Source organism: Schistocerca cancellata, chromosome 5, assembly GCF_023864275.1.
Source record: "Schistocerca cancellata isolate TAMUIC-IGC-003103 chromosome 5, iqSchCanc2.1, whole genome shotgun sequence".
Taxonomy (NCBI): Eukaryota; Metazoa; Arthropoda; class Insecta; order Orthoptera; family Acrididae; genus Schistocerca; species Schistocerca cancellata.
This window is the reverse complement of record NC_064630.1, coordinates 400248995-400321083: the sequence shown is the minus strand read 5'-3', so window position 1 is coordinate 400321083 and position 72089 is coordinate 400248995.

Here is a 72089-nt window from a genome sequence, read left to right as displayed (position 1 = left end):
TCATAGATGCCGTAACCGCTTTATGATTCGCAGAAGAGCTTCTGTAAAGTTTGGAAGGTAGGAGACGAGGTACTGGCAGAAGTAAAGCTGTGAGTACCGGGCGTGAGTCGTGCTTCGTTAGCTCAGATGGTAGAGCACTTGCCCGCGAAGGGCAAAGGTCCCGAGTTCGAGTCTCGGTCGGGCACACAGTTTTAATCTGCCAGGAAGTTTCTTCTATATGCTCGTACCTTCGTTAATAGCCTGCATTGGGGCACTGTGTCAAAGGCTTTCCGGAAATCTAGTAATATAGAATCTGCTTTTTGCCCTTCATCCATTGTTCGCAGTATCTCATGTGAGATAAGGGCAAGCTGAATTTCACACGATCGATGATTTCTAAAACCATACTGATTCGTGGACTTAAGTTTCTCAGTCTCAAGAAAGTTTATTATATTCGAACTAAGAGTATGTTGTAGGATTCCGGAGCAAAGTGGTATTTGGGATATTGGTCTGTAATTCTGCGCGTCCTTCTTTTAACATTTTTTGCTACTGGAAACACCTGCGCCTTTCTTAAGTCCCTTGGGACTTTGTGTTGGGCAAGGAATTCACGATAAATACAAGCTAGGTAAGCGGGCAATACCGTAGAGTACACTCTGTAAAACAGAGTTGGGATTCCATCCGAACCTAGTGATTTATTTGATTTCAGTTCTTGCTATTGTTTCTCCACGCCAAGGATGATTATTACTTTGTGGTCTATATGGAAACCTCTCCGATAATCAAATGACGGAATGTTTGTACGATTCTCTCACAAATTAATAAAAAGTGATAGCATATCTTTCCCGACTTCACTGAAATCTATTTCAGTGCTCAGGCACAGGAGTTGGACAAAAATATTGAAACACAGCGAGAAATGCATCTTGACCATAAATCCGGATGCTAGCCAGGCCTGCAGATTGCACTGTTGTATTTGACCAAGAAAGACACCTGCGCAATGTTCTCAGTGGGTTGCAAATAACAGTTGTGATCAGAACAGAGTTCTGTGTAATTGTGAGTGCATTATGTTGAACCTAAGTGAATACGAACTTCGGTAAATGGGTGGTGCTCATGTGGTTGGTGCTTCCGTAACAATGGTAGCACATGAGTTTCGTTTTTCAAGAGGCACCGTATCGAAGATTTATACCGGATACAGGAAAGCGAAAAAATGTTATTCCCTAAGTACAACACGAAAAAAGGTATTTGTTCAGTGGTCGGGACTGGTGGTCTCCGAAAAGGGTTGTGACAAAAAATAAGAGGACGGCAACTGCAAAATCACTACAAAATGGTTCAAATAGCTCTGAGCACTATGGGACTCAACTGCTGTGGTCATAGGATTCTAACCTGCGACCGTAGCGGTCGTGCGGTTCCAGACTGTAGCGTCTTTAACCGCTCGGCCACAAAATCACTACAGAAGTCAATGTTGCACCCCTGTCAGTACCGAAACAACACGAAGAAAGCTCCATAAGCAGAGTATTGCAGAGTGAGCTGGTATTGTAGAACCACACAGGAGAGAGGATAAAATGCCCGTAAAGGGCAAATGTGATATCGAAGCCATTATTACTGGAATATGGAACAGTGTAAAAAAAAGTCATTTGGTCTCGCTTTACATTGATTCTTACTTCTGGCCGAGTTTACGTCTGAAAACTGGAACATAGCCAGGGTTCGGTTACGATTTAGGCGGCCATATAGTCGTATCCCGTGGGACCGATGGTGACCCAGGAGGGTTTTATTACTACTAGAAATTAAGTGACTATTTTGTCTGATCAGGTCCATCCTATGGTACAATGTTTCTTCCCTAGTGGTGATGCTGTGTTCCAAGACGGTAGGGCCCTTGTTCCTACAGTACATATAGTCTCCGAGTGGTTTTCTGAGCACGACGGCGGATTGCTGCATTTCGTCCGGCCACCACAGTCATGAGATCTCAATATTATTGACGATTTGTGGTCTTCTTTGCAGAGAAGACTGTGTGATCACTAACTGCCTCGATCACCGTTATCTAAAACTGCCACTATTCTCCAGAAAGAATGGTAAGACCTCTTGAAAACAATACAGGAGCTGTAGTTATTCATTTCGAGGCAACTGGAAGCTTTTTTGATCGCCAGTGGGTTTCCTACTCCATATTTAGGCATGATAATGTTGTGTGCTTTCTGTGTTTCCATATTGTTGTCTGCCCCTGTACATCCTTCCTTTCAGCGTTTAAAATCTGTGCAGAGTTATTCACAGACATGTCGCCATTGCACGTAATGCTCTTCCCAGCTCTCTGTTACCAGTAGTGTATGCCATACCTGTACAATGTGCCGCGGCGTGGCGTAATGCAGGGCAGCTATTTAGGATGCGCGTAATGGCCTCGCCAAACGTAGTCCGCGGGGCTAATAGGCTGCCTATAGCTTCCAATTGACCCACATCTCAAGCCGGGCAGGCACCACGATCAACGTGTGTACGCTGCCGGCGGCATACTGAAATCGAATAACTGCATTCATTGTACAGCCGTGTAGCAATCTGCGCCACCTACAACGATTATCACTAAAATATTTATGAACTGTAACCTCTAATGTAATGCTTCATTAGAAGACACTTGACATCTATGCTATGGGCAATGTCAGTAAATTTTTGAGGGTCTTGCAGCACTTACACCATGCATACTATGTTGTTGTAAAAAAAGTATTTTTCACCACTTTTGTCTTGCAGAATATGGCGTTTAGTGTTAAGCAGTTCTTCAATACAAAAATGGCTCTGAGCACTATGGGACTCAACTGCTGTGGTCATAAGTCCCCTAGAACTTAGAACTACTTAAACCTAACTAACCTAAGGACAGCACACAACACCCAGCCATCACGAGGCAGAGAAAATCCCTGACCCCGCCGGGAATCGAACCCGGGAACCCGGGCGTGGAAGCGAGAACGCTACCGCACGACCACGAGATGCGGGCTCTTCAATACAGGCCTCAGTGAGATGCACATGGTGCTGCAGGAATGATGCTTTGATCAAGAAGAAAAAGTGGAAAAAATCTTATTATTCAAGTTTCTTAGCTGTGTAAATTTTTCTAGACGTCAAGACATGAAATCGAAGAGGGGCAGTTGCTGGGGCACTCGCTGTCCCGCAGTTGGTAGCCACATAGCCTATACAGAGTGGTTGCATACGGACCAGGACGAAATACTAAGGTGTGCAAAATATAAGGACGAAAATAACTTGCGTTTCATGTGTCATTGCCAAGTAACATAGCTCGATGGAACTTGGAGCATGCATAGAAATAATTGCTACAAAATAGTAAAGAAAGTGACTGAAGAAAATTCGCAAAGAGACGAACAGTAACTTATATACAAAGACAATAATTACATTTCAGTCTAGATCAAGTTGAGCAGACATTAATGTTAATGACTAATGAAAACTACATCAGTTGTATTATTACACATTTGCTGCGTTACGACCAGTTTCGTTTGTAGGACATCTTCAGGTCACCTAGTTTTTCCAAAGTCATGTCACAAATGGTCTGGTTGTCGTATGCAATGTTAAAGACCAAGCCCAAAATCAATAGTCATAAAAATTCTGCGCAGCACCACGTTCGACAATGTTAGATGTAATCCTCTTATGACGAGAGATGGGAATACGTAATGCACCCAGAAACATTGTAGAACACGTTCGCTTTGGTGAATATAAAATTTTGTTGGGCTGGGGTGGACATGTCGGTGGCGTAGGTAGTAGGCATTGGAATCTACCATGTTCCAAGTTGCGTAGAGTAGGGGACAGCGTCATACACCCACTGGGGTCATTAATGATGAATTTGCTAAATGATAAATGTTTAATCGAGACAGAAATGGAAGAACCATATTCAAATGTACACGAGAATCAGTACGTCATGATCGAAAATATATGTTATGAGCTGACAAAGTATGTTGCGAATACCAATGTTATATTTTTTCCACACTTCATTTCATCCACTTTGTTTACTATATGAACTGTGGTATGTTTTGAAACACCGTGGTAAAATTCTTATTTTGATATGCTGATAGCTGGAAATGTAAAGTTCTTTATCTCTCGACTACTACGCTCGAATGAATGTATTTTATAGATATGAAAAGTTCTACGGTATACGCGTACAATGATTTTTCTTTTTTAGAAGTATGTAGCTTTCTCCAGAAAACTAAAGATTAAATATTAAATTTTAGGATGAAAGTATCAAAGGATGGTATTTCCTAGCGCCTACCAAATATGGTGGTACATACTTTAGAACTGATTCTATTTTTCACAAGTAAGTGCCAACTCTATACAGGGTGGTCCGTTGATAGTGACCGGACCAAATATCTCACGAAATAAGCATCAAACGAAAAATCTACAATGAGCGAAACTCGTCTAGCTTGAAGAGGGAAACCATATGGCGCTATGGCTGGCCCGCTAGATGGCGCTGCCATAGGTCAAACGGATATCAACTGCGGGTTTTTTTAAATAGTAACCCCCAGTTTTTATTACATATTCATGTAGTACGTAAAGAAATATGAATGTTTTAGTTGGACCACTTTTTTCGCTTTCTGATAGATGGCGCTGTAATAGTCACAAACGTATAAGGACGTGGTATCACGTAACATTCCGCCAGTGCGGACGGTATTTGTTTCGTGATACATTACCCGTGTTAAAATGGACCGTTTAGCAATTGCGGAAAAGGTCGACATCGTGTTGATTTATGGCTATTGTGATCAAAATGCCCAACGGGCGTGTGCTATGTACGCTGCTCGGTATCCTGGACGACATCATCCAAGTGTCCGGACCGTTCGCCGGATAGTTACGTTATTTAAGGAAACAGGAAGTGTTCAGCCAAGTGTGAAACGTCAACCACGACCTGAAAGAAATGATGATGCCCAAGTAGGTGTTTTAGCTGCTGTCGCGGCTAATCCGCACATCAGTAGCAGAAAAATTGCGCGAGAATCGGGAATCTCAAATGCGTCGGTGTTGAGAATGCTACATCAACATTGATTGCATCCGTACCATATTTCTCTGCACCAGGAATTGCATGGCGACGACTTTGAACGTCGTGTACAGTTCTGCCACTGGGCACAAGAGAAATTATGGGACGATGATAGAATTTTTGCACACGTTCTATTTAGCGACGAAGTGTAATTCACCAACAGCGGTAACGTAAACCGGCATAATATACACTATTGGGCAACGGAAAATCCACAATGGCTGCGACAGGTGGAACATCAGCGACCTTAGCGGGTTAATGTATAGTGCGGCATTATGGGAGAAAGGACAATTTGCCCCCATTTTATCGATGGCAATTTAAATGGTGCAATGTATGCTGATTTCCTACGTAACGTTCTACGGATGTTACTACAAGATGTTTCACTGCATGACAGAATGGCAATGTACTTCCAACATGATGGATGTCCGGCACATAGCTCGAGTGCGATTGAAGCGGTATTGAATAGCATATTTCATGACAGGTGGCTTGGTCGTCGAAGCACGATACCATGGCCCGCACGTTCACCGGATCTGACGTCCCCGGATTTCTTTCTGTGGGGAAAGTTGAAGGGTATTTTATATCGTGATCCACCGAAAACGCCTGACAACATGCGTCAGCGCATTGTAAATGCATGTGCGAACATTACGGAAGGTGAACTACTCGCTGTTGAGAGGAATGTTGTTTGACGTATTGCCAAATGCACTGAGGTTGACGGACATCATTTTGAGCATTTATTGCATTAATGTGGTATTTACAGGTAATCACGCTGTAACAGCATGAGTTCTCAGAAATAAGTTCACAAAGGTACATGGATCACATTGGAACAACCGAAATAAAATGTTGAAACTTACCTACGTTCTGTATTTTAATTTCAAAAACCTACCTGTTACCAACTGTTCGGCTAAAATTGTGAGCCATATGTTTGTGACCATTACAGCACCATCTATCACAAAGCGAAAAAAGTGGTCCAACTAACACATTCATATTTCTTTACGTACTACACGAATATGTAATAAAAACGGGGGTTCCTACTTAAAAAAACGCAGTTGTTATCCGTTTGAACTATGGCAGGGCCTTCTAGCGGGCCAACCATAACGTCATCTGGTTTCCCCCTTCTAGCTAGACAAGTTTCGTTCTTTGTAGGTTTCTTCACTTGACGCTTATTTGGTGAGATATTTGGCCCATTCACGATCAATGGACCACCGTGTATACTAGGCGGAACTCTACATTTTTCAATAACGCCTTGCATATTAATTCGGTGCAGTTTCCTTTTGATATGCGAGTATTAGCATATACACTCATGCTTATAAATTATGGATAATGCTGATACATTGCGAAACAGCGCTCTAGGGCGGTTTGCTGGGTTTACATCACCTCGGGGTATGACCATGCGGTGGATTTGACCTGCGGTCGTCGCACGATGGCGCTGGCAGCAGTCCACATACACAGAGGTGTGTTTGTATATGTGTGAGTACGGCGCAGCGAGTAGGTGTGCAGACGTCTTCAGACTGATAATGGTCACTGTGTGTTGAAAATGGCTCAAAGAACACATAATGATGACGTTATGAGTGGTAGAATACTAGGGCGACTGGAGGCTCGTCAAACACAGCAGGTCGTAGCACGGGCCCTCCGTGTGCCACAAAGTGTGATCTTAGGATTATGGCAACGATTCCAGCAGACAGGAAACGTGTCCAGGTGCTACAGTACGGGGCGCTCACAGCGTACAACACAAGAATACCGCTATCTTACCATCAGTGCCCGCAGCCGGCCACGGAGGACTGCAGGTAGCCTTGCTAGGCACCTTACCACAGCCACTGGAACAATTGCCTCCAGACTCACAGTCTACAGACTACTGAACAGACATGGTTTATTCGCCCGGAGACCAGCAAGGTGCATTCCACTGACCCCTGGTTACAGGAGAGAGCTTAAGGCCTGGTGTCAAAAACACAGTACATGGTCATTGGAACAGTGGTCTCTGGTTATATTCATGGACAAGTCCAGGTATAGTCTGAAGAGTGATTCTCGCCGGGTTTTCATCTGGAGTGAACCAGGAACCAGATACCAACCTCTTAATGTCCTTGAAAGGGACTTGTATGGAGGTCGTGGTTTGATGGTGTGCGGTGGGATTATGATTGGTGCACGTACACCCCTGCGTGTCTTTGACAGAGGAACTGAAACAGGTCAGGTGTATCCGAACGTCATTTTGCACCAGTATGTCCACCTTTTCAGGGATGCAGTGGGTCCCACCTTTCTCCTGATGGATGATAATGCACGGCCCCACCGAGCTGCCATCGTGGAGGAGTACCTTGAAATAGAAAATATCAGGTGAATGGAGTGGTCTGCCGGTTCTCCAGCCCTAAACCCCATCGAGCACGTCTGGTATGCTCTCAGTCGATGTATCGCTGCACGTCTTTACATCACTAGGACACTTCAGGAGCTCCGACAGGCACTGGTGCAAGAAGAGAGGCTATACCCCAGCAGCTGCTCGACCACCTGATCCAGAGTATTCCATCCAGTTGTGCGGCATGTGTACGTGTGCATGGTGATCATATCCCATATTGATGTCGGGGTAAATGCACAGGAAACTTTAGCGTTTTGTAGCACATTTATTTCGGGACGGTTTTCTCAACTTATCACCTATACCGTGGACTTAGTGAACTGTGTCGTGTGTGTTCCTTATGTGCCTTTGCTATTAGCGCCAGTTTCGTGTAGTGCCACGTTGTGTGGCACCACATTCTCCAATTGTCCTTAATTTATGAGCATGAGTGTATTTGACTGAACTCGAAGTGTCTGAATCTGGTCATCCAGACTTAGATTTTCTATGATTTCCCTAAACAGATTTAGTCAAACGCCAAGATGGTTTCAATTTCCGAGCTTGTGCTCCGTTACTAAGGACTTGGTTGTTAACGGCACGTTAAGCCTCAGTCTTCCTTCCCTTATTTCCTACTATGGAAATATTTCTTCCGTCGTACTTCAGGGAATCTCAGGACAGCAACATAACGTATGTCAATAGTTACAACATAAAATTTTGCATAACTGTCGCGGAAATTGTTAAATGTGACAGGGAGACATGCTGGAATAGTGTAGTTTTAGTTACTAGCAACGTTTAAGAAGCAATGTACGAGAATTATATCAAAATGTTAGAAGCAGTCACAATGAAGCTACAGCAGCCGATTACAAACAGTACTGTAAGGTGCTTAGAAATGTTATTAGGAAGGCAAAGAGTATGTGGTATGCAAATAGAATAGCTAATTCACAGGATAAAATTAAAACCATATAGTGAGTTGTGAAGGGAGTGTCTGGTCAGCAACACAAGGTCGACGATAGTAGTAAAAATATTTCTGTTACTGATAAGTCAGGTATATGTACGGTATTTAACAATCATTTTCTGAGCATTGCTGGTGAATTAAATAAAAGTTTAGTTTCTACAGAGAATCATATAACTTTCTTAGCAAATGCCTTTGCGAGATTGATATCTGAAATACTCCTCTGTGATACAGACAAGGGGGAGATTAAGACATTAATTAAATCACTGAAGACTAAGGACTCTCATGGTTATGATGGAGTGCCTAGCAGAATATTAAAGTACTGTGCTACACATGTTAGCCCTGTATTTAGCCATATTTGTAATTTTTTCTTTAGGAATGGTCAATTTTCTGAACGATTAAAGTACTCACTAGTAACACCGCTTTATAAAATGGGAGAAAGTGATAATGTAGATAATTTTAGACTTATTTCTATGGCATCAGTATTCACTACAGTTATTGAGAAGGCTGTGTGTGTAAAGATAATTGATCATTTTATACCAAACAATTTGCTATCAAATATACACTTCAGTTTCAGAAGCCGTTTAACAACTGAAAATGCTACATTATCTATTCTCTGTGATGTACTAGATGGGTTAAACAAAAGGTTTCGAACGCTAGGCATATTTTTTGGTTTAACTAAGGGGTTTGATTGTGTTGATCACAAAATATTGCTCCAGAACTTGGACAATTAAGGAATACGTGGAGTAGCTCACAATTAATTGTTTGTTTATAGTAGTTTATTTAGGAACTTTAGTAGTCTTCAACCGGTGTTCTTGGTGTTTTCCGGTGAAATTACTTCTGAAGAAATTTTTGCGAACTGCTATCTGTTTCGTTACTCTCATTAGACGTTTGATTTTCTTTCTGTGTTAGTATTTTGTTACATTCTCATTTGTTGTTGATTAATACTGTCAATAATAGTAGTTACTTTCCTTGTGGAGCAAGTTTGTGATTATTGTAGTCAGTTTTTAACATCTTCTTATTGTAGTAGCGGAACTTAGATAAAGTTGTTTTCTTGTTTCAATAACGGTAAAATTTTACCATGAGTGAGAAGTATGGGCTTTCCGTAGGTTCGTAAGTAGTGGATTGCGGTGTGAGACTTGTTCGAAGTATTTTCACTGGGGGGAATGCAGTGGGGAAGCCAGTGGGCATTCTGGTGAGATCCTCTCCTGGAACTGCAGGTTATGTAGCAAGAGTAAATTGATAGAGGAGCAGGAGCGTAAGATCTGTGCCCTTCAGGTGCAGTTGAAAAACGCACAGGAGGAGCTAGATAGGATGAGGAGGGAGAAGGGGGTTGGGGAATGGGAACTGGCTGTTGGCAAGAGATCTGCTAGCAGAAGAAGATTTTCAGATAGTTTTACTATTGGTGTTTGTAATAGATTTGACCAACTGTCAGAGTCTAGTGGAGAGGAATCTCTAGTAGCTGTAGATGAAGGAAGTATGCAGCAGACCTCAGCAGTTACGGTGACTAGGACAGTTGCAAAGTCTAAGAGAAAGAAGAAGGTTCTGCTGTTAGGTAGTTCTCATGGTAGAGGTGCAGGCCAGCAGTTGCAGGAAGTTTTGGGGAGTGAGTACCAGGTCACCAGCATTGTGAAGCCTAATGCAGGATTGGCTCAGGAGACTTTTAACATAGGGGGGTTATGCAGGGATTTTACAAAAGAGGATCAGGTAGTGATTGTGGGTGGGGCTGGTAATAGTATTGACAGGGATGGGGAGTATGACATAGATGGTGACCTGGAAAAGATAGCCACTCAGACTGGCAACACGAATGTGCATTTCGTGGAACTGTTTCAGCGTCACGATCGGCCTCATTTTAATACAGCTGTCAGGCGTAATAACATGAGACTTGGGGGTGCGCTAATGACAGAAGCCATGAGTCACATTTCAGTGGTGTCGGTGGAGTCTATCAGCAGGACGTGTTTCACTAGACATGGCCTGCACCTCAACAGGTATGGAAAGGGGAGGTTGGCAAAGCTTATAGGTGACAGCATAGGTGGGGGTGGTGGGATCACTCATGGGAAAATTCCGGTAGTTGTGGGTGTTAGAGCTGTACCTTTTTTAGATTGTAGTCAGCTGACAGGTATTCCTGCTTAAGGGAAGTCTCTCTAACAAAGACACCACTTTCGACAAAGCTTAGGTATCCGATAAATGAGGGAATTAGTATATTGCATCAAAACATACAAGACATTAGAGATAAAGTTAGTGAACTACTTATAGAAGTTGACTCTGAAATTATTGGTATATCCGAACACTTCTTAAATATGGAGATAATTCAGAGGCTTCCTTTACCAGGATACAGGTTGGCTGGCAGCTTTTCTAGGAGCTCTTTGCGGTGTGGGGGAGTAGACATGTATGTGAAAAACGGTATCCCATTTGAGTCAATTAATGTTTCAAAGTACTGCACTGAAAAGGTGTTTGAATGTTGTGCAGGTGTGGTTAAATTTAGTGGAGCTAAACTTCTTACTGTTGTTATTTATAGATCCCCAGACTCCGATTTCACAACATTTTTGCTAAAGCTAGAGGAGGTTCTTGGTTCACTTTATAGGAAATACAAAAAGTTAGTTATATGTGGTGACTTCAATATAAATTGTATAAGTGATTGTGCAAGGAAAAGGATGCTGGTAGACCTCCTTAATTCACATAACCTTATGCAAACCGTATTCTTTCCAACGAGAGTGCAAGTAAACAGTAGAACAACCATAGACAATATTTTTGTTCATTCATCATTACTAGAAGGTCATTCTGTTAGCAAAATGGTGAATGGCCTTTCAGATCATGATGCACAAATTTTAAGTCTAAAAGATTTTTGTGCTTCAACACAGGTTAAATTTAGTTACCAACTTTTTAGGAAAGCTGATCCAGTTGCTGTAGAGACTTTTGTAAACCTTATCAAGGAACAAGAGCGGCAAGATGTTTATAGTGCTGATACAGTAGACGATAAATATAATGCTTTCCTCAAGACTTTTCTCGTGCTCTTTGAAAGTTGCTTTCCGTTAGAACGTTCAAAACAGGGTACTAGCACAAACAGGCAGCCTGGGTGGCTGACTAAAGGTATAAGAATATCTTGTAGAACAAAGTGGCAATTATATCAAAACGTTAGAAACATTCACAATCTAAATGCAGCAGCCCATTACAAACAGTATTGTAAGGTGCTTAAAAAAGTTATTAGGAAGGCTAAAAGTATGTGGTATGCAGATAGAATAGCTAAGTCTCAGGATAAAATTAAAACCATATGGTCAGTCGTAAAGGAAGTGGCTGGTCTGCAGAGACAGGTCGAGGACAAAGAATCAGTGAGTAGTGGGAATGTCCGTGTTACTGATAAGTCGCATATATGTACAGTATTTAATAATCACTTTCTGAATATAGCAGGTGAACTAAATAGAAACCTAGTCCCAATAGGGAATCATATAGCGCTCGTAGTAAAAAGTGTTCCGAGACTGTTACCTGAAATGCTCCTCCATGATACTGACAAGAGGGAGATTGAGTTAATAATTAAATCACTAAAGACCAAGAACTCTCATGGATATGACGGGGTATCTAGCAGAATACTGAAGTATTGTTCCATGTATCTTAGCCCAGTACTTAGCCATATCTGTAACTTTTCCTTTAGGAGTGGTCGGTTTCCTGACCGATTAAAGTACTCGGTAGTGAAGCCACTTTATAAAAAGGGAGACAGAGATAATGTTGATAATTATAGACCTATTTCTATGCCATCGGTGTTTGCTAAAGTTATCGAGAGGGTTGTATATACAAGGTTACTGCAGCATTTAAATTCACATAATTTGCTGTCAAATGTACAGTTTGGTTTTAGAAATGGCTTAACAAGTGAAAATGCTATAGTCTCTTTTCTCTGTGAGGTTTTGGACGGATTAAATAAAAGGTTGCGAACGTTAGGTGTTTTCTTTGATTTAACGAAGGCTTTTGACTGTGTTGACCACAAAATATTACTGCAGAAGTTGGAACATTATGGAGTAAGGGGAGCAGCTTACAATTGGTTCGCCTCTTAAAGAACAGAAAGCAGTAGGTAATTCTCCGCAATATTGAGAGTGGTAATGATGTTAAGTCCCAATGGGAAACTGTTAAATGGGGCGTTCCCCAAGGATCGGTGCCGGGGCCACTGCTGTTTCTTATTTATATAAGTGATATGCCTTCTAGTATTACAAGTGATTCAAATATATTTCTGTTTGCTGATGACACCAGCTTGGTAGTGAAGGATCTTGTGTGTAGTATTGAAACATTATCAAATAATGTAGTTCATGAAATAAGTTCGTGGCTTGTGGAAAATAATTTGATGCTAAATCACAGTAAGACTCAGTTTTTACAGTTTCTAACTCACAATTCAACAAGAACTGATATTTTAATCAGACAGAATGGGCATGTTATAAGCGAGACGGAACAGTTCAAGTTCCTAGGCGTACGGATAGATAGTAAGCTGTTGTGGAAAGCCCATGTTCGGGATCTTGTTCTGAAACTAAATGCCGCTTTATTTACCATTAGAACAGTATCTGAAATAAGTGACATTTCAACACGAAAAGTAGTCTACTTCGCATATTTTCATACGCTTATGTCATATGGTATTATTTTTTGGGGTAATTCTTCTGATTCAAAAACGGTGGTTTTGGCTCAAAAACGGGCTGTTCGAGCTATGTGTGGTGTAAGTTCGAGAACCTCTTGTCGACCCCTATTCAATAGACTGGGAATTCTGACATTGCCCTCACAGTATATATTTTCTTTAATGTCGTTTGCTGTTAGCAATATTAGCTTATTCCCAAGAGTTAGCAGCTTTACTCAGTTAATACTAGGCAGAAATCAAATCTGCATGTGGAATGCACTTCTTTGACTCTTGTGCAGAAAGGAGTGCAGTATTCTGCTGCATCCATTTTCAATAAGCTACCACAAGAACTCAAAAATCTTAGCAGTAGCCCAAACTCTTTTAAGTCTAAACTGAAGAGTTTCCTCATGGCTCACTCCTTTATTCTGTCGAGGAGCTCCTGGAAGAGCTAAAAAATTAAGCAAATTCCAGTGTTACATTCTTGATTTCTTTATTTAAACTAATGACGTGTCGCCTGAATATGTTTCTTATATTTCATTTTATCTGTTTCTACAATCGTGTTATAATTTCATGTATTGACTCGTTCCATGACCATGGAGACTTCTCCTTAATGTGGTCCCTCGGAACAATAAATAAATAAATAAATAAATAAATTGTTTCGCCTCTTACTTTAGCAACAGATGGCAATAGGTCATTATTCACAATGTTGAGAACGGCTGTGATGCGTGGTCTGAGTGGGCTACGGTTAAGAGTGGGGGTGGGGTGGAGGGAGGGGTGCCCTGGGATTGGTCTTGGGGCCACTCCTGTTCCTTATTTATATACTGACGTGCCCTCTAGTATTACGAGTAACTCTAAAATATTTCCGTATGGTAGTAAAGGATGTTGTGTGCAACATTGGCTCGGTTTCAAATAGTGCAGTTCATGACCTGAGTTCATGGCTTGAAGAAAATAAACTAATTTTAAATCACCCTGAAACTCAGTTTTTACAATTTCTAAAACACAATTCAACAAAACATGAAGTTTTAATTTCACAGAATGAGCGTATGATTAGTGAAACTGAATAGTTAAAGTTTCTTCGTGTTCAGGTAGATAGTAAATTGTCGTGGGAAGCCCACGTTCAGGACCATGTTCAAAGACTTAATACTCCCATTTTTACTATCCGAACGGTATCTGAATCGATTGATCGTTCGACACGAAAATTAGTCTACTTTTCTCATTTTCATTCGTTTATGTCGTGTTGTATTATGATTCGGGGTAACACTTCCCGTTCTAAAACGATATTTTTGGCTCAGAAACGGGCGGTTCGGGCAGTAAGTGGTGTAAGTTGACGAACCTCTTGTCGACCCCAGTGGGTCTGGGTATTTTGACATTGGCCTCTGAACATATACATTCCTTACTGCCATTTCTTGTTAACAATATTAGCTTATTCCCAAGAATAAGCAGCTTTCACTCAGTTAATATTCGGCAGAAATCCAACCTGCATTTGGATCAGACTTCCTTAACTCTTGTGCAGAAAGGTGTGCAGTATACTGCTGCATCCATTTTCAATAAGCTACCACTCGAATTAAAAAATCGTAGAAGTAATCCACGCTCTTTCAAATCGCAAGTGAAGAGTTCCCTCATGGGTCACTCTTCCTATTCTGCCGAGGAGTTCCTTGAAAAATTAAGTGTTTCTTGTTGTATTATTGATTGCGTGTACTTAAACTTATGGATTAACTTTTTTCAGATTCATAAACATTTCATTTTTATTTGTTATTACTTTTATGTTGTAATTTTATGTACTGACACGTTACATGACTTTGGAGATTTGCTACTCAATTTGATCCTAGGAACTTGACGTATACATAAAACTAAATAATATCTAAAAGTTATTTTAAAAAATTTTTTTGACTGTTTATATGAGGCCATGGACTATGACTTCTTGTGACGGCCTCCTCCATGTTCAAGGTAAGTTTCCCAACGCTCAGGAAGTGCCTGAGTTCCGATAGAACGTTACTCGGGGACTTTGCGCAAACACTTGTGCTTCTTTTTGCATACCTCTACATCAGAAGGAAATATCTTCACATTCAGAGCTTTTCTGAGTGATCCAAACATGGGGAAGTGACTCATGAAAAGTTCGAGTGAGTACGGGGGATCCGGAAGATATAACACGCACTGTCTCTAGCGAGCACTATTACTTTTCTAAATTGTGACTATGACCGCGTTATTAGTGCTTTGTTTAGGCAGTCGGACTAAAAGTTGTTTACACCCTGTAGCGTGTGTTTGTTGGGTGAATATCTGTAGCTGTGGCTGAGGTCTTCGTCATCTCGTGTCTGAAGAATCTAAATTAATACAAACCCCGAAAGATGGAAGAAATGGCGTTCGGAGATGTATCAACAACCATTTTTCTCTAGTAGATCACTAATCTACTTATCTTCTGTCCCAGGCGTCGTATTTCGTTTGTTACAGCAGGTCTTTCGTTGCTTCGTAAAGAACTGATTAAAGGGATAGTAGCGAAGCTGCATACCAATGAAAGTTACTCTAGTCTGGCAATGCATCTATTCAGAAGTGGACGCATAAATGAGAGTTATCCCTGTTATAAGTTTCCTAACGTATCACTCACAATGAAGGAGCCTCTAGACTAGCAATGAACTTGCTGTAGGACAAGTCAAAAGAATAAAACTTTACACAAACAGTAATGTTTTCAGTACAAAGACCAGTTCCTGGACAGAGCGAAAGTGAATTAATGTGAATCACTATAACGAAAGATGGTAGCCATGGGACAAGGATCAGAGGTCGGACAATACAACTTGCCACGCTAGACGCCGTTTTGCGGACCGACAAATCTAACGACAGCACAGATGCGACCATCGCAATTGCAGCTTGCTTTGTAATTGTAACCATAACGAGCTACTCTCGAATGATACCACAACGGCGCTCCCAAGGTAATGGAAGACAAAATTTGCCTCAAATTGGAGGGAACTGCTGCACCATGAACCTCGCAATGTCGACAACTTTAGTAAACTGAAACGGAATGGGCTGCAAAGCTTCTCTGGGGATTATTTAAAGACTCGGTAGACGAACTGCAGAGCACCCCGACGGTATACGAAGAGATCCTTGTAGCCAACCTCACAGGAGCTGTATGTGTAACCGTACCTGCAGTTCTGGTCGACTGGAGGAGCCGAGTTCTTGCCTTCAAGTTGGAAGGCCCGTACTGGCAAAGATTCCCAGCACGCGAAAGACATTGTATGTATCCGCCACCTCGTGGCTACTACGACTATGCGAAATAACAGACAGGAAACCAATATAGATTTCGCCTTCTTACCGTTTTCTTTATTAAATTAAATAGAAGTGCCAAAATTACCTTGGCCCCCTCCGGTCAATGATCCTCCATGTATACAATAAGTCGGTAGTGTCAGCAGACCTGGGAAATTTATTTTAATAGTATTAACTGACTAATTAAGATTGATAATTTGTTAATTAATTAGCCAAGCAGTCAGTGTTTCTTATCAGTCTACTTGGAATTTTATTGGGAGTTCGAATCTGTAACCAGAATGAAAGAATTAGTTTTATTACTCTCTTTTGTTATGTGGTGGGGTTTAGTCAGGACTGACGCTGTGGTCTCGCAGCGTGCGTTATGTACTTGACAAAGTCACTGTGTTACAACATCATCTAAACACGAGCCTTAAGCTCAAAATTTCAGTAAGTAAATTAAACTCTTCTGTTAACAGTTTCATTAAAGAACATTTGTGTGGAATCAGCCCTTCACTACAGTATTAATTTTGCTGCTTACTGTGGGGTACTAACTAAGATCCCCCATGAACCATGGACCTTGCCGTTGGTGGGGAGGCTTGCGTGCCTCAACGATACAGATAGCCGTACCGTAGGTGCAACCACAACGGAGGGGTATCTGTTGAGAGGCCAGACAAACGTGTGGTTCCTGAAGAGGGGCAGCAGCCTTTTCAGTAGTTGCAGGGGCAACAGTCTGGATGATTGACTGATCTGGCCTTGTAACATTAACCAAGACGGCCTTGCTGTTGTGGTACTGCGAACGGCTGAAAGCAAGGGGAAACTACAGCCGTAATTTTTCCCGAGGGCATGCAGCTTTACTGTATGGTTAAATGATGATGGCGTCCTCTTGGGTAAAATATTCCGGAGGTAAAATAGTCCGCCATTCGGATCTCCGGGCGGGAACTACTCAGGAGGACATCGTTATCAGGAGAAAGAAAACTGGCATTCTACGGATCGAAGCGTGGAATGTCAGATCCCTTAATCGAGCAGGTAGGTTAGAAAATTTAAAAAAGGGAAATGGATAGGTTAAAGTTAGATATAGTGGGAATTAGTGAAGTTCGGTGGCAGGAGGAACAAGACTTTTGGTCAGGTGAATACAGGGTTATAAATACAAAATCAGATAGGGGCAATGCAGGAGTAGGTTTATATATGGAAAAAAAATAGGAGTGCGGGTAAGCTACTACAAACAGCATAGTGAACGTATTATAATAGCCAAGACAGACACGAAGCCCATGCCTACTACAGTAGCACAAGTTTATATGCCAACTAGCTCTGCAGATGATGAAGAAATTGAAGAAATGTATGATGAGATAAAAGAAATCATTCAGGTAGTGAAGGGAGACGAAAATTTAACAGTCATGGGTGACTGGAATTCGACAGTAGGAAAAGGGAGAGAAGGAAACATAGTAGGGTAAATATGGATTGGGGCTAAGAAATGAAAGAGGAAGCCGTCTGTTAGACTTTTGCACAGAGCAGAACTTAATCATAGCTAACACTTGGTTCAAGAATCATAAAAGAAGGTTGTATGAATGGAAGATGCCTGGAGATACTAAAAGGTATCAGATAGATTATATAATGGTAAGACAGAGATTTAGGAACCAGGTTTTAAATTGTAGGACATTTCCAGGGGCAGACGTGGATTCTAACCACAATCTATTGGTTATGAACTGTAGATTAAAACTGAAGAAATTGCAAAAAGGTGGGAATTTAAGGAGATGGGACCTGGATAAACTGACTAAACCAGAGGTTGTACAGAGTTTCAGGGAGAGCATACGGGAACAATTGACAGGAATGGGGAAAGAAATACAGTAGAAGAAGAATGAGTAGCTCTGAGGGATGAAGTAGTGAAGGCAGTAGAGGATCAAGTAGGTAAAAAGACGAGGGCTAGTAGAAATCCTTGGGTAACAGAAGAAATATTGAATTTAATTGATGAAAGGAGAAAATATAAAAATGCAGTAAATGAAGCAGGCGAAAAGGAATACAAACGTCTCAAAAATGAGATCGGCAGGAGGTGCAAAATGGCTAAGCAGGCATGGCTAGAGGACAAATGTAAGGATGTGGAAGCTTATCTCACTAGGGGTAAGATAGATACAGCCTACAGGAAAATTATAGTGACCTTTTGAGGGAAGAGAGCCACTTGCATGAGTATCAAGAGCTCAGATGGTAGCCCAGTTCTAAGCAAAGAGGGGAAAGCAGAAAGGTGGAAGGAGTATATAGAGGGTCTATACAAGGGCGATGTACTTGAGGACAATATTATGGAAATGGAAGAGGATGTAGATGACGATGAAATGGGAGCTACGATACTGCGTGAAGAGTTTGACAGAGCACTGAAAGACCTGAGTCAAAACAAGGCCCCAGGAGTAGACAACATTCCATTAGAACTATTGACAGCATTGGGAGAGCCAGTCATGACAAAACTCTACCATCAGGCGAAATACCCTCAGACTTCAAGAAGAATATAATAATTCCAATCCCAAAGAAAGCAGGTGTTGACAGATGTGAAAAATACCGAAATATCACTTGAATAAGTCACAGCTGCAAAATACTAACACGAATTATTTACAGACTAATGGAAAAGCTGGTAGAAGCCGACCTCGGGGAAGATCAGTTTGGATTCCGTAGAAATGTTGGAACACGTGAGGCAATACTGACCTCTCGACTTATCTTAGAAGAAAGGTTAAGGAAAGGCAAACCTACGTTTCTAGCATTTGTAGACCTAGAGCAAGCTATTGACAATGTTGACTGGAATACTCTCCTTCAAATTCTAAAGGTGGCAGGGGTAAAATACAGGGAGGGAAAGGCTATTTACGATTTGTACAGACACCAGATGGCGGTTATAAGAGTCGAGGTACATGAAAGGAAAGCAGTGGTTGGGAAGGGAGTGAGACAGAGTTGTAGCCTCAGCCCTATGTTATTCAATCCGTATATTGAGCAAGCAGTGAAGGAAAAAAAGAAAAATTTGGAGTAGGTATTAAAATCCATGGAGAAGAAATAAAAACTTTGAGGTTCGCCGATGACATTGTAATTCTGTCAGACACAGCAAAGGACTTGGAAGAGCAGTTGAATGGAATGGACAGTGTCTTGAAAGGAGGATATAAGATGAACACCAACAAAAGCAAAACAAGTATAATGGAACATAGTCGAATTAAGTCGGGTGATGCTGAGGGAATTAGATTAGGAAATGAGACACTTAAAGTAGTAAAGGAGTTTTGCTATTTATGGAGTAAAATAACTGAAGATGGTCGAAGTAGAGAGGATATAAAATGTAGACTTGCAATGGCAAGGAAAGCGTTTCTGAAGAAGAGAAATTTGTTAACATCGAGTATAGATTTAAGTGTCCGGAAGTCGTTTCTGAAAGTATTTGTATGGAGTGTAGCCATGTATGGAAGTGAAACATGGACAATATATAGTTTGGACAAGAAGAGAACAGAAGCTTTCGAAATGTGGTGCTACAGAAGAATGTTGAAGATTAGGTGGGTAGATAACGTCACTAATGAGGAGGTATTGAATTTGATTGGGGAGAAGAGAAGTTTGTGGCACAACTTGACTAGAAGAAGGGATCGGTTGGTAGGACGTGTCCTGAGGCTTCAAGGGATCACAAATTTAGCATTGGAGGGCAGCGTGGAGGGTAAAGATCGTAGAGGGAGACCAAGAGATCAATACACTAAGCAGATTCAGAAGGATGTAGGTTGCAGTAGGTACTGGGAGATGAAGGAGCTTGCACAGGATAGATAGATCAGTCTCAGGACTGAAGACCAGAACAACACTAACTAAGATAAAACCACTTCCTCACAATAACGATTACCAAAATAATGTGGATTGGTTTGAAAAAATGGACATTTAAAGTTATAATAGAATTTGGTATGTAGTCCTCTTTTGTTTCCTTAGCCACTCTACAGCAAAATTACACATGGATGAATATAGTCTTGTCACACGTAAGGCAATGAAAACTTAAACATTAATTTTTAATATGTTCGAGAACGAAATATTTTCCAATTAATGACGGTTTTAATGAATTTTTAATCAAATAACAAAACTAGTTGCGGTTTTCGATCACCACCACCGGCTGTGGCCACCAAGACCATTTTCAAGCGATTATGAACCTAGCGTCTTGTGAGCACACAAATAGACTCTAATGAACTTTACATTTTACTTCAGTGTTACGCAATAACTTTTTTGCTTTGGTCAATCTGTAAATTATTTCTCAAACAACTCAAAGTACTTTATCAGCCTCTGACAGTGTTTGTTAAAATACCCGTTCCTTTCTTTCACAATAATAAAGCAAAGATAGATTTTATGATTCGGACCAATATCCTATCGCAGGTAATATGACTTGGACGTCTGCATCCACGTGTAAGTAAAAATTATGTTAATATATTCACGAAGAAGCACACATTAAATACTGATCTGTGTACCTTTAATTCTAAAATTCTCATGAAAACAATACTTTGCCCTGAGACGATGATCGATGAGGTGCGGCGGCGACTGTTCCGTAGTTATACACTCACCATTTGCGTGGCTCACACGTGGCTCTTCTTCCGACTATCCACTGCCATGGAGTATAATATTAGCATTCCACATATTTAAATGTAGATTACACATGTATCTGATGCTCCAGTTACTAGGAAATGAGGATATTTCAGCCTTGCATTCACACAGGGATGTGTACATTGTGATGGCCCAAGACCAACTGGTACTTTGTTCTGTATCTGATCGCTCTACTCAGGTCTTCCACCTTTTTCTTCAGCGCGCTTCTGATCCACTAACACAGAGGGACTTTCTTCCAGCTATTCCCATTCTGTCGTTACAATTCTATCTACCATGTAAGTGGACCATAAACTACATAATATTTTACTATTTACAACATACATAAAAAAAGAGTTGATATTCAGTAAAATGTCCCTACTCAAATTACAACATAAATATTAAGAAATCGTGCATAAAATATAGGTAAAATACAGTATTATTTACAAACAAGTGAAATTAGGCGTGAAATGGAACGTTGATGTTGCAAAGACACATAAACTTCACCTCGGTAATTGTCGCAGCTATTTCAAAGGCTTTAAGTGGCAGTGAACTGTCATATTTGTACAGTAAACGTTCTGACAACAATCTGCACCGAGTCTCACTTATGTCTCTGCACAAATGGACCACAAGAAAACTGTAAGTATAAGTTTGTCCATATTTAGCCGGTAACTCTAGATGAAAATCTTTAGCTAAAAGTTGCCCTTTTTTTAAATATTTTGCAGTAAAATCAAGAAAAGAAAGAAGAAAAAAATTGTTCAAATGGCTCTGAGCACTATGGGACTTAACTTCTGAGGTCATCAGTCCCCTAGAACTTAGAACTACTTAAACCTAACTAACTTAAGGACATCGCACACATCCATTCCCGAGGCAGGATTCGAACCTACGACAGTAGCGATCGTGCGATTCCAGACTGAAGCGCCTAGAAACGCTCGGCCATTCCGACCGGCCAAAGAAAGAACAACCTCAGACTTTGGAAACATTAGATGAAACGGGCGTAGTACAAAGGACTATACACTTGGATATGGGAATCATTTCCCGAAATGCGTCGTATAAAATATGAATAAAAATCGTGACTGGTAGCTGAGAAGTTGCTTATAAACAAAGCCAGTGTTTTCACAGTTGTAGGATTAAAAAAAATTATAATGGACAAAATCACAGAAACGTTGTAGGTCGTTAATTTATCTTGTAACTAAATGTGAATGTATTTTTTTCTGTTTCGTGATTTTCGTACTAATGGTCACTGAGTGGAGGACGAAAACCACGACAGGTATAAGAGAATAACACACGGAGAGAAGGAGAAATTTAGTCGGAAGGGCTTGACGGCAATTTTGAAAAAGTATGTACCCTCATGCTGTCTTGTTCGCTACTAAGTTACTTTCGTGGAAGAACACATAGTTCAGTGCAGAAGTTCTAGACAGATTCTTATCGCAGATAAATGTTATATCCAGTAATTTCACGTATTTGGGTAGGTAAAGCTGCGCACTGCGCCAGCAACAGTGGTAGGCGCTGCTAGATTTTTTATTTATTTATTTACCTTTTTGTAAACTTATTGCGATGAAGCTACTACTGTTGGCAGTTACTGAATACAATAATAAACGTTGTTATTAACTGTTCTCGTAGTGAGGGAATGTTTTTTTTTCAGATTTTGAATGAGTTCATGCTATGCTCTAAATAGCGAAAGAGGTTAACATGGATCCTACTGAGACTACCGAAGTCGAATTGATACCTTGATATCTGCAGTGGAAAAGTCAACCTCTCAGGAAGTCAGTCACCCAGGCCATTAGGTAAACTTCCTAAAACATTAGAGTTAATATTCACAATGTTCTGTATGTTGTTGAACCGCGTAGGTAAAATTTCGGAAGAAGAAGCGACTGTCGCTGCAGCACAGATTCCAATTTCACAAAAACGAGGCACTTTGTCACCCAAAATTTTTGCAAAACGTGATTCTATGACCTTAGAACAAGCCGAATAATTATAAAAACAAGCAGATCTGGTGTTGAAAATTCCAGGGAAACAGTACAAAACGTCAGCTGAAATTCTCGCATTAAAATCAACAGAGACAAGTTCCCCAGAAGCCGTGCAGACATTAACCGACGAATTAACTGAAATTAAACGAACGCAATCTACGCTCTCTGAAACTGACAGCTATGAGACAAGGTAAACAATATTGCTGCCGAGGAGGAAGTCAAAGCAAAAACTATTTGAATTACAGTACAACGAAAAACGTTTGCAGACGAATTAGCTTATTGTGCGCCCGAAGTCAATGAAATAATAAATCCGGAATTCTGAGAAGTAGCTTGCAAAGACACGAGTGAGGTAAAGTCGCAATAGGATCGATCTGCGAAACAGGAGGTAAACCGAATCGTGAAAAGGAACAACAAAATTCGATGACGATTGGTCACTGTGGCATAAAGCTATCAGTGAGCAAATACAATGCGTGAAAAAAAATTGCCATAGCGAAAGCCATAGTGCATGATAGGCAGTTAGTTGCACAAGGTTCCAAAGATATTCACCATTGTCGAGCAGGCTACAGCGAACCCATTGTAAGCCATTGGACGAATTGTTGCACAATTCGCTGTGTAATACGGGGGATGCGTCCCTCTCCACTTCTGTCCTGTCGGAGAAAAATTTGATTAGACACAGGCAGTTCAAAACATTTTTGTTAGACAAAAGAAATATCTATCCAGTTATTTACGTCCGAGTGTTTCGTGGAGCATCGACAGATTGTGGCCAGGAGGTCAGAAGATTGGTTTCATGTGGGTGGCCAGGGAGATGCTTCTCACTGGACCAGAAAGGCAGCTGAGTATTGTCACACGTATGATGAGAGAAATCTTTCCTATCCAGGTCCGGGTCTGTGGGAACACACTAATGACTCCACATAGTGTTTTTCATTTCAGAGCCGTTTCAAGCTCAGGAGATAGCTTGACGAAATATTTCGCAAAATTAATAAAACAAGCTACTGAGAGAATACCATATCGCACCACAGTGTGTCGAGAATATTGAAGCCAAAATTACCTGTACATGTAAGAGAAAAAGAGACAAATGTACCAGAATCAAATCTTGAGGAATTCTTGGCAATACTTGATTCCATTGACCCGATTCATGACGACACGAAAGCCACGACTAATGATGAAAAAGTTAATAACTGCAACAGCAACTGCAACTGAATAGAGTCATCGTGCAAATCGTATCGAGCAATGTAATCGGCCAGGAGAACAGCACAAACGTAGCAACACGATAATCATTACTCAAGAAAGCGCAAGCAAGAGCATCATGAAAATAGGTGGAGCCTATCAAAACTGCCAAGGTCTAAAGATAAATTTAACAAGCAGTGATACCAGCTGTGCAAACAGGCACAACTGTTATCTGCATTAATTAGCAAGTCATTAACGACATAAATGAGTCTATAAATACTGTTCAATCTGAAAACTATGATCACTGACCTACTATCGTTTAAACCTGCCCTCGCGATAGCAGTGTCGCCTGGCGAGGAATGATTGCTAGTCAGGAATGACGTCCAGACGTCGTGAATTTGGGTGGCCACCCCTCATTACAGACGTCGGACGCGGTTGTCTGTACTGACTGGTAACATAGGACAGGTGGCAAACTGTGACGAAACTAACATCACACTTTAATGCTGAGCAGAGAATATGTGTGTCTGAACACACAGTGTACCGAACACTCCTACGACGGGCCTCTGTAACCGACGTGCCAATGTTAAATTCACGATATCAACAATTACGACTGAAATAGGAACGTGACCATCGTCACTGAACGTTGACCCAGTGGCAGAGCCTTGCCTGGTCTGACGAATCCCCATACCCTCTTCATCATGACGATAGGGGTGCTCGAATCCGTCGTCTTCCAGGGGAACTGCTCCCTGACACCTCTACTGCAGTACCGTGACAAGCTGGTGGCAGCTCCATTAGGCTCTGGGAAACTTTCTCATGGGCGTCCTTGGGCCCAGCGAAGCTCGTACAAGGCACCATGACGGCCAAGGCGCGTCGTACACTGGTTGAAGACCACGTAAACCCTTCAAGCCGATCATGTTTCCCAGCGGTAGTGGCATTTTTCAGCAAGAAAATGCGCTCTCTCACAAGGCTGGGAGTGTGATGGAGTGGTTCGAGGAACACAGTGGCGAGCTCCAGTTGATGTGTTGGAGATCTGAACCCGAGCGAAATGGGATGTAACTGAAGGTGGCGTCAGAGCTCACCGTCCCCGTCCCCGGAATTTAGGGGAATTAGGTGACTTGTGTGTGCAGATGTGGTGCGAACTCCCCCCAGCGATCCACAAAGGCCTCATTGCTTCCTTGTCACGACGCGTCGCCGCTGTTATCTGTGCCACACATGGACATACTGGCTATCAGGTAAGTGGTAATAGAGTCCTGGTTGATCAGTGTAATTAACCCCTCAACAGCACTCTGGTTTAGCCAGTATTTCGATGATGTCTTTGAAGAGAGGCCCAGTACAACTGTGGTTATGAATTTCACCTCAGTATCATCCATGATGAAACCTTCTGTCATACTTCTCACTCTGTTCCATGACCGAAAGTATGTGCCAACAGTAGGGCGGTATGAGCTATAGTTGACTGAAATAGAACAGAACCGTCCATGAGTTCGTATTAAAGCATGATAATAGCAGTAGCGAAATCAGTGGGAAATTCATAGATGCCAGAGCTCCCAATCAGGAGACATAGAGGAACAAATACAGAAATTCTGTGGAGTACAAAATCTGATTATTATAGATATCCATGCTTCCTAGCAGAAATTTCCTCTATCCAGGGAGTCATGGATGTATACTGATTTTATCCATGCAGGTAGAAGCAACAAGCTTTAGCGTGGTCCTTCGGCATAACGTTACTCCAGCTGTATTTTTTTCCACATTCGGCATTGTACTACGAACCAAGCTGCTTCACAGGACAATCCTGTTTGCGGACGACCTATTAAAAGTATCATAAAATTAGTACGATGATACTGATTCTATCAAGAGAGTATTGCAGAAATTTCTGTAGGCTGGTGTAACTAACAATATGCAAAAGTCTTCATTTGGGCATGGAAGTATCAAATTCTTAGGAGATCCGATCGTACCCCAGGGAATACTTTGCACAGTGGGAAATTAAATTCAGTGAAGAATTTTCCAGTTCCGTGAACCGGCAAGCTTTCAAGAGTCTTCATCGGATTAGCCTCTTTCTATAGAATATTTGTGCAAGACTAGTTATTAAAGTACAAACCGATGTTGAATTTGTTAAGGAAACAGGTCACCTGATACTGGTCAAGAAGATGGCGAAGTGAACTTTGATAAAATCAAACAAGCAATTGTAGTATGGTGTATCACCAAACCATGATTTTGTATTGGGACTGATGCCTTCATGATTGATGTCAGCGCTTGTATGTTTGAAGTGCAAGATATAGATGGTAAAATTATGGTGTGCACTGTAGCATTTGTGGGTCATATATTGTTTGACAGTGAAGGAGCCAATTCAACTACTGGGTTAAAAGCCCTCACATTAGTCTGGGCATTCAAAAGATTCCATTACTATCTGCCAGGGAATCATACCAAATTGTCAGATGGTCATTAGCCCTTCAGCTGCATGATTTTGAAATTATCTATGTGAAAGGCGAAAATAGTATGGTAGTAGATGTTATCTCACTTACCGAAAAGACTACAGGATATGCCAGATTGTGATGAGCAATCTTTGGACTTACTAGTTTTTCTAAGGCTAGATGTGACACTTACAGAAATTTATCTTGACATCTGTAAATATATGGGCAAATTTCAAAACAACGATACAATGTGAAAAAAAAGAAAACAATAGTTAAGAACTAACTTGGAAAGTCTTACGAAACAATATTTGATTGCTAATGACGTGTTATTTTACCGCTGTGATCATAATAAGGCGTTTCTGTGCATCCCATCAGCTTACCAAAGAAGATTATTACGATATATACTAAAGGTACGGGGAACTTCAGCGTCATAAAATGTGTAAGGAAAATTAATTCATTCTGCACTTTCCGAATATGAAGAGGAACCTGGATAAGGCGTTAAGGACATATTTACCCTCTCAAAAGACGAAATAATGATGTTGTAAGAGTGAGTCACATGTTAGCATACCTAATGAAACCCTGTACTTGAGGTGATAGGACTCCTTCTGGAAGGACAGGCTAGAGAAAAATACGTTGTGGTAAGGTATGATATTTTCTATAACCACATAAAACTGTATTCACTTAACACTGCTATAAGCTGTCTCGCAATGTAGAGACTGGTTAATGATTATATTCCCAAGTTTCGGAAGCCAGCAGGTATCTTTTACACTGTAGAATTTTCTCATGAGAAAATAGTAGAAGACTAATACTGATCTCAATGTATCATCCTGAAGCAAGGATGGAAGGGCATTTAGAGAATTTAACAGATTTGTCAGAAATGCAGCTCAAATAAACAGATTATAGAGATAAATTACTTCATATCATTTGAAGAAATAGTTAATAATCACTAGCATACCTCCACTGCCTCTAAACCAAATGAATTCCTAAGCTAGAAAGGATTGAGTGGGAGGATGCACTACCAAGATTCCCTAGAAATGATATTTCTTAGAAAGAAGAGGTAAGACAATTTGTGGTAAGGCTGAAACTTCCTGGCAAATTAAAACTGTGTGCCCGACCGAGACTCGAACTCGGGACCTTTGTCTACCGCGCGCAAGTGCTCTACCATCTGAGCTACCGAAGCACGACTCACGCCCGGTCCTCACAGCTTTACTTCTGCCAGTATCTCGTCTCCTACCTTCCAAACTTTACAGAAGCTCTCCTGCGAACCATGCAGAACTAGCACTCCTGAAAGAAAGGATACTGCGGAGACATGGCTTAGCCACACCCTTGGGGATGTTTCCAGAATGAGATTTTCACTCTGCAGTGGAGTGTACGCTGATATGAAACTTCCTGGCAGATTAAAACTGTGTGCCCGACCGAGACTCGAACTCAGGACCTTTGCCTTTCGCGGGCAAGGCTGTCAGGCAAAACTGTCTACAGGAACCAATATTTTGATAAAACGTTTTAAAGGTACAGGTATTTAATGCAGGAGAAGTAGTCCTAATCAGTTCCCACCCATTCACTTCCCGATAAGAAAAATAAAACGTGGAAAATCTTATATATAGGTCCATTTGGGATTGGTAACGTACCACATGCTGGGGCTTATTTACTAATCTCTTCTGGAAGATGTAGAATCAAATGAGTATATCATCACAAGATTTAAAAATGTGTTTCCAGTAGTGTTTTGTAGATGTATAAGCATGAAAATGTAGACTGTATGTACTGTGGACTGAATCTGTGAGACTGTTCACAGTACTTCTAGTGCAGGAAGTTAGATGTGAGAACAGGTGACGTGAACTGCTTTACAGTAACGAAAGCGTTCACTGCAGCAAATGTATGTATATATGGCTCATGAAATTTCTAGATATATGTGTTCATTACTGCTATTTCCATTGTAAAATGAGTCTAAATGATCTGTAAACAGTTATCATTAGTAAGACACTTACAATTTTTCGTCACTTCGTGGACCGTATTTTCTGTAAACAATAATGAAACGTAATCCGTAAAGGAACTTTACATTCTGGGAAACAGCATGAAGTCAGGGCACAGTGTATGTGCTTAGAAATTAGAATAATCTCTGGTACTGCCCAAAGACAGTAATTACTATGTGCTAGTTGGTTGAAGGAGTTATATTTTTGCATCTTTTATAGTACAGAATTACAAAAACTGCAATGACTAAGCTATTTCCTTTGCTGTTAGCAGATGAGTTATTCATGTTGTTAAACAGATTGAGGAGCATAAACCCATTAAGATAATCACCCAAAATTCTAAGCCGAGCAGGGTATTCTAAACTGGTACAGGTTTTCATTCAGAGTTGACATTATGATAGGGTCTTTATGCTTCACTAGTTTTCCTGTCAGCTGCATGTCTAGTTGACCCTGATAGAAGTAGGCACAGTACACAGCCAAATGTATAAGAAAATACACAGAACTCTATACTGGCTACGCTCTGTACACAAGAACTACCTCTGCATATAAGGAACAAGTCAAGGGCGTACAGAATACAGTTGCGAAACAGCAATACTTTAATATTTATCGTTAATACAATTAAGTTATATTAATACATTAATATCGATCGTAAGTAGGTCCCTTCAGGCTAATATCATGTGTGATTTAGGATGACAGTCTTAATTGTTACAATCTATTTGATTTATACCACAGACTGTAAATAACCAATAAACATTCAACTCTTTACTGATTAAGTCACTTGTGTGTGAACTTATATTACAGATCGAGCAACAAACAAGAAACAGCTGTACATAATAAAAACTGTAAATATCACTTACTGTCAAGCAGCGACTCCGCTATTGAAGATGGGAATTTCTTTTGTGTGTAACGAAAGAATCTGTAGTCATGAACACAAATTCCAACAACCTCCTTAGTCCTGAGCTTAGATTTTTGTTTTTGTACAACGCATTGTTCTTGGGCAAAATAAAATTGAAATAATGAAATTAAAAAAAAAAATTTGTGTTCAGAGTGAATACTACTTATTTTAGAAAATAATTAAAAATATGCAATATTCAGAAAATTTAATATTAAATACCCAATAATTATGAAAAGGACGTCACTGGAATGTGAAAATACGAGTACTTGCCGAATGTAGTCCCGGTGTTACATCGAAAGCAATATAGCGCTATATTGTTGTAACGAAATAAACAATCACCTATTCGATAGTGTAGGATCTAGTAGCATATTACATCCTGGTATAAACGCATTCAAGTCCAAAATCGCTACAAACAAACAGAAATTACCTTTATTTTTCGAAGAGGCGCTGAAACTGCGATGAACAGCTTTTTTAAGCAAATGGTGCAACCAACTGGGAACATACAGAGATAGAAAACAAATGATACAGTAAAAGCACATGGTGTAAAGTGTATGTTAGAGTTACGCAAGTTTGATTTATTCCCTGGGCTAGAAAAAAATTTAGATGTGCTATATCTGCTACATAGGGACGAAGATGTTAAGTCATGAAGAATACATTTGACATTACACATGTGAATTCTGTCATGGGCCTACTGTTAATGGACAGTGGTATTATGAATATAAGAAACTCCAAAATACACTCCTGGAAATTGAAATAAGAACACCGTGAATTCATTGTCCCAGGAAGGGGAAACTTTATTGACACATTCCTGGGGTCAGATACATCACATGATCACACTGACACAACCACAGGCACATAGACACAGGCAACAGAGCATGCACAATGTCGGCACTAGTACAGTGTATATCCACCTTTCGCAGCAATGCAGGCTGCTATTCTCCCATGGAGACGATCGTAGAGATGCTGGATGTAGTCCTGTGGAACGGCTTGCCATGCCATTTCCACCTGGCGCCTCAGTTGGACCAGCGTTCGTGCTGGACGTGCAGACCGCGTGAGACGACGCTTCATCCAGTCCCAAACATGCTAAATGGGGGACAGATCCGGAGATCTTGCTGGCCAGGGTAGTTGACTTACACCGTCTAGAGCACGTTGGGTGGCACGGGATACATGCGGACGTGCATTGTCCTGTTGGAACAGCAAGTTCCGTTGCCGGTCTAGGAATGGTAGAACGATGGGTTCGATGACGGTTTGGATGTACCGTGCACTATTCAGTGTCCCCTCGACGATCACCAGTGGTGTACGGCCAGTGTAGGAGTTCGCTCCCCACACCATGATGCCGGGTGTTGGCCCTGTGTGCCTCGGTCGTATGCAGTCCTGATTGTGGCGCTCACCTGCACGCCGCCAAACACGCATACGACCATCATTGGCACCAAGGCAGAAGCGACTCTCATCGCTGAAGACGACACGTCTCCATTCGTCCCTCCATTCACGCCTGTCGCGACACCACTGGAGGCGGGCTGCACGATGTTGGGGCGTGAGCGGAAGACGGCCTAACGGTGTGCGGGACCGTAGCCCAGCTTCATGGAGACGGTTGCGAATGGTCCTCGCCGATACCCCAGGAGAAACAGTGTCCCGAATTTGCTGGGAAGTGGCGGTGCGGTCCCCTACGGCACTGCGTAGGATCCTACGGTCTTATCGTGCATCCGTGCGTCGCTGCGGTCCGGTCCCAGGTCGACGGGCACGTGCACCTTCCGCCGACCACTGGCGACAACATCGATGTACTGTGGAGACCTCACGCCCCACGTGTTGAGCAATTCGGCGGTACGTCCACCAGGCCTCCCGCATGCCCACTATACGCCCTCGCTCAAAGTCCGTCAACTGCACATACGGTTCACGTCCACGCTGTCGCGGCATGCTACCAGTGTTAAAGACTGCGATGGAGCTCCGTATGCCACGGCAAACTGGCTGACACTGACGGCGGCGGTGCACAAATGCTGCGCAGCTAGCGCCATTCGACGGCCAACACCGCGGTTCCTGGTGTGTCCGCTGTGCCGTGCGTGTGATCATTGCTTGTACAGCCCTCTCGCAGTGTCCGGAGCAAGTATGGTGGGTCTGACACACCGGTGTCAATGTGTTCTTTTTTCCATTTCCAGGAGTGTATATCAGATCGCTCATCAAGACTGCGATTGATTAGGTCCAAAGACGCTATGTGAGTGCACTTGTAGAGGTATTCGAAAGTGCTGAACTCATACGAGTGTACATTGTGTTATGAGTTTTGAATGACTAACAGTGAGTTGATTTTGCCAGCTTCTGCTTTCCATTGTCACGTAAATTTTAGGGCAGATTGCTTCACTCTAAGTCTCACGATTACATTTTGTGTTAGGATTTTTTTAACGAGAGAGCATACCTCTACCTCCTGTTTAGGAATTTATTCTTGCACTCTCTTCCTGCCAGGCAACTGTTACTGTTATGAGTTTTTACTTTTGTTGTGCAAATGTTTCATGTGTTCTGCCATCTGATGGTCGATGGCGCTTCCGTGGGATGTACCTCCTTTCATAACGAGGGTCGTAATATGTTCCAACACCCTATGGTCTTGGCTGCAGCATCAAGACGACGCTCCACTGGTGACAAATTACGCCATTAAGATGAACGATCTCAACTCAATAATCTTTGCAAAGCGAAAAGCTACGTACTAAAAACTATAGAACCGAACATTTGCGAAACAAATTAGTAGCACAAAAAAGTTCCCAATAACGTGTATGTAAGAGACTATTTAGCATCAGCATACTCCACTACACAAATGGAGGTGGACTATGCAGTGTTATGAGTCATTCGAATGAAGCGTTTCCATGAAAACATTATTCAGTAGTTGGATATTCGTAGTAACTGTAGAAAGAACATGCAAACCAATGAAAAGATCTATAAGATCAATGAGAAGCGTTATTTGCGTAACGTTTTTCCTATGTAAACATTGAAACATACTTATAAAATGTAAATACTGTAATGAAAATTATTATCTGTAATACGATGAAATGCCTCATGAGGTTTGAAGGCTCTTCTCACATTTTTCCCCACGGTTTCCATAGGATTAGACTGAGAAGTGCGACAAAATAAAGAAACTAATCCAGGGTGAAAGATAAAACTCATCTTCAAGAGTAGCTAAACTAACAACGGTAATAACTGGTGTTGTATACTGTTTAAATACCAAACAATATGTAATTAACTGATGTATTTATAATGTGAACGTTATTCTGTAACCACATCTTTATGGTTTCATGTCATGATAACACCATTTACACGGATTTTCAACGTTTATATACATATAGGAAAAAAGATAACAACTTTTATACCTCCCAGTAGTCTTATCCACACCTGCTTATGTAAATCAAAAGGGAAAATGAAAATTAGCCTAAAAGAAAATAGATGGAATTAGATTCGACTCTCATAATAGAAAGAAAAGTATAAAAAACTGGCAGATTAGTGAAGAAAGTGAAATAAGAGTAGTGAAATATTGTTGGCGTAGAAAATAAAGTCTGTCCTCATTAGGGGCATTGTAGTATATCGTGTCTAGATTTCATGACTGTTCGTGATCTCTTGTTCGTGGTCGCGTAATAATCGCGTGGAGTCATGCAAAAAATTTAAAACCTTTCTGGGCCTTCTCATTAGCTTGATTCACTAAGAATAATGATATATAAAATGAACGGCCATTTTACAATTCTCACCCGGTTGCTGCTGTTTGATTTGTAAATAACAATACTAGGTACATGTTTTGTCTTCTGGTGAATCATTAATTTTTATAGTTAGATTTCATAAATACTTCGTGCTCATTTGGAACAATACTTCTATCTCTGGTCCCAATAATCAATTTTTAATTAAAGAATTTTGCCAGTTACAGACCTCTTAGAGCTAAGACTATAGTACAGTCGTTTTTTTTCAAGGTAGTCTGCCTGTGATCATTTGACATCACCATCCCATGTTCTGGTTTTTGCTGTAATTTTTCAGTACTGATCAGTATCCCGAGATTTACTTTGTCCTCCGTGGTGTCTTCTGTGACGTTTCCTTAAATCCCTTTTTGCCTCTTCAAGCCTCATGTGGTGCTTTTTAATCCTGAAATTACATTAAAAATATTTTTATACAGGCTTCCGAGGCCATTGTCACAGTCAACACCGTGAAGGTCACTTGCAACAGTGACCGAAACGTCGGTAGTTTTACATATTGACAATGCGGTCACAAACCCAGAAAAATTTACTGAGTGTAATAATATTCTTCGGTGGCTTATTGTCATTCATTCTGTAAACATGACCACATAACTTTAATGTCCTGTTCCTTAGTGTATCTGTGATTGTTTCTATGTTCCTGTATAGATCTTTATATCTTCTCTTCACCCAGTTGTTATCTTTGTTCTTCTGCGTTCCTAAAATTTTTCTGAGTATTTCCGTACTTTCTTTTGCAGGACTTCTTGTTCACCTGTTTCATTCAGTGTTCGGCGTTCAGTTACGTATAGCGCTTCCGGCTTAATTACTGTTACGTAGTGTTTAACTTTTGGCTGAAAAGATACTGACCTTTTATTACATCGGTTTTGGGCGAGTTTGTACGCTAAGTTCATTTTCTTCGCTCTTCCTCTATTTATGATGTTATCTAATCCACTTGATGGTATCCATTCTCCCAAATACGTAAACCTATGAAGTCTTTTGAGTTTCTGTGTGTTTATATAATTCTCTCTGTTTGTTTTGTGTTCATTGTATTCCGTTTTTTCATACGATAAGCAATCTAGTGTTAGCTGCAATTTCATGAAGAGGACCTATGGTTCAAATAGCTCCAAACACTATAGGACTTAACATATGAGGTGATCAGTCCCATAGACTTAGAACTACTTAAACCTAATTAACCTGAAGACATCAAACACATCCATGCCCGAGGGAGGATTTGAACCTACGACCATAGTGGCATTGCAGTTCCGGACAGAAGCGCCTAGAACCGCTCGGCTCAGAGTTCCTATAATTATCTTAGCGTCTGTTTCGTCCTTATAAATTGTTACAATATTTTCACTAAAACCGAGACATTTCACTTCAGCTCTTCATTTTCCTTGCCCTAGATGGATTCTTTCGATGTTTTTCTCTCGTATTCTCTACCCCACGATCATGTCTAAGAGCAGATTAAGGAGTCGGTGAGAGCCTATCGCCCTACCGAACTCCTTTGTTAGTTCTGAAGGTTCAGTTCGCCTCCATAGCTCAGTGGCCAGCGCGCTAGAATGGATGCGACTGACCCGGATTCGTTTCCCGGCCTGGTTGGATATTTTCCCCACTTGGGGACAGTGTGGTGTATTGTCTTCGTCATCATTTGATCCTCTCGACATGCAAGTCGCCCACGTGGCTACCGGCCTATCCGACTGGAGGTCCTAGCCACACCACACTTCATTTCTGAAAGATTCAGAAACTTTTTCTAAGAATTTAACTTTTGAAGTTCTGACTGTGAATGTCTGTTCGAGTGTCCGTCTAGTGGTTGTATCGACAAGTGCTTTCTCCGGTATGAGGAATACTATCTGTCTGTCTACAGAATCGTAGGCTTTCTTGACATCAATGAACGTAACCACTGTTCGTTTTTTGTACTGGGTATTGTTTTCAAATTAAAAATTTGCACTTGGCGCGATCTACTTTTTTTCTGAACCCCGCGTGGTACTTGCCAGTTTCGTGTACTGCTTGGTCTTTTGTCTCATTCAGTAGAGTTACGGATACAATTTTTGAAGGTGACTGGAAGGAGAGCTGTGCCTCGCTAATTGTTGGTATCTGCACTCCCTTCTTATGCAGCAGCTAGGTTATGGCTTGCTTCCATTAGTCCGGTACTCTCCCTTCCTCCTAATAATCTGTAATAAACTAATAAATGATTTCGGCTACCAGCTTCACTCACAGTTTCCACATCTCAACTAGTATACCGTCTTCACCCGGCGCTCTCTTTTTTTTCAATGGGCCAATGTATTGTTCACTTTGACGCAATGATGGTGGTTCCGAAAGCTCTCTGAAAGTTTGTAGTTGTATTGGTTCTTCGCAGTTTAGAAGTTTTTTGAAGTATTTTTCTAGTAACTTAAGTTGTCTTACTTTTGGTAATCAGTCTTCCTGTAGAATCTTTGAAGTATACCGTGTCATTTCTTCTTTGAAAACTGTGTAGAACTCCCTAGTATTGTTCTGTCTAAAATTTATTTCTATTTCCTCTAATCGTTTTTGTCATATTTCTATTTCTCAGATCGAATAATTTTTGACTTCCTTTTTCTGACCTCAGTAAATGTGATCCAGTCTCTTTCCTTTGTACAAGCGTTCCATTTTTCTCCAAGCTATTAGTCTACGCTCTATCGCTTCTTCACATATCTTATTCCACCATCCATGTTTCCTTCTCATTTATGGCTGTTCTAGTTCCTTCACCATTTCTGTCACTACGTCTCTGATCTCACACCATTTTCCCATCTTCTTTGTGTGAAGTTTTTCAGCGAATTCTTTCTTGTTGTGTGAAAGAAATTTTGTGTCAATTCAATGGACTTTTTTAATTTTGGGAGTTTGGTATCTTACATTTAAATATGGCTATGATTCTGTCAAAAAGTGATATGAATCTTTTCAGATTTATCTGCATAACCGTACATTCATGATTTCTCTGTGGTTTTGATTGGTTATTTCCATATGATGGTACGATGTTAAATGATTCTTAGGAGAAGACCAGATCTTCTTTCTCCTTGGTAATATCCTGAAAAAGCTTGACAATGGTTTTAAGTCGAATTGTCTGCAGATATTGACAATAGTCTGAACCTGCATCTTCGTGATTTATTTCATTCTTTTTCTTGTGACTTACAACTAAAATAGCTTGCTTGGCAGCCGTAAGTTGTCTGGTCAGAAAAAAAAACAAAAACAAAAAAGTATTCGATGACTTATTCTGCTTTTAAATATATATTTACAGTCACAAAATTCTCTTGATACGCCATACGATAGTACTTTTTATATTAAACGCATGTGTGGTACAGAGTCAAGTGGATTTCAGAAATTAAGAAATAATGCAACCACCATGATCGAAGACATTCGCTGTGTCAGGTGGGATAAGTACGATCTAGCTTTCACATAATCGATGATTTCAGGTACACGAGATGTTTTCACTTTAAAGTAGCCGTGGCAAGCTCTCAAAAGGCCACCGTGGCAGACGGGAATCAATGTGGGAGAACTGTGGAGAGGTGGCCGCTCTGTACCCGGCCGTAGTGCACTTTGCCGTTAATTTGCAAATGACGCGACGGCAAACAGCCCGGTCTCTGCCGCAGACAAACACAGAGTGGACCCGCCCACGCCAAAGTGCAGCACAGAACGGCACGGTGCTACCTGGGAGAGCGAAGCCACTCACACAGCTGTACCAGCCGCGTCGCGTGCGGTACTGTAAACTGCCTCATACAGCGCGTATCCAGTACCTTCAGGTAGCACACTTTGAAGGGATTGGTAATAAAACGTTAGCATTAATTACGATAAAGGAAATGAAGAACTTTCGGTTAAGAGTTATTAGGCTGTAGCATAATTTCGTAGCATTTTCCCATAAGTTAAATAAACAGAACAAATATACATAACAGATAGTCATGAATAATACAAGCTCCTTTCTGGCCGCACATGGGGTCTAGAACCCTCCACCATTTTCCACACCTATAAATCCCTCATCCGCCCTATCCTCTTCTACGCCCATCCTACCTGAATCTCCTCTCCTGCTACCTTTTACAAAGCCCTTCAAATCCAAGAACGCCATGCGCTCCGCCTCGCCTATGGCATCCACCTCCTCTCCCCCATGCGGATCCTGTATGACCTCATTCCGTTCCCGCACCTCCTCTTTTTCCTCGAATGGATTCGGATCCTCTACAACACCTGTAAACTTGATTCCCCTCTCCCGCTTGTCTCTCCCACCCCTGTCCTTTGCCGTGCCAGTATTCCCACATCCAACCTGCTCTCCATCTCTCCACTCTCCATACCCTCGCCCAGGGTGGCTTCCGCTAACTCCCCCTCCCTGATGATGCCCTCATCCCCTCCATCTATCCCTCCTAACAACTTTGATCCTCCCCTTCCCCCCCCCCTCCCCGTGTCTTTTCCAAGAGCACCCTCTCTCCCTTCTCTCCCTCCTCACTTCCTCCCTGCCTCCTCTCCCACCAGGCTTCCCCTGCCCCCCCTACCTTCTTTCCTCCCCCCTCTCCCTCTTCCCCCACCTTTTCCCCTTTGGCAGGTCTCCGGACTCATACATGTACAGTGAACATTCGCTTGGCGGAGATCATCATTCATCAGCTTTTTGTGCGCCATCCTGTTAGTGCCTTAGTGTTTCACCGCCCACGCACCATTGTTCACAAGTGTCATGTCAGTCATGTTCGTGTTCGTTTTTTTTTTACTTAGTGTGTCTACTCTTTTTTTGTCCATCATTTTGTTTTGTTTTTCTATGTCTTCCTATGCTCGTATTATCTGTGGCCGAGGAGTGGCGTGGTATTGCTGCTGCCGGCCTATCTTGTATAAGGTGTTAAAATGACAGTAGAGCAAAAAAGTCATCAATAATATAGAGTGCGGCAGTGTTCATAGCGTAATTTCACTTGCGTAGTACAATGACGTACTGCAGGAATGCGCGCCAGCTCATGCCGCATTCGTGTACTAATGAGCTGCCATTTCGAATGTGACAGTGATATGGAGCGGTGGAGTGCACAGCATCGTGCCTTTGCCGTTGAAAGCTATTTCAAGAATAACGATTCCGTTACTGCTAGCCAGGGTATATTTGGGCAACATTTCAACTTTAGAAAGTTCCAGATGGACGAACCATGGTGAGCTGGGTACGTGCATTTCGTACAACAGGTTCTGTTTGCAATGGCAAACCGGGAAGAAGAACCGTGTGGACAGCAGAAGCCTTGGATAATATTCATGCTGCATTATTGCGCAGCCCAAAAAGATCTCCTCGTCGTCATGCGCAAATTGCCCATATGTCCGATGGCTCATTCAAGAGAATATTGAACGAAGATCTCCATTTTCACCCATATAAGCTGCAGATTGTTCAGGAAATTAGGCCTCGCGAAACATTCTGCTTAACCACGCGTGATCTCCTTCGACAAAAGCCACAAATGTTGCACAACATCCTGATGTCAGATGAAGCTCATTTCGAGTTATGTGGTTCAACGAATAAACAGAATGTGCGTTATTGGAGTGATGTAAGCACGCATGAACTGCACAGTTCTCGTGTCACAGTGTGGTGTGGAGTTGCTTCCTTTGGGATTATTGGCCCTTACTCCTTTGAGGATGACAGCCGTGTGGCTGTAACTGTCACCAGTGAACGCTACGTAAAGATGCTACAAGACTTCGGTCTTCCCCAGTTAGGTATGGTCGATGTGGATGTGGAACAATTATGGTTTCAACAAGACGGAGCAACCTCGCATACAGCCAGAATTTGCATGGATTTCTTGCTACAGACATTTCCCGATAGAGTAACTTCCCGTTTTGATGACATTTCCTGGCCGCCTCGCCCACCTGACCTTTCATGCGCAGACTTTCTCCTTTGGGGATACCTGAAGCAAGAAGTGTTCCGAACACGTTGTGCCACCATTCCTGAGTTGAAGGATCGCATCAGAACTGCCATCGGCAATGTCCCAGGGAATACGTTACGGAGAGTTATGGAAAGCTTCCAACGCCACCTAGATGAATGTGTTGTGCAGAGGGGGGCATCATTTGACAGGTGTCATATTCAAAAAGTAATCCACGCAATGGGCAATGACTTAAACATTAGTAAATGGCATACCTTTAACTATTAATTGACATATGAGGTAATAAATAAACTACAGTCACTGCCTGATGGTGTGTTTTTAATATCCTCCTATGAACGCTGCCGCACCCTGTACAATCCCATTCACTACTTATAAGTCTGCCAGAGCTGGAGCAACTTTTTGATTCCGTAACTTGAGAAATCACATCTTCTTGAGGCGAGCCATATTCGGATGTACTTCTTTGAAGGTTGTCCAATAGAGAGGCGAAATGGTGAAAATCTGAGTGTGCAAGATCAGGTCGATAAGGTGCGTGCGGAATGACTTCTCAGTCCAACCCCTGTGTAGTGTTCTCGGTCTGTCTAGCGGCATATGGGCGAGCATTATCGTGGAGTAGTGTCACTTTACGCAGTCTTTCTGATCGTTGTTCTAGGACTGTCTCTGCCAGATGTCTCAGTTGTTGACAATAGGTGTCGGCAGTAGTTGTAACACCTCGGAGAAGCAATTCATAGAACACCACACCGTCACAGTTCCACCAGATACAAGACCTTATTTTTCCTTATTGGGCGTAAGTCTTTTTACGGGGAACTGCTGCTTTCTTTGCGCTCAACCATTTCATTATTTTCCTTATGTTAGCATTTCTCGTCGTCAATAACGATAGAGGAAAGGAATAGGAGTTATGTAGGTAGTTTTGCCCGATTTTTGTTAATCGTTACCTTGTATTAAAAAGTTACAAGCTATGACCAACATAGCGATTTATTGATTTTCTGTTTACTCGTGTCCACAGTACTGCAAGTATTTTGTAAATCGTTTTCAGCCTAGACTTATATTAAACGAATTTATGCCATTTCTCAGGTGACAGCTGTACTAACACAATCTGCTTAAAAGGTAGTTCCTTTTAAAAAAAAAATTGTCACCCAAACTATTTTATAAAAACAAATTTAATGTTTCGTTTAACTATATCTCTTTCTACCAAAGTGAAACAACGCGTGATTGTCCCTTTCAAAATTAACACTGCTTACATGTTGTTGTTGTTGTCTTGTAGGATCTCTTGCCGGTCGCAGTGACGTCTGAGATTGTCTGAGATTTGATGTTTTAGCGGATTGTTAATACTCACGGTGCACTCTTGAAACGGTCGCACGGGAAAATCCCCAATTCATCGGTACCTCGGCGAGGCTGCATTCCATCGCTCGTGCGCCGGTTATAACACTGCGTTCAGATTCACTTAAATCTTGATAACCTGCCATTATAGCAGCAGTAACCGATCTAACAATTGCTGCAGACACATAGGCGTTGCCGACTGCAGTGCCCTATTCTGCCTTTTAACATATCTCTGTATTTGAATAACCATGCCTATGTTGTTGTTGTTGTTGTTGTGGTCTTCAGTCATGAGACTGGTTTGATGCAGCTCTCCATGCTACTCTATCCTGTGCAAGTCTCTTCGAGTAACTACTGCAACCTACATTCTTCTGAATTAGCTCAGTGTATTCATCTCTTGGTCTCCCTCTACGATTTTTCCCGTCCCCGCTTCCATACAGTACTAAATTGGTATTCCCTGACGTCTCAAAACGTGTCCTACTAACCGATCCCTTCTTTCAGTCCAGTTGTGCCACAAATTCCTCTTCACCCAAATTCTATTCATTACCTCCTCATTAGTTACGTGATCTACCCATCTAATCTTCAGTATTCATCCGTATCACCACATTTCGATCTCTTCTTGTTTAAACTCTTTATCGTCCACGTTTCACATCCATACATGGCTACACTCCATAAAAACTCTTTCAGGAAAGACTTCCTGACACTTAAATCTACACTCCTGGAATTTGAAATAAGAACACCGTGAATTCATTGTCCCAGGAAGGGGAAACTTTATTGACACATTCCTGGGGTCAGATACATCACATGATCACACTGACAGAACCACAGGCACATAGACACAGGCAACAGAGCATGCAAAATGTCGGCACTAGTACAGTGTATATCCACCTTTCGCAGCAATGCAGGCTGCTATTCTCCCATGGAGACGATCGTAGAGATGCTGGATGTAGTCCTGTGGAACGGCTTGCCATGCCATTTCCACCTGGCGCCTCAGTTGGACCAACGTTCGTGCTGGACGTGCAGACCGCGTGAGACGACGCTTCATCCAGTCCCAAACATGCTCAATGGGGGACAGATCCGGAGATCTACATCTACATCTATACTCCGCGAGCCACCTTACGGTGTGTGGCGGAGGGTACTTATTGTACCACTATCTGATCCCCCCTTCCCTGTTCCATTCACGAATTGTGCGTGGGAAGAACGACTGCTTGTAAGTCTCCGTATTTGCTCTAATTTCTCGGATCTTTTCGTTGTGATCATTACGCGAGATATATGTGGGCGGTAGTAATATGTTGCCCATCTCTTCCCGGAATGTGCTCTCTCGTAATTTCGATAATAAACCTCTCCGTATTGCGTAACGCCTTTCTTGAAGTGTCCGCCACTGGAGCTTGTTCAGCATCTCCGTAACGCTCTCGCGCTGACTAAATGTCCCCATGACGAATCGCGCTGCTTTTCGCTGGATCATGTCTATCTCTTCTATTAATCCAACCTGGTAAGGTTGGTAAGGTAACCTGGTAAGGTTGCTGGCCAGGGTAGTTGACTTACACCTTCTAGAGCACGTTGGGTGGCACGGGATACATGCGGACGTGCATTGTCCTGTTGCAACAGCAAGTTCCCTTGCCGGTCAAGGAATGGTAGAACGATGGGTTCGATGACGGTTTCGAAGTACCGTGCACTATTCAGTGTCCCCTCGACGATCACCAGTGGTGTACGGCCAGTGTAGGAGATCGCTCCCCACACCATGATGCCGGGTGTTGGCCCTGTGTGGCTCGGTCGCGTGCAGTCCTGATTGTGGCGCTCACCTGCACGGCGCCAAACACGCATACGACCATCATTGGCACCAAGGCAGAAGCGACTCTCATCGCTGAAGACGACACGTCTCCATCCGTCCCTCCATTCACGCCTGTCGCGACACCACTGGAGGCGGGCTGCACGATGTTGGGGCGTGAGCGGAAGACGGCCTAACGGTGTGCGGGACCGTAGCCCAGCTTCATGGAGACGGTTGCGAATGGTCCTCGCCGATACCCCAGGAGCAACAGTGTCCCTAATTTGCTGGGAAGTGGCGGTGCGGTCCCCTACGGCACTGCGTAGGATCCTACGGTCTTGGCGTGCATCCGTGCGTCGCTGCGGTCCGGTCCCAGGTCGACGGGCACGTGCACCTTCCGCCGACCACTGGCGACAACATCGATGTACTGTGGAGACCTCACACCCCACGTGTTGAGCAATTAGGCGGTACGTCCACCCGGCCTCCCGCATGCCCACTATACGCCCTCGCTCAAAGTCCGTCAACTGCACATACGGTTCACGTCCACGCTGTCGCGGCATGCTACCAGTGTTAAAGACTGCGATGGAGCTCCGTATGCCACGGCAAACTGGCTGACACTGACGGCGGCGGTGCACAAATGCTGCGCAGCTAGCGCCATTCGACGGCCAACACCGCGGTTCCTGGTGTGTCCGCTGTGCCGTGCGTGTGATCATTGCTTGTACAGCCCTCTCGCAGTGTCCGGAGCAAGTATGGTGGGTCTGACACACCGGTGTCAATGTGTTCTTTTTTCCATTTCCGGGAGTGTATATCCGGTATTAACAAATTTCTCTTCTTGAGAAACTCTCTCCTTGCCATCGCCAGTCTACAGTTTATATCCTCTCTACCACGACCATTCTCAGTTATTTTGCAGCCCAAATAACAAAGGTCATCTATTACTTTAAGTGTCTTAATTCCTAATCTAATTCCCTCAGCTGTACCTGGTTTAATTCGACTACATTCAAGTATCCTCGTTTAGCTTTTGCTGTTGATCATCTTATAACCTCGTTTCAAGGCTCCGTCCATTCCTTTCAAGTGTTCTTCCAACTCCTTTGCTGTCACTGACAGAATTACACTATCATCGGAAAATCTCAAAATTTTGATTTATTCCCACTGGATTTTAATTCCTACTCCTAATTTTTCTTTGGTTTCTTTTACTGATTGTTCAATGTAAAGATTGAATGACTTCGGGGATAGGCTGCAACCCTGTCTCACTGCCATCTCAACCACTGCTTCCCTTTCGTGCCCCTCGACTTTTATAACAGCCACCTGGTTTCTGTACAAATTTTAAATAGCCGTTCGCTCCCTATATTTTACCCCTGCCACCTTTAGGATTTGAAAGAGAGTATTCTAGTCAAAACTGTCAAAATCTTTCTGTAAGTCTCCTAATGCTGTAAACGTAGGTTTATCTTTCCTTAACCTGTCTTCTAAGATACGTCGTAGGATCAGTATTGCCTCGCGTGTGCCTACATTTCTACGGAATCCAAATTGATCTTCCCCGAGTTCGGCTTCTACCAGTTTTTTTCATTCGTCTGTAACGAACGGTTTTAGTATTTTGCAGCCTCGATTTATTAAACTGATAGTTCGGTAATTTTCACACTTTCTTTGGAATTGGAATATTTTCTTTTTGAAGTCTGGGGGTGTTTAACCTGTCTTATATATCTGTCTTTCGGCTTTCCCTTCTTTTCTCAGGACTGATTTACCACATGAGCTCTTGTTATTCATACAGGTGGTTCTCTTTTCTCCAAAGCTCTCTTTAATATCTTACCCCTAGCGATATATGGTACTACATCCTTACATTTGTCCTCTAACCATTCCTGTTTAGCTGTTTTCCACTTCTTGTCGATCTCATTTTGGAGTCGTTTGTATTCCTTTTCGCATGTTTCATTTACTGCATTCCTATATTTTCTCCTTTCATCAATTAAATTCAATATCTCTTGTGTTAGGCTAGGCTTTCTACAAACCCTTATTTTTTTACCTACTTGATCCTCTGCTTGCTTCACTATTTCATCTGTCAAAGCTGCCCATTGTACTTCTACTATATTTCTTTCTCCTGTTCTTGTCATTCGTTCCATAATGCACCTCCTGAGACTCTCTACATCCTCTAGTTCTTTCAGTTTATCCAGGTCCCATCTCCTTACATTCCTACGTTTCTGCAGTTTCTTGAGTTTTAAACTACAGTTTCTAACCAATAAATTGTGGTCCGAGTCCACATCTGCCCCTGGAAGTATCTTACAGTTTAAAACGTTGTTCCTAAATCACTGTCTCCCCATTATATAATAAATCTGAAACCCTCCGGTTCTCTAGGTATCTTGCAAGCATACAACTTTCTTTCATGATTCTTGACCCAAGTATTAGCGATGATTAAGTTACGCCCTGTGCAAAATTCTAGCAGGCGGCTTCCTCTTTCATTCCTTGCCCCCAGTCTATAATCACCTACTACTTTTCGTTTTCTTACTATCGAATTCCAGTCCCCCATGACTATTAAATTTTCGTCTCCCTTAACTATTTGAATTACTTCTTTTATCTCATAATACATTTCTTCAATCTCTTCATCGTCAGGGGAGGTACTTGGCACATAAACTTGTACCACTGCAGCAGGCGGTGGGCTTGGTGTCTATCTTGGCTACAAGAATGCGCTGACTATGCTGTTTGTAGTAGCTTATCCGCATTCTTATTTTTTTTATTCATTATAAAACCTACTGTAATACCCTTACTTGATTCTGTATTTATAGCCCTGAATTCACCTGACCAGAAGTCTTGTTCCTCCTGCCACTGAGCTTCACTAATTCACACTGTACCTAACTTTAAGGGTTCCATTTCCCTTTTTAAATTTTCTAACCTAGCTGCCCCATTAAGGGATCTAACAGTCCACTCTCCTGATAACGATGTGCTCCTGAATAGTCTCCGTCCGGAGATCCGAATGGGGGACTAATTTTTTTTCTCCTTAATATTTTACCCAAGAGGACGCCATCATCATTTAATCATACAGTAAAGCTGCAAGCTCTCGGGAAAAATTACATCTGTAGTTTCCCCTTGATTTCAGCCGTTCGCAGTAACAGCACGGCAGTGCTGTTTCGGTAAATGTTAGAAGGCCAGTTCAGTCAGTCACCCAGACTGTTGGCCCTGCAACTAGTGAAAAGCTGTTGCCCCTCTTCAGGAACCACACGTTTGTCTGGCCTCTAAACAGATACCCCTCCGTTGTGGTTGCACCTACGGTACGGCTACCTGTATCATTGAGGCACGCAAGCCTCTATGCAATTTTGCATAGAGCGTAACTTAATCACTTGGTTCAAGAATCAGATAAGAAGGTTATATACGTGGAAGAGGCCTGGAGATACTCGTAGGATTCAGATAGTTTATATAATGGTAAGCCAGAGATTTAGCAACCAGGTTTAAAACTGTAAGACATTTCCAGGGGCAGATGTGGACTCTGACCACAATCTATTGGTTATGAACTGTAGATTAAAACTGAAGAAACTGCAAAAAGGTGGGAACTTAAGGAGATGAGACCTGGATAAACTGACAGAACCAGAGGTTGTAGAGAGTTTCAGGAAGTGAATTAGGGAACGATTAAAAGGAATGGGGTAAAGAAATACAGTAGAAGCAGAATGGGTAGCTTTGAGGGAAGAAATAGTGAAGGCAGCAGAGGATCAATTAGGTAAAAAGACGAGGGCTAGTAGAAACCCTTGGGTAACAGAAGTATATTGATTTTAATTGATGAAAGGAGAAAATATAAAAATGCAGTAAATGAAGCAGGTAAAAAGGAATACAAACGTCTCAAAAATGAGATCGACAGGCAATGCAAAATAGCTAAGAAGGGATGGCTAGAGGACAAATGTAAGGATGTAGAGGCATATATCACTAGGGGTAAGATAGATATTGCCTACAGGAAAATTAAAGAGATTTTTAGAGAAAAGATAACCACTTGTATAAATATCAAGAGCTCAGATGGAAACCTAAGCAAAGAAGTCAGAAAGGTGTAAGGAGTATATAAGGGGGCTGTACAAGGGTGATGTACTTGAGGACAATATTACGGAAATGCAAGAAATATAGATGAAGATGAAATGGGAGATATGATACTGCGTGAAGAATTTGTCAGAGCACTGAGAGACCTAAGGCGAAACAAGGCCTTGGGAGTAGACATTCCATTACAACTACTGATATCCTTCGGAGAGCCAGCCCTGACAAAACTCTACCATCTGGTGAGCAAGATGTATGAGACAGGCGAAATACCCTCAGAGTTCAAGAAGAATATAATAATTTCAATCACAAAGAAAGCAGGTGTTGACAGATGCGAAATAAGTCACGGCTGCAAAATACTAACGCGAATTCTTTGCAGACGAATGGAATAACTGGTAGAAGCCGACCTCTGGGAAGATCAATTAGGATTCCACAGAAATTTTGGAACATGTGAAGCAATACTGTACGACGTATCTTAGAAATTAGATTAAGGAAAGGCAAACCTACGTTTCTAGCATTTGTAGACTGGGAGAAAGCTTTTGACAATGCTGTCCGGTATACTGTCTCTGAAATTATCAAGGTAGCAGGAGTAAAATACAGAGAGCGAAAGGCTGTTTACAATTTGTACAGAAACCAGATGGCAGTTGTAAGAGTCGAGGGGCATGAAGGGAAACAGTTGTTGGGAAGGGCGTGAGAAAGGGTTGTAGCCTATCCCCGATGTTATTCAATCTGTATATTGGCAAGCAGTAAAGGGAACAAAAGAAAAATTTGGGGTAGGAATTAAAATCCATGGAGAAGATATAAAATCTTTGAGGTTCGCCGATGAAAGTGTAATTCTGGCAGAGACAGCAAAGGACTTGGAAGATCAGTTGAACGGAATGGACAGTGTCTTGAAAGAAGGATAAAAGATGAACAACAACAAAAGCAAAACGAGGATAATGGAATGTAGTCGAACTCAATCGGGTGATGCTGAGGGAATTAGATTAGGAAATGAGTCGCTTAAAGTAGTAAATGAGTTTTGCTATTTGGGGAGCAAAACAACTGATGATGGTGGAAGTGGAGAGGATATAAAATGTAGAATGGCAATGGAAAGGATAACCTTTCTGAAGAAGAAAAATTTGTTAACATCGAGTATAGATTTAAATACCAGGAAGTCGTTTCTGAGAGTATTTGTATGGAGTGTAGCCATTTATGGAAGTGAAACGATAAATAGTTTAGAGAAGAAGAGAATAGAAGCTTTCAAAATGTGATGCTACAGAAGAATAAATCACATAACTAATGAGGAGGTATTGAATAGAATTGGGGAGAAGAGTAGTTTGTGGCACAACTTGACCAGAAGAAGGGATCGGTTGGTAGGACATATTCTGAGACATCGAGTGATCACCAATGTAGAACTGGAGGGAAGCGTGGAGGATAAAAATCGTAGAGGGAGAGTAAGAGATGAATACACTAAACAGATTCAGAAGGATGTAGGTTGCAGTAGGTACTGTGAGACGAAGAAGCTTGCACAGGATAGAGTGGCATGGAGAGCTGCATCAAACCAATTTCTGGACTGAAGACCACAAAAACAACATGGCTCAGTGGATAGCGCATCAAAAACTGAACACGATCAAGCATGAAAACAGGAAGAATGTGTGCTAAACTGTGAAATAAAAAGCAACTGTAAACGGTCCGAGGTCGAGGGCAACATCGAGCACAGAGCAATAGCTATGAAGCCGTGTGGTTAAGTGGTGACGGTGTTGGAGCGCTACGCGGACGACCAGGATTCAAAACTCTTTTATGCCATTAGTTTTATTTTTATTTATTTTCTCATTAAATTGGGGACTGTCGGTCCGGTCATTGAAATGTTTGTTCTCTTTACATGAGTCATATGGTAGGAATACATTATCCTCGCAAGTAAATGTGATGAAGAGTGACAGCAGGAGAGATACCACATAGACGTCTCACAGAAATGAAAACAACATATAAACGAGTACGAACTACGATGTTGTTGTTGTTGTTGTGGTCTTCAGTCCTGAGACTGGTTTGATGCAGCTCTCCATGCTACTCTATCCTGTGCCAGCTTCTTCATCTCCCAGGACGTACTGCAGCCTACATCCTTCTGAATCTGCTTAGTGTATTCATCTCTTGGTCTCCCTCTACGATTTTTATCCTCCTTTCAAGACACTGTCCATTCCTTTCAACTGCTCTTCCAAGTCCTTTGCTGTCTCTGACAGAATTAGAATGTCATCGGCGAACCTCAAAGTTTTTATTTCTTCTCCATGGATTTTAATACCTACTCCGAACTTTTCTTTCGTTCCCTTTATTGCTTGCTCAATATACAGATTGAGCCCCTCGACTTTGTAACTGCCATCTGCTCTCTGTACGAATTGTAAATAGCCTTTCGCTCCCTGTATTTTACCCCTGCCACCTTCAGAATTTGAAAGAGAGTATTCCAATCAACAAGTCTACAAATGCTAGAAACGTAGGTTTGCCTTTCCTTAATCTTTCTTCTAAGATAAGTCGTAGGGTCATTATTGCCTCTCGTGTTCCAACATTTCTACGGAATCCAAACTGATCTTACCCGAGATCGGCTTCTATCAGATTTTCCATTCGTCTGTAAAGAATTCGTGTTAGTATTTTGCAGCTGTGACTTATTAAACTGATAGTTCGGTAATTTTCACATCTATCAACATCTGCTTTCTTTGGGATTGGAATTATAATATTCTTCTTGAAGTTTGAGGGTATTTCGCCTGTCTCATACATCTTGCCCACCAGATAAAGCAAAGGAATTCAGGAGTCAAAACTTTCAAAACGGAACGCAACTTCAAAAACGTACGTTTTGACAGAGCACAGGGATAACTGTGTGACTGTGATGGTATTAAGTTTCTTTTATTGCAGCTTATGTGAAAAACTACTGTGTTTTCATCTTTCCCTTGGGAGTGATCATATTCACATGAACACACAAATCGTACAAATTAGATGCGTTTACATGAGATTCCTATCCTATTCCACACGTACTGTCACTAACCCCGTGCGTGACACACCAGACGTGTTCTACACTGGGCGATTTGGTCGACTTGTCATCAAACGTTTGTGGTTCCCATTCGAAAGCCACTTCCTCTCGGCTTTTAATAGAGTAGTTGTGCAGAATCACTTTTCATTATAGGTTCCTTCCTTACGCCGCCCTTTTGACAAAGGACGTTAGAGACTGTTTCCATATTACACTTCTGCTTGGGCCATTCACTCTTTCTGTTTTGCTTTTTCTTCACAGTTCAATCAGCCTTCTTCTAGTTTTCAGGCCTGATCTGTGTTCGGTTTTTGACGGGGTGTCAACTGAGCCCTCTTACCACTAAAACTGAATAGACAGTTTTGATATAGAATCCAGTCCGTAAATGTACCCTTTGGATGTAAAATCAGTATCAAATTTCCTGCTCCACATAGAGTAGACATTGAGCTCTCTGACCTGTACACTCTATGGGAGCGTCTACCAATATATCTTTGTAACCTCCGTACGACTTTATTATGACACTCATTTAAATATACGTGTAGCTTTATTTCAGAACCGACTGCGAAAGAGAAAATGCTTTGTTGGGCTTTGATGTCTTTTAGCGGTTTCGTTTTCTTTCATTCTGGCTATTATTACGGTAAGATGGGGCGTAAGCAATTAGAGAAATTGTATCTTCCATGCATATTATGTCTTCTTATATATATACCCCAACCGTTCGGCAATTCATTTTATGCGAATTGAATCCTCAATCAGGATTTCGTTTGCAATAACAACAGACAAAGCTAGAAGGAGAGAAGATGAGATGGACAAAGAGGGGTTGAGGAAGTGGACGTAGAAAGGGGGAAGGAGGAGATGTACAGAGAAATGGGAGAGGAGGAGATGGAGAGCGAGAGAAGGGAGAAGTAGCTGGACCGAGATAGTGGGCAGGAGGTGCCACTCATAGATAGAGGGGGGGATGAACAGAGGGGGCAGGAGGTGATGGACAGAGAGAGGGGTGAAGGAAGGAGGGCTCCTGTTCTCAGTTTGTGTGCACATCGTGAGGAGAGAGATCTGAATGTGACCCGATCTTCATACATATTTTATATTCAAGCGTTAAGTTTTAGTACGTGTGTTCCTCATCAAAAGTTATTTGTAAAAATTATTTTAACATTGTGACTGGATGTCATTCCTGTCGTCACAGGACCGGTAGGAGGGAAGTGACGCTTGCTACCTGCCTCTGCACTTAGGGTGGTTGGTGTACCAGACCATTAGCCGTTACTCCACCGAGTGGAATCCATCCTCGTCTGGCTCACCTCCCGGTATCGCATGTTAGAGTTTAAGAAATACCAGCAGTCAAAACGAGGGAATTTACCTGCGATGTAAAATTAGTTTGGCTGCGTTAAACAGACGGCCTGCTGCCCCTACTGTTTCTCGAATTTCTTCTTCCAACTTCTCATCCGCACTGATGGTGGAGACTACGTACCTAAACTTACAGACTAGTTGTATTTACTTCTCTACAACTGTGGTATCTTGCGTTTATTCCCTTCCGTTTATAATAATGTGGGTGAGCCCATTTATGCAGGATGAACCGACAAAATCCTTGAGAATGTTCGGGGCATTTTGTGAGTTCTTTGGTATCACAGACCCGTCGCCTCCTATGGTTCGATCCAGTGTAATTACATGTCGGTTGGACAACAATGGAGGGTCTACATTGCTCCTGTTTCATGACCAACTCGGTCACAAATCATGTCTATAATGGACTACTGCTTCTGGGGACATGTGAAGAGTGTAGTTTCTGGAATTGTCGCAGAGGTGGAAGCAGTAAGATCAAATCCTAAGACTCTTGACCACGTAACACAGGCCACAGTGCATCGCTGTACCCTCTGATGGGACCATGGTGGTCGATATTTTTAAAAATACACAAGGGGGTGAGTTTACGAACTTGGCTTGCTCTTGGCTTGCAATGGGATTATAATGTTGTGGGTGGTGGATTATCTTTAGCTTGGCCAGAGAATGAAGCTGAATACAAAGGCGGACTTCGACAGGTAATGGCTGATATGGTTATGGATGCTTAGCCAACAGCAGAGGTATGACTTTCCAGCTATGAAATACTACCTCCATTACTGCTTGGAAAATGCAAAATTTCTGTCGAATAGGTCTACGTATTGAATGAGTACATCCAATTGTGCATCGCAGCGTCACGAGTTCAACGCACAATTTCATGATGAAAATGTTACTTTTTAACTGACATCTATTTTTATAAACAGCGATTGCAAAAAATATTTTAATCTATTCTGCTGATGATACAAAACTGGCACATTTGTAAATGATACTTCAAGCTAGAGCCGTACGGTAAACATGTAGTAACATAGTTTCTCTGGAACTTAACTGAATCCATACTAAAGACGATTCTTATTGAACCCACTCAATTACACTGGCCAAAACGAAAAAAAGAGGCACTCCACAGTCACACCTATCAGTATGTTAGCATGGTGTTAACATATACCTTTACTCTTTACTGAATGTGTTTATGTTTAGATACATCAGATATTTTGGAGCCAAAGGAAGTATTATGATTGCAATATCCGTCCAATTAACTCGACCATAGTTCAGATTTGGGGTGTGACACACAAAAAACACGAGGATTATGGAAACAAGCAGGAAATCACTCTCTGTTCTATGACACATTACTGTGTATACAACACCATCTAAATTTTCTCATTTTAAAAGTAGTGAGGCATGGCACCAAATCATGCTGGGTCACGAGCTCAGTAATATTTAGTGTTATATATATGTGTGAAAATTTTGTAGGGTTGAAAAGAGATAAGTATGAGTTGGCGCTTCTTTCAATATGTTATATTGCGTGAAGAGTTTGACAGAGCACTGAAAGACCTGAGTCGAAACAAGGCCCCCGGGATAGACAACGTTCCATTGGAACTACTGACGGCCTTGGTAGAGCCAGTCCTGACAAAACTCTATCATCTAGTGAGCAAGATGTATGAAACAAGCGAAATATCCTCAGACTTCAAGAAGAATGTAATAATTCCAATCCCAAAGAAAGCAGGTGATGACAGATGTGAAAGTTACCGAACTATCAGTTGAATAAGTCACAGCTGCAAAATACTAACGCGAATTCTTTACAGACGAATCGAAAAACTAGTAGAAGCCGACATCGGGGAAGATCAGTTTGGATTCCGTAGAAATGTTGGAACACGTGAGGCAATACTGACCCTACGACTTATCTTAGAAGCTGGATTAAGGAAGGACAAACCTACGTTTCTAGCATTTGCAGACTTAGAGATAGTTTTGACAATGTTGACTGGAATACTCTCTTTCAAATTCTGAAGGTGGGAGGGGTAAAAAACAGGGAGCGAAAGGCTATTTACAATTTGTCCAGAAACCAGATGGCAGTTATAAGAGTCGAGGGACGTGAAAGGGAAGCAGTGGTTGGGAAGGGAGTGAGACAGAGTTGTAGTCTCTCCCCGATGTTATTCAATCTGTATATTGAGCAAGCAGTGCAGGAAACAAAAGGAAAATTCGGAGTAGGTACTAAAATCCATGGTGAAGAAATAAAAACTTTGAGGTTCACCGATGATATTGTAATTCTGTCAGACACAGCGAAGGACTTGGAAGAGCAGTTGAACGGAATGGATAGGGTCTTGAAAGGAGGATATAATATGAACATCAACAAAAGCAAAATGAGGGTAATGGAATGTAGTCGAATTAAGTCGGGTGATGCTGACGGAATTAGAGTAGGAAATGAGACACTTAGAGTAGTAAAGGAGTTTTGCTATTTGGGGAGCAAAATAACTGATGATGGTCGAAGTAGAGAGGATATAAAATGTAGACTGGCAATGGCAAGGAAAGCGTTTCTGAAGAAGAGAAATTTGTTAACATCGAGTATAGATTTAAGTGTCAGGAAGTCATTTCTGAAAGTATTTGTATGGAGTGTAGCCATGTATGGAAGTGAAACATGGACGATAAATAGTTTGGACAAGCATAGAATAGAAGCTTTCGAAATGTGGTTCTACAGAAGAATGCTGAAGATTAGATGGGTAAATCACATAATTAATGAGGAAGTATTGAATAGGATTGGGGAGAAGAGAAGTTTGTGGCACAACTTGACCAGAAGAAGGGATCTGTTGGTAGGACATGTTCTGAGGCATGAAGGGGTCACCAATTTAGTATTGGAGGGCCCCGTGGAGGGTAAAAATCGTAGGGGGAGACCAAGAGATGAATACAATAAGCAGATTCAGAAGGCTGTAGGTTGCAGTAGGTACTGGGAGATGAAGAAGCTTGCACAGGATAGAGTAGCATGGAGAGCTGCATCAAACCAGTCTCAGGACTGAAGACCACAAAAACAACAACAAGTTTTAAGCAACACAATATGCTTTCATTTATGGCAATTTAACGTAAATTTGTACCAAGTTTTGAAAATACTAGTTTGGCGTGGTTTCTCGGGGTTTACAGTAGGCGGCGCTTTTGTACTTCCTGGTCTTTCAAGCTCTGACGTTTTCATGTGGTCTGGTCTTACATAGAGTTGGTTGTGAGTCTGGGGAGCATTCGGCAGCAGTTAGTCTCTGTGTAGCAATCCAATCGCGTCGTTTTAACACTTTAAAATATTAAGATAATATACTTGGACTATTCAGAAAGTAAGGAACGATGTTTTGCAAAATAGAAACCACTGTGAAAATCCAACGAGGCTTTTCACAGACGTTTTGGACAATGTCTCTAGTATGTCCATCGATAGCATCAAGACGATCTTTTCAGTTCGGAGCGTACTGTGAGAGAGGAAAGGTGCCTAGAACAACAATGTCTCCCGCCAAGTAGAATCGCCCACTGAGAGGCTTCGCCTTAATGAATGCAGCCCACCTAACACAACTGCCACGCACTTTCTTCTTCATGGCAATTCTCAGCCGCACTCTGCAGGGAAGTGAAGACACTTCTGCAGCCTTTTCGATGGGAAGTGTTTATCACCCACAATACAGCCCTAATTGGCTTGTCCTGTTCACATGAAACGCTGGATACAAAGACAACATTTGGGTGCAGGCTATACGCTTAAGACCAGTATAGAGAATTATCGGAAAGCACAGGCAGCTGCCTTTAATGATGATGGTTTTGGAAATTTGCTATAACGCTCTGACAAATATCTAAGTCGGAGCGGCGACTATGTAGAGAAGGACCTGGAAGGTGTAGCTAATGTGCAAAGTAAACAGTTTGGATTTTCACTGTGGTTTCCATTTCGCCACCAGTCGTTTCTTACTTTCCAAACAACCCTTGTAATTTTTCAGCAGCTCTTGGAGACAGAGATTTTCATGCTGCTTCAGAGTGTTGTATGTTTCCGTGACTCTATTATGTTAAGTCTGCGCAACAGATTTGGAGCTGAACTTCAGTGGTCAGTGAAGCAGCATCTCTGCTGAACAGTTTTAAATTATAGTCGGCCCTTGCATTTTGGTTCTGCTTTGATGATAGTGTCTCTAACTGGAAAAGTGCCAGATCTTATTAGTTCTTTACGATATCCTTACTCCACTCAGCAACAATGTTAGTTTTCTAACCTTGATGTGTAAACTTTTTTATGTAAGGCCATCATGGTTATTTTTGTGTTTTCTGTGAACAATATACAACATTTATCTTAACCTCGCCACTGTGTTGACTAAATTCTTTATTAACTTTTTTCCTCTAAAGTTTCATTCATTTTATTTCACTTATTTTGTTATTCATTAAGTTTTCGAATTTATCCCAAACTTCATGTTTGTAATTTATGCTTACCTGTCAGAACCAATTGTCACAGCTGTTGTTAGAACATATGCATACTGGTAGAGGCACACGTTGTCATAATGTTTGTATTGGAATTGTGTTTGTGCTGAATTCTACATTGACAATAGTGTTAAAGGGTGGCTCTTTACGCTCCCAAAGGGCACGTGCGAGAGGCTGTGGGAATGTAATCTTCCAGTGCTGGACAAGTGCTGAGCCAAAAATAGTTGCTCATTAAAACATTTGTCATTAATCAACATTTCTCGTACAGTAGATTGATAGCTGCAGGCCAGGTGAAGACCATGGCTAGAAGCAGGAAGCAAGTCTGCTGAGGCCGCGAATTGCTGAGACAGCAGAACAGTGGCTGGCGGTGATGGCGACCCAGCTGACACAAGACGGGTGTCCGTTCTGCAGCACATCGTGCTTATGGTTGAATGGTGAGCTCTGTCTGATGCGCATGGCAGCGCTCCAGCTCGAATCCAAGACCCTCAAAGGGAAGCTGGAGTGCCAAGCGATAACACCCAGTTCCAAACCCAGTGCCGTTAGCACTGGATGGCACCCCGCTGGCCAGCGGATTCGCCTTGTTGATACTGCAAGTTTACACAAACAAATGACAAATTTAATGACTTCGGATGATGATGATGATGATGTTTGGTTTGTTGGGCGCTCAACTGCATGGGCATCAGAGCTCGAATGATATACTGTAATAACTGTAATAAACTTACATTGGCCAAACCAGCCACTCTTCTAACATAAGGTTTAAGGAACATTCACAGCCACATAACAAAACTGCTTTGGGATTGCATTTAGCAAAAACTGGACATTCTGCAGAGAGCATTGAGAATGACATGCGTATTCTCTACAGGATACAAAAAGGCCACGCTCTCGATTTATTAGAAAAGCTTTAAATTTATAAAACGAAAAAAATGGCCAAACAAATGTGCTCAATGAACACAACGATTTTGTACTAATGCCTACTTTGGTTTGTTCGGTAATGTTCAATGTTAAGGAGTGTCTGCTTTCTTTTTTTTCCTTTATTGATCTTCGAATTCCCCCCCCCCCCCCCGAGAGAAGAGTTAAACAAGACAATGGTAAGATCAGAAACAAAAAAGGCGATAAAACGGTGACTTTGTTAATAACAGTAAAATGGCAAAAAGTTGCGCAATTCAAAATATAAAAACATGGAGGTAAGAATGCGGATGAAGACATACAGTAAGTAGACAGGCACAATTTAAAAAATCACGGCGGCAATCCGGTGTCTGTTCGCACAAGATAAAAAACATAACAAGCGACAGTTTGTTGGCTGTTCGCAATACTGACAGGGGACGCACAACACTGAACATTCACTGAAAACAGCGCTATAGAGGCGACACGGAGCAATGTGGGGGCGGGGAGAGAACTTGGACCGATGAGGGGAAAAAATGGAGGGATGGAAGAGAAAAAGGAGGGGAGCCGACGGAGGAAGAGGACATAGAAGAAAGGGGGCAGAGTGGACACAAGAAGGAGTGGGGAAGGCAGTGGAGGGGACAGCAAAATGACTTGGGGAATAGAAGGGAGTTAAAGAGAGGAGAGGTGGGGAAGAACAGGATGGAAGTGGTGTGAGAGGGAGGCCAGAAACAGAGGGTGCTGATTACTTCACTATTTATTTTATTATTCTGTGAGCTCTGTTAGCCTGTTCTCATGTATGTAATTATATTTTTATCTGAAACGTCACCCTATGAGCGTATCAGAATTATAGTCGCTTAACTATTTCCTTTTTAACAATCTGACTTTGTTCTCGTTTTTCATTGTTTGCGTTTTATTACTGTTTGACTTCTACATCTGGTATGCCTAATACAGACTATACCTATTGCATTCTTTTCAGTCCATTTTTACAGTTCCGTATCCTCCCAGATGATGCCCTCTCTTCCTTCATTTATCCCTCTTATCAACTATGATCCTCACCTCCCTCCCCCTCTGTCCTTTTCCTGGGCTCACTTTCTGCCCACCCTTCTGTCTTGTGTTTTCTCCACCTACCACTCTTGACTCCATTCCTCCCTCCCCCCTCCCCCCCAGGGTAATTTTTCTTTGCCCTCCTCTGTTTTCCCCACTCCTTTCTCGTGTCCACCCTGCTCCCCCCCTTTTTTCTGTGCCCCTCTCTCCATCGGTTCCCCCCTTTACACCCCTCCCTCCATACGCATATGCCATTGTACTCTATAGTGCAGTGTATTCGTTGAGTGTTCAGTGTTGTGCGTCCCCTTTAAAGTGCTGCAAACAGAAACCAGACTGTCGCTTTGTTTTTTAATTGTGCCTGCCTATTTCCTAAGTTTTCTTAATCAGCATCACTGACCTCTTTGTTTTTTATGTTTTCTCCACAACTTTTTTGCCATGTACCAGTTTAAACAGTCACCGTTTTATCACCTCTTTTTATTGTTTTGTCTCCTCATTATACTTTTTAACTTCATCTGTAGGCTGCAGAGCGGCGTATTACGCTGCTGCCAGTCCGAAACACATAAATGAAAATAAGTTCTGTGTCTGAAGAATGTGTGTAGTGGCACCTAACAAGCTTAGGACACAAGCATTTTATGGCTACTGCACAACAGTTCATTATGAGCAGTAGTGCTGTCAATAAGAGGATTCCAGTGACTACCATATTATATACATATATATATATATATATATATATATATATGTGTGTGTGTGTGTGTGTGTGTGTGTGTGTGTGTGTGATGATGCTAAATTAGTTGTGTGTTTATCTTTTGACGATTCTGTTATGGCTGTGTTACACTAGGATACGTTTTTGCAGCAGGTATCCCCGGTCATATGTAAAGCGGATAATATTCACATGTATGTCATGGCCTATTTTATTATTTTAAGTTGTAGACAATCCACTAGTTTGCGCTTTTCCCATGTTTTGATGCTGGTCTGAAGATGGTCATTGCTGACCAAAACTGGTACTCTGTTTATGTAACAAGTTTGTGATCATACATAGACATAAGGAAATTTATTCTACACTACCAACTGAGCACAGGCTCGGAGGCTGCGCCGCGTGAATGTATGGCGCTGGTGTAATGAGGTTACTGGCTGAACTGGGGGCAAATGGACTTACCCTGTCTAGGTGTGTTGTAACAGGAGCTCGTTTTCTGTCACACATCTGGCCGTGAGACGTTGCTTTATGGTGCAGCATGTAGCAATCCATTCCACCACTACGTAGATCGATTCATTACAAAACTCTACGCCAGCATAATTGGAGAGCGCATATTTCTAACTTACTCTGAGTAATTCGATTTTCCTCTCTAATTGCATGCGGTGAAAAGTTGCTATTCCTTCACACGCGGACTTCGCACGCAGCGTCTCTCGTCACCCGGGTGGTCCAGTGACAGGAGAGTTCCGTTGAGCTTGAAAGGGTTAAGCCGACGGGTGTGAGGGAGTCGAGTGGATGCTTTCCAGAAGCCGACATTGTCATAAGAGCGGGAGCGACACGCCCAGATGCGACGGAAGGGGCGGCTGGGCTAGAGATTCCGTTACTTCGCAGAAACTTAGTGAAAACCGTTTCTGGCGAAGCGTGGGAATGACTTGTGTTCCCAGGCAGTCTTGGCGGGCAAATTCCCGCGTTTTCTGCAAAATCGTAACTGTGATTGGCTTTGTCAGGGCATAGCTCCGTGACGTAGCAAAATCGGCGCAGAAATTGGCGCCAAGAATCTCCATTGGTGGAATGGTAGTGCTTCGGCAATAGAGTGGAATTTTCCGCCGGTTTTCGAGTTGCTGATTGGAACGTTTAACCACGGCCACTGTCGTGGGGGCGGGAATGTTCTGTGTTTGGCTTCTACAGGTGCTCTTGAGAGGGTTGTCTCTCGCCTTTCGGTCGGAGTAGGTTAAAAAACTGAGCTCTCGCTGCTCTGGACAGCCTGCGTTCCGTTGGCTGTCTAATATACTTTTATTTAACTGTAACTGTTTGACGAAGTTGCTGAAGTTTCGACTTCAGCGTAAGTTTCCGAGTACAGTTGGCAGTTGAGCGTTCTGCGTACAAGCGGCCTATGTTGTCTGTCTTGAGCAGTTTCGGCTAAAGTTGACTGTATCGGAGTTACTGTGTGACTTCTCTTGTTAAAATCAATCAGTGTACCGTCAATGATTGTGTGGCGAGCCTTCTCCATCTCCCTCAGAGGCGCATTTGTATTGCTTGGAAGTCTTTAGTCTGGAACAACCAGACCAGGATAATTTGTTTTGGGCTATACTCGCGACATTATCATCACCACCACGGGACGTCGAAGCAACCAGCCATCGCCTCCGGTACACAGATCGTGTTCTTGCAGTTAAGAAAACAGTTTGGTAATGTATGTCCGCAGAACCGGCAGATAGGGATTTTCCTAGGTGATAATCAGAGCTCAGCAGAGCGCGCCTGTTCGCCTTTTTCTAGCTTTGTTCTGTCTTGAGTGTTCATTGTCTGAGTTCTCACTACTGTAGCAGCAATTAATGTGGGGTTATCTGTGTGTTTCTCTTAATATTTGAGTTGCAAGGAATTGGCTCCACATACCACTTCGTCATAAGTGTCACAATCTAGTTTAGGGACAACTTCACCTTCACAGCATTTATTTGAGTATCCAACTTGAGCCAATTTGATGTATTGTAAATGTTTCATGTGTTTTGTTTATTACTTTGATTTTAGCCACAATAAATCATGTTGTTATTTTGGACAGAACTTTCATTCTGTTAATCGGTAGGGCAACCATTTCATTTCTCACTACGTTAATGAAACTTTCCTTTATTTAACTTATTTATCAAATTAAATTATTGCAGGTGCCAAACTCTTTTCTACTCCACTTGCAGGGTCGATTACACTCAGTTCGCGTTTCTTCTTAATCCATGTGCAACAGCAAAAGTTGGAGTTAGAAAAGGGGGGACTTAGAGCATCATTTCCATATGAAGGTTCGAGAAGAATTTAGTGTTAAATACACTGCTAGCCCCGGCACCTCGCATGGCTTGCCGACATGCCTGTTGGTTGGCTACCATGGTCTGAGACGGCTGCTACAACAGGGTCTACACTAAACCGAATTCCAGTAAATTCTATAACCACATCTAAAACGTAGACGCAGTACTTCATGAAGAACTTTCTGAAGGAGGGAGCCAGGTTACAACGAATCAGCTGTATGATTGTATGCTGTATAATCAGAGGTCAACATAGCAGAGGGTGCAAGGGGTGCAACACACATGAGCATGGACTGTAGTCGGGCGCCGAAAGCTAAGCATGCACTGTATCAGTAAGCTGATTATTAATTGGAACACACAGCTGCTATATTATTAATTTCATATTCTCTATAAACATGGGGAACAGATATGTTTTACGTGAGTGACAGGCTTCTAAACATTTCTCACTCAGATGTTTAATAGGGCTCTCCTTTAAGTTCAATTGAAATTTGTGATATTATGGAGGATTACATTTCGCAGGCGAATGACATGCCCTATTTACAAGATAGGAAATAAATCACAATGAGCAAACTACCGAGGACGGAAACTATCAAACTCCTGATACAAACTGTGCCCCAAAATTTCAAATAAGAGATTAATAGTGAAAGTGATGTAAGCTCTTGAGTTAGAAATACAACACGGTTTAAAAACTGGATAGGGCATACTGTGCCCGTATTTTAACTTTTGACTATAATAATTGAGGAAACAAGAGATATTTGTATTACCAGCGTATTACGTTTTTATCGACTATGAAAAGGCATTTGACAAGGTCAAACTGAAGGAAAATGCAACTGGAACCACTAACAGAAATGACAGTTCCAGCACATAGCACGTCTCATTGCGGCAGTTCAGTCGCTACACAAATATAGTAAAATAAGGATCCGGACTGTTAGGAATAGAATAGAATCTGCCAATATTAATCAAGGACCTAGACGATGCTAACCTACTGTCTCCACCCTTTCCCATATTTATATTGACGACATCATACATAAATGGTTGATTTTGTTGATAGCACATAATGAATGGATTATTTTTAACTTACGATGCACGTATCTGCTGATGATCAGTTTATAAATAGAAATTCTGAAGGAAAGTTTTAAATGGCGGTTTTTAAGTAGAGCTAATACGGATTGAGAACACCTACAGATAGAAAAAAATTATGGAATTCCAAGAATTGAACCCTTAAGAGCCAAAACTGTTCTAGATGTGTGAATAATTGAAGAACAAAGAGAGTTTAATTGTTTAGGGTGCAATTTTAAATTTTCTAATTCATTTGATGTAGAGCTATAATCGGTCAGATTCAGACATTTTTGTGGAAACATGCAATGTGCATTGACACATAAGGTACGGATAGAAACTTTACAAAATAATAGCCTCCCCTTTGTTGCTTTATGGTAGTGAATGTTGGACCTTTACACTAGATCAATTACGACAAATCGAATCATTAGAGATAAAATTGCTACTCTTTGTAGCGGATACTCATAACTGGACCATAAAAGTAATATCGTTATTAGACAAGAATTACATGTCCCATTACAACTACAGTTGGAAAATACGAACCGTACTGGAAATACCATGTCCAAAGTATGTCTAATAATAGGATAAAAAAACCTTAAGTCTAACCTAATAGGAAAGAGAAACGTTGTATGTCCCCTAAAGAGATGGTGTGAACAATTCTGAGGGGAAACAGATGAAAAGGCATTATCCTCGAAGACCATGATAGTCATTAGTAGCCTGTTACTACTTTGTAATGAGCTACATGAGTCCACGCGACCCTTATACGAAAATTCTGAGGAAATATTCTCGAAAAATCACCGAATGGAGTTGGAGTTCACCCTGTAGAACCAAAGCTATCCTCGTAAATGGTGAGAATTTGCAGCCACGAATCGCTGGCGAAGAGATGGCGGAGGAGCGAGAGAACTCTGCGAGGACGATATAGCAGCGCTGGTGAGTGAACAGTGCGTGAAATAGCGGAGGGAGGCGTGGGTGGCGGTGTTAGGGGGGGGAGAGGGCGAGGGGAGGAGGGGGAAGAGAGGCAGAGGCAGCGGCAGCGACAGAGGAGAGGGCAGCCATTGTGGCGCGCGTGTCACCGCGCTGAATGCCGGGAAATTGAGTTGTGGCCGCTTTTCACGCGCAGGCCTGCGCCCCGGCCGCGAGGGCGCTCCACGACCAGCAGGCAGCGCCAAGAGTGGCCCACTAAGAAAATAAACACCTCTCCCTCCCTCCCTCTGTCCTTAGTTTCACTCTCGCCTCACAGCGCCTCAACTGCAGTCGCTAGATAACACCGGAAGATCAGTGGCGGTGCTCTGTTGTAAGTAGAAAAGAGACCTCACATGTTAACTCACAATTCTATAAACGCATTTTGATTAATTTTTCATATCTAAATGAATACCTGACTTTGAACCTTTGATTTAACCCATTAGGTACCGTACAAAACGATCTTGAAAAAAAAAACAGTCGTTCAGAACAACATTGTTGGTGTCGTCTTCAGTCTGAAGCCTGGTTCAAATGGTTCAGATGGCTCTAAGCACTATGGGACTTAACACCTGAGGTCATCAGTCCCCTAGACTTAGAACTACTTAAATCTAACTAACCTAAGGACATCACACACATCCATGCCCGAGACAGGATTCGAACCTGCGACTGTAGCAGCAGCGCGGTTCCGGACTGATGGGCCTAGAACCGCTCGGCCACCGCGGCCGGCAGCTCGGTTTGATGCAGCTCTCCATGCTACTCTATCATGTGAAAGCCTCATTTACGAATAACTGCTGCGACCTAGTCTATTTACTGTATTCATCTCTTGTTCTCCGTCTACGATTTCAACCTCCTATGCTTCCCTCCAATGATAAATTGATGATCCCTTGATATCTCAGAATATGTCCTATCAATCGAGTCCTTCCTTTCATCAAACTGTACCACAAATTTCTTTTCTCTCCAGTTCTATTCAGTATCACCTCTTTAATTACATAGTTTATTCATCCATCATTAGCATTCTTCTGTAGTACCACATTTGAAAAGCTCCTATTACCTTCTTGTCTGACGTGTTTATCATCCACGATTCATTCCTGTATGGTAGTATTTTCCAGACAAATATTTTCAGAAAAGACTTCATCACTCGAAAACCTATTTCTAATGCTAACAAATCACTCTTTTTCTGATACACTTTTGTTCTCATTTCCAGTCTAGATTTTATATCGTCTCTACTTCGGTTGTCATCAGTTATTTTGTCCGGAGCTTGTGGTCTAGTGGCTAGCGTTGCTGCCTCTGTATCATGGGGTCCTAGGTTCGATTACTGGCTGGGTCGGGGGATTTTCTCTACCTGGCACTGGGCGTTTGAATTGTCCTCACCATTTCATCATCATCATTATCATCATTCGTAGTTGTGTATCGATAGGACTGTGAAAAAAATTGGACTGTGTAAAAAGTGGGACTTTGTGTGGGCGCTGAGCCGGCCGCGGTGGTCTAGCGGTTCTGGCACTGCAGTCCGGAACCGTGGGACTGCTACGGTCGCAGGTTCGAATCCTGCCTCGGGAATGGGTGTGTGTGATGTCCTTAGGTTAGTTAGGTTTAAGTAGTTCTAAGTTATAGGGGACTTATGACCTAAGATGTTGAGTCCCATAGTGCTCAGAGCCATTTGAACCATTTGAACCATTTTTTTTGTGGGCGCTGATGACCACGCCGTTGAGTGCCCCACAAACCAAACATCATCATCATCATCATCAGTTATTTTGCTGCCGAAATAGCAACTCTCGTTTCCTGCTTTTAGTGCCTCATTTCCTAATGTAATTCCCTCAATGTCACCTGATTTCATTCGACTGCATCCCTTTAGCACTGTATTGTTCTTGTTGATGTTCATCTTACGTCCTCCTTTCACAACACTAGCTATTTGTTAGCTATTTGTTTCTTCAGAATAATTTGCTGTCTCTGTCAGGATTACGATGTCATCTGCAAATCTCAAAGTTTTAATTTTTGTGCCTGTACCTTAATTTGAAATCCAAATTTTTCTATGGTTTGCTTCACGCTTGCTCTGTGTACAGATTAAGTAATACCGGGGAAAGTCTACAACCCTGTCTCCCTCCCTTCTCAACCAGAGTTTCCCTTTCATGCCCCTTTCCCTTTCATGACTCTTTTAACTGCCTTCTAGTTTCTTTACAAGCTATATATAACAATTCGCTTTCTGTATTTTACCCCTTCTACCTTCAGAATTCCAGTCAGTATTGTCAAAGGCTTTCTCTAAGTCGACAAATGCTATAAACAATAGTTTGTCATTCTTTAACCTGTACTATAAAAGGAACCTTAGGGCAATATTACGTCACATGTTCCTATATTTCTCTAGGATCCAAACTGATCTTCCCTGAGGTCGATTTCTAGCAGTTTTTCATGACTTCTGCAAATATTTCGTGGTAGTATTTTGAAACCATGACTTACTAAACTGATATTTCAGTAATGTTCACACTTTTCAGCGACTGCTTTCTTTGGAATTTGGATTACTACATTATTTTTGAAGTCTGAGGGTATTTCGCCTGTCTCAAATATCTTAAACACGAGGTGTAATAAATTTATCATGTCTCACTCTCCCAAGGATATCAGTAGTTCTGGAGGAATGTCGTCTACACCAGGGGCCTTGTTTCGACTTTGGTCTTTCAGTGTTTTGTTAAATTGTTGTCGCAGTATAATATCTCCTATCTCATCTTCGTCTACGTCATCTTCTCTTTCTACAACGCTACCTTCAAGTTCATTTCCCTTGTACAGCCCTCTGTGCCAGGTGGCCCACGAAAGATGTCCTCCGTTGACTTTAGTTGATCCCGGATACCACAGACGCCGCAAGGTTTGCCCAAGTAGAACAATAAATGGGACTGCTCACCAACAGAGAGGAAACCCTGCTAAACGAAAGGCCAGCGCTTAAAAAGTTCGTCACCAGAAAACGTGCTTGCTGTAGGGTGATTGGGGGAGGCGCGGGTTCTGTTCCTCGGTTCGAGAAATGTGTCTTCTAGAAGAGTGATTGCCCCTGACCGAAACAATGCGCACAAGGGCCACAGCAGACTAATTATCTGTTTCAAAGTATATCAACATACAACAGGTAATTTATTAACAACACATAATAAACCAATTTATGCTTCACAATTGGCAGTATTACTTAACTGCTCGCATATCTCTGATTACAGTGAAGAATAATGAATATAATGAATATCATAAATGATGTTCCTTTAAGGTTATGATATAGATCTTCATAACTGCATTAATCATATTATTCAAATTCAGATGTATGTACCCCTAGTTGGATGTATTGATATAAGCGCCTTTTGGTATTAACATTTCTGCAGATATTGAGGAGCAAGCATAACGTATTCGTTCTTTTAACATATGTGGATTTTTCGGTTCCATTTCGTAAACCCTAACCTTGAGATAACCCCCATATAATAATTGGTTTGATGCGGCCCGCCATGAATTCTCTCCTGTGCTAACCTCTTCATCTGAAAGTAGCACTTCCAACTTACTTCTTCAATGATTTGCTGTATGCATTCCAATCTATGTCTTCCTCTACAGTTTTTGTCCTTTATAGCTCCCCCTAGTACTATGTAAGTCATTTTCACATGTCTTAACAGATGTCCTATCATCCTGTCCCTTCTCCTTATCAATGTTTTCCACATATTCCTTTCCGATTCTGCGTAGAACCTTTCATTCCTTACCTTATCTGTCCACCTCATTTTTAACATTCGTCTGTAGCAGCACATCTCAAATGCTTCGATTCTCTTCTGTTACGGTTTTCCCACAGTCCCCATGTTTCACTACCAAACAGTGCTGTACTCCAGACATACATTCTCAGAAATTTCTTCCCCAAATTAAGGCCAATATTTGATATTAGTAGACATCGCTTGCCCAAGAATGCCCTTTTTATCATAGCTGGTCTGCTTTTGATGTCCTCCTTGCTCCGTCCGTCACCGGTTATTTTACTGCCTAGGTATCAGAATTTCTTAACTTCATCTACTTCGTGACCATCAGTGCTAACGTTAAGTTTCCCGCTATTCTCTTTTCTAATACTTCTCATTACCTTCGTCTTTCTTCGACTTACTCTCAGTCCATACTGTGTACTCATTTGACTGTTCCTTTCGTTCGGCAGATCATGTAAATCTTCTTCATTTTCACTCAGGACAACAATGTCATCATAGAATCGTATCATTGATATCATTCCACCTTGAATTTTAATTCAAATTCTGAACCTTAGCTGGAACTGTTTTCCACTTGACTCACATCACATTAAGTCCAACAAACTCAGATATTTCAAAAATTACTTAGCCATCTGTCATTAATTAAATCAATATTCATAAAATCACAATTAATCAAATCTCAGACATGCTTCAACTAACATAGAAACTGGTTTTCATGTAACTCAGGACCCGAATAAGAACATTAATCCACTTAAGTCCAATAAGCTCAGATCTTTATACAATTGGTCGTAAGATTTCTGACAAATTAACAGAATTGTAATACATTCAATATAATGATAACATATGAAATCGTCTTAACATGGGACCGCCACAACTTAAAGATAAATTGGTGATGGACGCAAGCAAACCGAAAGGTTCTAACAGATACTGGAGATGAACGGACCAGAAGACGAAATAAAAATATTCTCAACTTTGATTTACAAGTAAGCTTGCGGGAAACCACAACGCTCCACAGGCAAGATGGAGTTACCGCACGTTAACAACGTAACCATAGACACCAGTTAGGTCCTTAATTTTCGCTCTTCCACCGTGATACCCCGATCGGTGCTTGCCCGCGTCGACCACCGCCAATTATCTGAAATATGAACACATCAGCGGCAGACAACATTCTGAAGCAACTGATACCCAAGGATATTAACCCAACCAGTTATCAATAAACCTTTACTTCTACGCGGCACAAATGAACCTTAAGCAGACTTAACATAAGTGATAGAACGCCTTAAGATTTGATGAGACAACCTCTAAAACAACAAATAAAATAATAAAATAGGAAAGGAATTAGGGAAAATATTTCGGCCCGCTTCTGATCGCCAGGCACAAACTTACGCACTGCTGGGTATGCATTAAATACGGCTTCATGTCTGCTGGTTGTGCGTCACTAGCGCTCCCTTAAATGCCGTCAACATATGAGGCAGCAAGATCAAAGGTAACTGAAACAGCCGAGATAGTTTTCAGTGAACAGGGGTATTCAATTATCATGAGCAGAACCCACCGATGGACACTTCGACGACTCCAGTTCACTGACTTTGAATCACATGCAAGAGACACGAAGGAGACCTGTTCTTCACGTATCCAAGAAACCCCAATACCGTCGGCAGTGGATCTTCATTACAACAGCTAAACACGCCGCAGCAGCGGCCCACACTCCTTCGTCGAACCGACTCGGTCACTCGCCACGCTGCATACAGGCACAACGCCACACGTGGCTGTCGCTGACACAGCTGATACCCGCACTCAAGACCCAGAGAGCGCGCGCGCCGCAGTTAAATAGCCATCCGCCCAAGGTACGAAGCCAAGCAGGCATCGAAATTCGACTCAGGCGATCGTGATGAGAATCGATGGTGGATGGCCCCAGCGGCGCACCAGCTCAATGACATTTAGAGGAAACCAACAGGTACGATCAAAAATAGTGATAGAAAACAAAATAATCCAGCAAGTAAGCCATTTGAACTATGTGGGCTGCGAAATTTCTATTGTTCATGATAAATATATAAAGACACTAAAAGAGTCATTCCAGACAACAAAGAGTGCTTCTAAATTCAATTTTTGTCACGATACTACTTTAGTTTGCATGTGGCCCCACACAGTGGCAGAAAGGCAAGCTCCTTTGAAGCGAACATGCTTAATACGGAGCATAGATCATAACGTCCGAAAGAACAGGCACCACACAAATTATTAGGACGAGGACGGCCAATGAGCGCAGAAGCACACCAAGATCGATCCCTTCAGTGCAGATGCACACCATGTTCAAACCTTTGCGGAAATCGCTGAAATGCCGCGTGTAATGAGGATAGTGGGGCAGTACATCAGTAGTGTGTGTATAAGTTGATAATTTGGATCTGACAATAGCCGTGATAGGGTAGTCCATGCAGTTGCACTGACCAATGCTGTCCCGATGGCGCAATGGTCAACACATCTGCCTAGTAAGCAGGAGTGCCAGGTTCAAATCCCAGTCTAACACAAAATTTCAACTTTCTCTATCGATTTAAATCAATGTCCATTAGCAGCCAATGTCTTCAGTTCCGTTGTATTCATAGTAGCCGCAGGATCAGACATGTGCGAAAGAACATACACCACATTTGTAAGGAAGAAATAACTGAAATACACTCCTGGAAATTGAAATAAGAACACCGTGAATTCATTGTCCCAGGAAGGGGAAACTTTATTGACACATTCCTGGGGTCAGATACATCACATGATCACACTGACAGAACCACAGGCACATACACACAGGCAACAGAGCATGCACAATGTCGGCACTAGTACAGTGTATATCCACCTTTCGCAGCAATGCAGGCTGCTATTCTCCCATGGAGACGATCGTAGAGATGCTGGATGTATTTCTGTGGAACGGCTTGCCATGCCATTTCCACCTGGCGCCTCAGTTGGACCAGCGTTCGTGCTGGACGTGCAGACCGCGTGAGACGACGCTTCATCCAGTCCCAAACATGCTCAATGGGGGACAGATCCGGAGATCTTGCTGGCCAGGGTAGTTGACTTACACCTTCTAGAGCACGTTGGGTGGCACGGGATACATGCGGACGTGCATTGTACTGTTGGAACAGCAAGTTCCCTTGCCGGTCTAGGAATGGTAGAACGATGGGTTCGATGACGGTTTGGATGTACCGTGCACTATTCAGTGTCCCCTCGACGATCACCAGTGGTGTACGGCCAGTGTAGGAGATCGCTCCCCACACCATGATGCCGGGTGTTGGCCCTGTGTGCCTCGGTCGTATGCAGTCCTGATTGTGGCGCTCACCTGCACGGCGCCAAACACGCATACGACCATCATTGGCACCAAGGCAGAAGCGACTCTCATCGCTGAAGACGACTCGTCTCCATTCGTCCCTCCATTCACGCCTGTCGCGACACCACTGGAGGCGGGCTGCACGATGTTGGGGCGTGAGCGGAAGACGGCCTAACGGTGTGCGGGACCGTAGCCCAGCTTCATGGAGACGGTTGCGAATGGTCCTCGCCGATACCCCAGGAGCAACAGTGTCCCTAATTTGCTGGGAAGTAGCGGTGCGGTCCCCTACGGCACTGCGTAGGATCCTACGGTCTTGGCGTGCATCCGTGCGTCGCTGCGGTCCGGTCCCAGGTCGACGGGCACGTGCACCTTCCGCCGACCACTGGCGACAACATCGATGTACTGTGGAGACCTCACGCCCCACGTGTTGAGTAATTCGGTGGTACGTCCACCCGGCCTCCCGCATGCCCACTATACGCCCTCGCTCAAAGTCCGTCAACTGCACATACGGTTCACGTCCACGCTGTCGCGGCATGCTACCAGTGTTAAAGACTGCGATGGAGCTCCGTATGCCACGGCAAACTGGCTGACACTGACGGCGGCGGTGCACAAATGCTGCGCAGCTAGCGCCATTCGCCGGCCAACACCGCGGTTCCTGGTGTGTCCGCTGTGCCGTGCATGTGATCATTGGTTGTACAGCCCTCTCGCAGTGTCCGGAGCAAGTATGGTGGGTCTGACACACCGGTGTCAATGTGTTCTTTTTTCCATTTCCAGGAGTGTAGTTACCTCTGAAATGAAATTCCTCAGATCACTTAAAGAATGTAAACTAGAAAAAATATTTAAGGAATGAAGATATTGGAAGAGATCTTATAATATTTGGAGTAATTGAAAAAGATCGACTCGAATAAGCAGAAATAGAAAGACCATGTAAACAGATTGCAGCATGGCAAACACACTAAAAAAATTTTGGAACATGTACGCAGAGGGTTAAGGGAAGTAGGTCGGCCCTAATGTAGATGATGATGATGAGACCTCGTATGAGAAAGATAGATGAGGAACGAATGTGTCGTAAAAATGCCGGTGATTTCCCCTCAGTTCTGAGGGTCATTCTCTCCAATTCAAGTGACCGATTCGACATTGGACAGGCACATCTGTCACACCGAACTGCGACGCTGCCGCTGAATGTAACACGCTCTAACTCCTGTCCCCCCCCCCTCCATCCCTCTCCCCCAGTTTGGCATACGGTTCCTCGTCGGTAGACCCACCCCTGCTTATGCTCACACAGTTGCAAACGCGCTCGAGTCCTCAACGCGTATGTGTGCGGCAGGCACTAGCCATTTCGCTGCGGACCGCTTGTGCTCAAATTATTTCCGCCCTCTCCGGGGAACCATTCAGAAAGTTGTAAGCGCCGCCGTTGCCGCGATCCTGTCCACGCGCGTCCCGTCCTCTCTTATACTTCCCTCTCACACGCACGCGCGTGGCGGGCGCGCTCCCCGGCCGTTACAGAGATATAAGACAAACGCAACTCGCGAGCGTCGCCGGGGCAGCGCGAGCGGGGTCGGGGTTTCCCCGGGCTGCGTATTTGCGTTTTATTATTGCGGCAGTCGGCGGGCCCGCGCGCCGATTTAACGAGGCGATGATGGCGCCGGCCCGGGGATTTGTCTGCCTGCGCCGCGAGCAGATGGCGCGGCTCCCAGCGCTGCTCAGGGGTACCCAGCGTGTGTGGGTGGTTGGGGCACGTCTTCTATCGTTTGCCCGCAGACCGCTGCCATTGCCGGCGATCAGACTGACGGGCCCCTATCTCGCGGCGACCCGCCGATTGCCTGCCCAGATAAGTGAAGGAAATCTGGGGGTAGAGGTGCCCCCTCCCTCCTCTTCTTCCTCTTTCCTCTTCCCCCTCCAAGCCCCCCACCCCCCCCCCCCCCAGCACACACACACACACGTTCGCGCTCGTTCTCTGCTGAGGAACAAAATTTGTGCCGCGGAGGGGAATCGGATATGGGGCCAGAGAAGGACGGGGGAGGAGGAGGAGGAAGACGAAACCAAAAGACGGACGATAGCGATTTCCGGTGGCAGGAACACCATCCTATCTGCTTTGGAAACAGCGGACGATCGTGTGCCGCTTTTCGAGTACAGTGTCGTGCTCGTACAAGGTCATAGCTTGCAGATTTTTAGTGTTGTGGTTATCATGAAAGTTCTTGTAGTAACTACATTCCAAACCAGTTCTTTATGGCCTGTCCTCTTCGCGATCAGACCTATAAGGAACGTCGACCACACCACGTGATGGTAGAGACTTCATATACTGCAAGGCTCTGTTTTGGATCCCCCAGTTTATCTAATATACACAAATGACGTCCCATTTTCTTTGTCAGAAGGAGTACCATTTATCCTTGTGCCGAAAGAATAGGATAGGAAGAGATGGTATAATTAGCCACCACTTTTTTTGTCCTTATTGCCACAATTCCTTTTCTGCCGACTAAACATTGCTGAAAACATACGACTACTATGACATGTCTTTCATTTACGTATATATCATATAATTTATGAGGTCTTATGCATCGCACAAAAAAGTTGTTTAACAGAACCTTGCACAGTCTCCGAAAAACCTGTGCTGGTAATATGAGCAACATGAAATAAATTCAAAAAATTAAGCAAAAAGTTACAATGAAACCACTTGTCTTAAATTAGTGCAGAAATGTTCTTGAAGGCCGTCCTCGAATTCTGCTGCCTCTTCTCGTTCTTGGCTCGATGCTGACATTAAAGCTCTTATCATAATTTGTTCGTCCCAAGCCTTTTTGTTTTTAATCCTCTGCTAGGCGTTTACTTTTTACAAGGCTTCTACAACACAAAATTGAACAGAAGTTCTGTAGTGTTTTTAATTTTTGCGTTCTTTTATAGAGGATTCATATGGCCAGCACCATAGGGCCTCATAAAACCAACGCCGCCATCTTGTAAACAAACATTTATAATCGTCTAACGTCAGGTATAAAGTGCAACATTAGCACTGAACATAACACTTGATACATGTGTAATGCAAGGAAAACATCATAATGAGTATTTCCATGGGATTAAACGTAGCTATACTGGAATAAAACCGCCTACTTCACCGTCAGCGGTGAAAAGAAATTAATCTCGCTTCCCACTGATAAAACTAGTTATTGCATCAAGACGCTCTACAAACTTAACTACAAACTAGCAATTGATATATTCACCACAATAGTGAGCGGCTTTGTTTATTAGATATTAAGGAGCCTAAATTACTAGGAGGGTCACTTGATACTACCATTGCCAACCCAGTCCTCTTGCTGAAAGGGAAGCTAACAAAATAATTAAAAAAATGGTTAGATATTTCAAGGCAATTGGATTACTAATAAATTTAGATAATACTCGGTACATATTATTCATAAATACAAGGCTACTCATGTCAGAGTATATTAAACGTATCTTAGATACTAGGTGTAAAAATATCTTTCACTTGGGCCATTCCATCTATCTGTCAGATTGGGTTAAAAGTGTTATAGTTAATGTGTTGCAGTTAAAGGCGCGATGTAAAACTATTTGATGGGGCGCTCCTTCTACTGCACTGAGGAGGATCATCACACATGCTCTTAAAAGGGATGTTTAAGCTTATTTTGTACTTAATATTTACACTACGAGTAATCAAAATTTCATAATTTTTTACTATGTCACAACTGCATAAAATGAACATCGTCGTCTTCTTTCCATATCCCGGAGATGGATTCACGGTATACGATTAACGTAATGGAAAGAAAGACTCTCTCAGTCAGCTTTCCTAAGCCGGAACCATCGCTCCTCGAT